This window comes from Leuresthes tenuis, unplaced genomic scaffold (assembly GCF_036924035.1).
Source record: "Leuresthes tenuis unplaced genomic scaffold, fLeuTen1.0.hap1 SCAF_15, whole genome shotgun sequence".
NCBI classification, from domain to species: Eukaryota; Metazoa; Chordata; class Actinopteri; order Atheriniformes; family Atherinopsidae; genus Leuresthes; species Leuresthes tenuis.
This window is the reverse complement of record NW_027325369.1, coordinates 32,411,004-32,470,434: the sequence shown is the minus strand read 5'-3', so window position 1 is coordinate 32,470,434 and position 59,431 is coordinate 32,411,004. Positions and strand designations below refer to the sequence as shown.

At 44.8% G+C, this 59,431-nt stretch overlaps 2 protein-coding genes across 2 annotated transcripts; one reads left to right on the top strand and one right to left on the bottom strand.

The window, feature by feature from the left end:
• Positions 1-7,909: 7,909 nt before the first annotated feature.
• Positions 7,910-27,967, bottom strand: LOC140269846 (uncharacterized). Its single transcript, XM_072364828.1, has 5 exons — positions 27,287-27,967; positions 21,341-25,278; positions 15,677-15,800; positions 12,521-13,390; positions 7,910-11,419 (listed from the first exon to the last, which is right to left on the bottom strand). Exons 2-5 carry the CDS (start codon positions 24,621-24,623, stop codon positions 10,855-10,857), a joined length of 4,842 nt encoding a protein of 1,613 aa, XP_072220929.1. The 5' UTR covers positions 24,624-25,278; positions 27,287-27,967; the 3' UTR covers positions 7,910-10,854.
• Positions 27,968-36,183: 8,216 nt separating this feature from the next.
• Positions 36,184-58,282, top strand: rin3 (Ras and Rab interactor 3). Its single transcript, XM_072365189.1, has 14 exons — positions 36,184-36,496; positions 44,347-44,884; positions 46,813-46,924; positions 47,035-47,107; positions 47,185-47,276; positions 48,283-49,240; positions 50,607-50,787; positions 50,877-51,048; positions 51,160-51,281; positions 51,352-51,538; positions 52,413-52,544; positions 54,056-54,222; positions 55,744-55,858; positions 57,047-58,282. Exons 1-14 carry the CDS (start codon positions 36,462-36,464, stop codon positions 57,781-57,783), a joined length of 3,621 nt encoding a protein of 1,206 aa, XP_072221290.1. The 5' UTR covers positions 36,184-36,461; the 3' UTR covers positions 57,784-58,282.
• The last annotated feature ends 1,149 nt before the right edge of the window (positions 58,283-59,431 follow it).

The following is a 59,431-nucleotide window of genomic DNA, read 5'->3' as shown; positions in this document are numbered from 1 at the left end:
GATTAGTTTCAACATCTTCCTCCAGCTGTTTCTTTTCAGCAGCACCTACTTTTCCAGCCTTTTGTTGCTCCTGTTCCAACTTTTTTGAGACGTCTGTCTGCCATCAGATTTAAGATGAGCTCATATTTTTCATTAAGTACTAAAATGTCTCACTTTCAGCATTTGACATGTTTTCTACAATCTACTGTGAATAAAATATTGGTTTATGAAAGATTCAAAACACTGAATTCTTCTTTCATTGGCATTTTGCAGGGCGTCCCGATCTTTTTGGAGTTGTGGATAAAACATTTTAGGTCTCAATCCTTTGGTGTCTTTTTTCAATAAGCATCTTTGACATCTATTTCAAGCCAAACCATAAACTTTTCTGAATCTTCATCAAGAAGCAGGTGCCTTAATCTGCCTAAAAGATTTAAAAACTCCACACAGAAACGCTGTGATTTATTCCACCAGCACCCCTCCTACCTCCTGCTGCTGTTACTGATGGTGAATAAATCCGTTTGTCGACTGCACCGAGCTGCAGCTGCTCTGCTTCTTTTCTATCCAAACAAATGTTTTCAGATCAGAAAACGCTCATTCTGCAAAGTTTGTCCAAATTAGCTGAGGAGTCGTAGTAAATCTGGTCTCATATTTCCACAGACAAACAGTGATCTGGACCAATAAATCTCCAGAGTCCCCGAGGTGGCTGTGGAACTGGCACATAGATTAAGTATTCATCATGGTATCTTTCTCTCTCTGGCCTTATTCAAAGTGTTCTAATTAATCAGCCTTAAATAGATGGACAGACCTACATTGGTGACACAACGCCTCATGAACCATGTACTATTTAATACACAGATGGCGCCGCCGGCCTTGTGGCTCTGTGGGTGTGTGAGACAGTGATGCTTTAAACTGTGGTTGTTGTTGTGAACGTCACTGATGCATTACAGGGTTTCTCCAGCAATGACGGGAGACTGATTCAAAGATTAATCATTTTAACCCTCTGACATCAAAGCACCATTTAAAAAAAAAAAAGCCACAAAAATGATTAATTAGATTTTCCGAATGATAGAAATTTTTGGATTTCTTTTTCAGGAATAATTCAGAATAAAAACTCTTAATGATTCTAGTTTTTCACAACCTATGAAACCGTCTTAAAAAACTATTTGTTTTCCAACATCAAAATAATGTTAAATGCAGCTCAGTTTATTTCAAGTGACTGAATGTTTAACTATTTAACTTTAACTTTAATGTGATGAAGGTTTAACCGAAAAGTTTGTTTTCAACTCTTATCTGTTTTCAGTGGAAAAAAGAATGGATGGATGGATGGATGGATGGATGGATGGATGGATGGATGGATGGATGGATGGATGGATGGTGGGTGGATGAATGGATGAATGGATGAATGGATGGATGGATGGATGGATGGATGGATGGATGGATGGATGGATGGATAATGGATGGATGGATGGATAGATGGATGGATGGATGGATGGATGATGGATGGATGGATGGATGGATGGATGGATGGATGGATGGATGGATGGATGGATGGATGATGGATGGATGGAGGGTGGATGGATGGATGGATGGATGGATGGATGGATGGAGGGTGGATGGATGGATGGAGGGTGGATGGATGGATGGATGGAGGGTGGATGGATGGATGGATGATGGGTGGATGGATGGATGGATGGATGGATGGATGTATGATGGGTGGATGGATGGATGGATGGATGGATGGATGTATGATGGGTGGATGGATGGATGATGGATGAATGGATGGATGGATGGATGGATGGATGGATGGATGGATGGATAATGGATGGATGGATGGATAGATGGATGGATGGATGGATGGATGATGGATGGATGGATGGATGGATGGATGGATGGATGGATGGATGATGGATGGATGGAGGGTGGATGGATGGATGGATGGATGGATGGATGGATGGATGGATGGATGGAGGGTGGATGGATGGATGGAGGGTGGATGGATGGATGGATGGATGATGGATGGATGGATGGATGGATGGATGGATGGATGGAGGGTGGATGGATGGATGGATGGATGGATGGATGGATGGATGGATGGATGGATGGATGGATGGATGGATGGATGGATGGATGGATGGATGGATGGATGGATGGGAGAAAGGGAAGATGGATGTAGGACAGTTGAGTTAAAAGAACAAGATAAACCAGATATCAGAACACTTTTTATAAGATTAGAGGAGTGGTTGAGGTCTGTTTCTGAGCCAAAGTTAACTTCATATCATGAGTTCATAACTTCTTTAGCCTCTTTAAAATTTTAACACCATCCCTTTACCTTCTCCTCCACCCATCAGTAACTGAGGGCCACTGCCTCACGGTGATAATCCACCTGCCCATTGTGTCTCAGACAGCAGCACATGAGGGACTCTGACCTTCCACAATAAAAGCAGCAGCACAAGCACACCAACATGTCACCATGGGTACGGTGGAAAATGGATGAAATTATTTAGAAATAACTTCCTGTCGTCTGTTCCTGAGACTCGTTTTCATGATCTCTTTGGAAAACATCACGAGGTGAAGAAAAGATGACACGAGAAATTAATTAGGACTTCAGAAAAGCTGTGATGTGCATCTGCAGCAGTGAAACTACGACTGTTCAGTAAGTATTGGTAAGTAAGTGTGTTGGATGCTTCATCTAATGCAAGCTTCACATTAAAGAGACTGCATACTGTATTTAAAAGGAAGCATTGAAGCTCTTAACTTTAGTGTATAGAGGGATAAAATATATCTGAGGCTAATGTTCCAGCAGAGTTAGCTAAATACTGTGAATGTGCAGCAAACACTTTTCATCCCACTGTTTCAACAACTTGGTCCAGTTCAACGCTGGACTGAAGGAACTGAGCCACAAAGAGGATCAGTTCCAACTCTCAGAGCCTGAACTTCAGAGCAGGGAAATGTAGGCATTTGAGAAATAACTCCTCATGGTTTATTTACTGATTTATTCCTTCCTTTAGCAGCAGCTAACGCTAACAACTTAGCTAATGAAGATGACGTACACCAACTTCTAAGGAGTTACTGCTGTTCCTTCCTGAAAGATGAACATTATTGTTCCCACATTACTTTGTTAGCAGCAGCTAACGCTAACAGCTTAGCTAATGAAGATGACGTACACCAACTTCTAAGGAGTTACTGCTGTTCCTTCCTGAAAGATGAACATTATTGTTCCCACATTACTTTGTTAGCTGAAGCTAACGCTAACAGCTTAGCTAATGAAGATGACGTACACCAACTTCTAAGGAGTTACTGCTGTTCCTTTCTGAAAGATGAACATTATTGTTCCCACATTACTTTGTTAGCTGAAGCTTTCTAGCTGAACGGTTCCGTTCTGTAACTCAGACAACCTGCAGCTGTGTTTAAGGTGTGTTTCCAACACAACACCGGTCCTCTCCTCACTCTCGGTGTGTTAGCGTTACATTATCGGCATGTTTCTGATAAAGATGGAGGTCTCCAGGTACAATTGTTTAATGAGGTTAATATATCCAAAATGTTTAAACGCAGTAATTAACGGTTCACATGCATTACTACGAGTTACGCTGTGCACATTTCCGGCTTGGTCCAATACTGTTGATGAGAAAGCATTGTTTGCTAGCATCTGCTGCTAACTTACAGCTAACTGTTAACTTACAGATAACTGCTAGCTTACAGCTAACTGCTAGCTTACAGCTAACTGCTAAACTGTTTCCCAAATAGAGTAACTATTTGTGACTGAATGTACATATAAATACAGAAATGAACCCCTTCACCCATGTCCTGTTGCAGCCTTTTTGTTTGAACCTCTCTCTCACTTTCTGATCACAAACTTTCTTCATTCCATGAAGTGCTGCAACAGAGCTGCTTCATCAGGGGTCAGACCAGGGCCGCTGTGCTTAACCCAACAGCTATTTTGACCAAAGCCCGTCTCATACATCTCAATATAACCTTAAAAAATGGTAAATTTGTGAAAAAAAGGCCATAACAGGACACTTTTAAATCCGTAAGGTCGTATGGATGTGACAAGTTGTTGGAAAAAGACAAGAAACAGATCAGAGTGAGTCACATCAAGTTTAGTCTTTATTTGTACATGAATGCGTTGCAACAAGGCTTGGAAAATATGGCACACAATAAGATTTTTTTTACATAAATCATTTTTCCTTCACTAAAAATCCATCTCAGCTCTTAATTGTTAATCTCCACAAAGCTTAAACAGCAAAGTATTACGCATGTGGCCCGATGGCACCGAATTTTACAAAAGTCAGGGATGGACTACAGAATGTGATCAGTCATTTGTCCAAAGTATTTCACAGTGAACCTAGATGTCTTGCCACAGTTTGATGAAAGCAGTTATTCAGGATTACCCTGAAATAAGAAAAAGTGTGCATGAATCATTCTGGTTCCTCTCGTTTTGGTCTTATTTGTGAGCAGTTTACCGACCTGGACCGGTTTCAGTTGGTAAACAGGCAAAATTAAATGAAATGAAAAGAGAAGAATCCCATAAATCTGACAATTATTAACCCTGCCATGTGAACAACCTTTTAAGAATGAGACCTCAGCCGGAACAGAGGGTCGGTGAGATGTAAGGCAAATAAAAACAGGCTCAGTCATTCATACGGGACACAGAGGAGGAGAGTATGTTCACACCAACGCCCTCTTCATGTTTTTATGTGGCTCATGTGTGAAAAGTGGGTGTAATGTGACCAACTATCACAACACTTCCACATAAGAGCCAATTCTGGTTTGAACTGGACTCCCACATCCCATACTGCAGGCCGAAAGGACGACGCGGTGTTATTACTTCTAACATTCTCAACAAAGATGATAACAATACATTTTGTGTTCATTTGCAGTTAATATTGTCCAGTACTGTACAAAACTCCTGATCAGCCTCATTTCTTTTTGACTTCCTGTAATCTTTAAAGTGTCCTGATCAACAGTTCTGCAGCTTTCTGAAGCTCTTTCACAGTTTTTCTTTGGACATTTTCTGCTTTTTCACTCATTTTCAGTCCTTGTTCCTGAGCATTTTCAGAGGAATGTGTTTTTTCTTTGTTCAGCCACTTAACTCTGAGCTATGAAGCATTCAGGCAGAAAAAAGGCTCCTAACTCAAGGGATGAACCAGTGTTGTGTCGACACAGAACAGACAACTTAGCAAAGAAGCCATTTTAAACTGGATCTTTAGGCACTTTGTCACAAAGACACATCATTTGTTCCCATTTCTTTAGCTGCATCTATGAAAAACAGCAAAGAAAACACAGTTTGACAGACAGAAAATAGGATTTCTGCAGCAACAAGGTGATTCCCAAAGAGCTATTAGCTGAAAACTTGGCATATCTCAGCATGGTGTGCAGTGTGTCCTTAAAACATTTGAGGAAACTGGACAAGTGGAGGACAAAAGAAGAAGTGTCAGGCCTAAAAAACTATCTCCAGCAGATGAACAGGATCTGAAAGTGATGTCCTTAAGAAAGAGGAAAAAATCCAGCTGTGACCTGACAGGACCTGAGAGATGCATCTGGACCTTCAGCTGATCCATCTACTGTTGGCCCAAGCCTCATCAGAAATGGGCTCCATGGAAGGGTGGCTGTCAAGAAGCCGTTCTTAAGGAAGGGAAACAGGGAGAAAAGGCTGAGCTGTGCCAAATGACACAAGAAGTGGACTGAAAATCAGTGGCAACAGGTCTTATGGAGGGATGAATCCTCCCCAGAGCCCGGACCTCAACATTATTGAAGCAGTGTGGGATCATCTGACAGAGAACGGAACAAAAGGCAGCCCACATCCAAAGAAGAGCTTTGGGATGTCCTTCAAGAAGCCTGGAGAACTATTCCTGAAGACTCCTTAAAGAAATGACAGGAAGCTCTTATTTACTGTATTTACCATTTATGTTTGACCAAGTTTCAGTAAATCTCTTAATATATACTTTGCAAAATGAGCAGTGAGTCTTGACTTTTGCACAGTACTGCATGCTGCTTCATTTCAGTTATAATCCGCAGTTTTTCTGCAGGTACTTCAGAAAGTCGAGACGATGTGACTCTTCACATAATCCCAAAAAGCGTTCCCCAAAAACGTGTCAAAGCGATGATCATAACCAAGGCACAGGCATACAACCACAAACATAGCAACAGCTGCCTCAGTCTGTCTCAGTCAGCCTTGGTGGCAGATTCTAATTGATCTAATTGGAGTATAATTTAGACTCGAATTATAAAAAGATGGGAATGTAGGATATAACTAAAGCATATCTTAGACTTTTATTTCACTGCAGACAGTTCAAACTCAGCATATTTCATATTTTGTCTCATTAGCTTCATTTAATTTATTAATAATCATCCAGTTTTTACATTTCAGACCTGCAACACGTTCCTTTTCCCACTTTGTTTCCTTCTGCCAACACTTAAAGCCGCTCTGACTCTGAGGAAACCAGGTGATGCAGAGTTCCAGCTGTTATTTTGTCCCATTCTTCCTTAAACAGGTCTTAAGGTGTGCAGCAGTGCGGGGGGGTGGTTGTTTCTCTGCTGGGGACAGGTCAGGACTGCAGGCAGCCAGTCCAGCACCCGTACCTCTTCTTCCTCAGCCAGGCCTTTGGAATGTGGCAGAATGTGGTTTTCCATGGTCTGCTTGAACAATGCTGGGACGTCCCAGGAAAAGATGTGGCCTTGAAGGCAGCATATGTTGCTGTAAAATCTCAGGGAGCTTTTCTGCATTAATGCTGCCGTCACAGAAGTGGAAATGAGCTTTGCCCCCTGATCCAACCCCATACCATCACAGAGCCTGGCTGCAGGGACTGGCTGCTGACAGCAGGCTGGATGCTGCTTTTGCTCTTTGCTCCATTTCTTCCAACAAAGATGTGGAATACTGATGGGTCTGACCACAGCACACGTTTCCACCGTGTGACGGTCCATCCCAGACGCCTCCGAGCCCAGAGAAGTGGACGAGGTTAACATCAGGCTTCTTTTCTGCACAGTAAAGCTTGTGAATGGAACTCTGTATTGTGGTGCTTGACAAAGGTTTCCACAGTAATCCCTTGTCCAGGTGCTTCTATCAGCTGCTGATGAAGGACGGTTCTTGATGCAGCGTCTGAGGGGTCAGAGGTCACGGGGTCCAGCTTAGGCTTGCTCCCTCGTCCTTTACACTGAAACTCCTCCAGATTCCCTGAATGCTTTCATGATATTCTGCTCTGTAGAGGCAGAAATATGCAGATCCCTTCCAGTCTTTCTCTGAGGAACATTGTTTTAAACATTTTTGGACAAACTGGAGCTCCTCTGAACATCTTTGCCTTCATGGAGGCTGCTTTTGGACTATTTTTCTAACCTCTTTACCAGCCCGAAATTGCCGTCAACCCAACTTATTTACTCTTAATATATTACAGACCGGAAATACAAATAAACACCTGATATCGACAAACACGAAATACTTCAGATTCAATCTGTCTGCAGTAGAATTAAAGTCATAACTCAACGTTTATCACGACACAGGAGAGCTTAACTGGTGCGAACGTAACACTTTTGAGACACCTTTGACCTTTCAGAAGCCCAGAAATATAACATTTAAAGGAAGACGACAAGCGTAAAAAATACATATATATTCCGTTTAATGAAGAGCTGAAATTTTTCACTTAAATACACATTTTTAATTCTATCATACTGATTGGTTCTCCAAGCTCACTACATTCAGGAGATGATGACAGATTAGGAGTGTTACTGTGTCATAGCAACATTCATTTAATGCATTTTAAACCTTCCTCTTCTGGTTAACATTCACTTCCGAAGACGTCGTCAAAAACAAAGAGCTGCAGCTTTAAAAATAGAGATATGCTAATGAAACACTTAATTCCTCTGTGGGGTGTCCTTGGAAATACATGCTTAAAAGGATCCAAGTGGAATCTGTCACGAACCCGACAGGTGCATTTAAGGCTCTGTTAAATCCTACTGATGCACGCAGAGCATCGTCATCATCGAGCATCGAGACTGGCGAAGCCTTTCTGTGTTCATGTTGGCAGTTAAGGCTGCAAAAGGCAAACATTTTATCAAAAAAACACCCAGAAATAGCCATTATTCACCTGTTGAACATACACATGTTGTCTTGGAAGTTAATTCTCTGTTTAATTTGAAATTCAGCAGCAAATCTAAGGAAAAGTGGAAGTAAATCTGTGTCTGATGGCGCTGTGCCTTCTTCTGTCGGGGCTACAGGTCGAATCTTTCTCATCGGTAAATGATTAGCACATCTTCTGAGATGACTGGCAGCTCAGAGACTGACTTTTATCTTTATTTCTCTGCAGGTTGGGGCGGCTCAAAGAGAGCATCATCATCATCAGTCTGACAACACATTTCAAGCTAGCAAAGTGCTCCAAGCGGCATTCAGTTACTGTAAAAAAGCCTTTTTGTGAGTTTTTGCCCTCCTTTATTATCTGTTTTTCTCTAAATTTATCCTAAACTTAAATAAGATGTTAAACACAACCTAAAAGGGTTTCCTCAAAACTTTCAGACAGCAGAACTCAAGCGACTGCTTTATGTTCAGTCGATAATGTGAAGTCCGACCGTGTACTTTTAACTCCTCGCTGTAACCTTTACAGGGTGGGAGCGAAGCAGAGTGGAAAAGATTCGGATTTGAACCAGCAAACTCAAGTTTGAAGGCAAAATTTGAACACAGCAGTGACATCATCACATGGTGTCATGGCGGTACAGAGAGGAAGGAAAAAACTGAGCTCTGGTAAAGATTCTGAGCCCTCATCGTGAAACTTTGGAGTATTTTTCAGTGTATTTTTGAGCTGTCGAACCGTCCCTTTCGTTTGACTTTTGGCTGTTGTGGTGAAGCTGAGTCTGAAGGCGTCCCGACCCCCCCCCCTCCGGTCAGGAGTCGGGGGTGAGTGTCCGGAAGAAGCTCAGCCTGAGGGACAGCGTGAGGCTCAGAGAAGAGTCGCTGCTCCTCCTGTTGAGGTGGTTCAGGCATCAGGCAGAACCCCCAGAACCCGCCGGAGAGACTAAGTCTCTCAGCTGGCTCAGCCCCCACCCCCATAAGAGCTGGAGGAGCTCCTGGGAACTCTGCTTAGACTGTAAAACGGATAACCGGCAGAAAATGGATGGAGCGAGCATCACTTTGTGGAGAAACTTCTCACTTTCTGGTTGGGTTTGTGCTAGAAATCAAAACTATTCGGTTAGAGTTTAAAAAACATCAAAATTAGGATTAAAAACACCTTCTTTGTACGTCTTGGACAACATTATTACACTTCACATGCAGTTTCTCTCAGGGCACCAAGAGGTAACACATCATTAGAATTAGAACTACCGGTCAATTATCGGCTAAATTATCGTCTTTTATTAATTATCTTTGAGCAAACAGGCTGTGGGTCGTAGACAGAGAACCAGACGGACGTTTTTATCTAAAACAACCCAAACTTACAAAGAAATCAGAGCAGTTGAGTGTTATATTGTGGATTTTTACAGTTAGAAAAAGAAAAGTAATGACAAATCATCCCTGGACACATGATATTAATGTAAAACCCTCAAGTCTGGATTTCAAATGTTAATTTATGTCATCTTTTATTTCTAATTCAATTTATTTACCCTTTATATTCTGTATCTTATGAACCACCTCAGGTCTGCACTATTATATGTAACCACCAGCACATAAGGATAAAGGAGATACTGCCTTTATCTCTGGAACAGAGGGCTTCATCCAGCTTTCTCACACACTCTTTGGTCTGCCTGCATTGGCTTCAGAAGTGTTGTCAAACTGATGAAGATATTTTCTTGATTTGCTTTGTACCGACTTCTCTCCCCCATCACGAAACACAGGATTATGGGGGGAAAAAAAGGAACTTTTGACAATCAATAGCTTAAAAAAAACACTGAGTCATCTCAGAATCGGTCTCACTGGTTGTGGTAATTACACCTGACAACCAGCTGATGTTTAAAAATGCCACACATGGAGCCTCTAAATGTGCGTAATACTGCATTTACAATCAGTAACCGGCTGCCTAAGGATTAAACAGCCATCGTGATACATATCAACACATATGAAACATAGAATATAGCAGGAATCTCTTAGCATATTGCTCAATTATAACATTCACAATTTCAATCTAGTTGATAAATAAAGCATTTATGTTAAATCTGTCATTATTTGTTCCTCTTTGCACACTCATCACATATATATCTATATATCTATATAGATATAGCTATACATAGATATCTATATAGATATACGTCTCAATGATCAAAATATAATATTGAAACACTGTTAATTACACTGAAAAGATGGATGGGATTATAAAACACATGTTATACAGTAATCCTCAACTGGTTGGTGTGTTTTTTTTTGGAGGGGGGGGTAATTAATTGGGTCTGAGATGCAAAGACATTGTTTGATATTAATAAACGGATAAAAAGAGACCAGCTGGAGTCTTTTCCTCCTTATTTTCATGTGTTATTGTAGCCAAATTCCAACATGAAGCTCCAGTAATTGTGTTTGAAAACAGGCAACCTGCCAAGTTAATGATGCCTGATTCTGTTTGTTAAACCCGACTTACTGTACAGTTTATTCTGCAGGATTAAAAAAACAAACAACCAAACTATTCATATTTATACTGAGATAATAACGAGAAGACACAGCTAACAGCCTCACTCTGCGGCTCGCGGCTCATCTCAGACCTAAAGAGGTTATACACCATATTGTGCCGGCTATTCTAAGAAAATGCAACAGGTTTAATGCAGCTTGAAGAAGGCAACGGCAGCAGCTAGATGCAAAATTCAAAATTCACAGGCAAAAACTGTCCCAGTCGACAGAGGTCTGTTCTACCTTCGTGGTCTGCAGGAAAAGCTTCTCCACACAAGTCAGACAGCCGTTTCTGTTGGTGGTCACCCGGATGACGATGAGGACGGCGACGAGGATGAAGACGAAGAAGGGGAGGGTCTGTATGTGTCGCCGCCTCCTGTTTCTGTGAATCTTCCCAAAGCCGCGGTTTCTGCCTCCTTCTCCTTCCGGCTTCCTGTGCAAACGGATCTCTGCGCTGGTTTGAACTGCCACGTCACCTTTTTTGTGGTCGCCAGCTGCTCCGCTGACGTCGACGGCTGGACAGCTGTGCTGGCGGCCTGTGTTGCCATGGGAACAGCCGGTGCTGCTGCTGTGCCGGAGGCATCCTCGGTCACGCTCTCTGCTTCACATCCGTCCCGCTCTGGGTAGAGCTCCTCCAGCACTTCAGGTTCGGTGGCTTCTTCAAACAAGTCCCAGTCGGGTTCGGCGGGCGGCCGCTTGGGCCGGGCCACGCCGGCGGGTTTGTTACCAGCAGCTGAGATTCTGGAGGAGCGGCTGGGATCGGAGTCCGACAGGTCCGAGTCCCAGTCGCTGTCCCCTGCAACGGAGCCACAACCCAGAACCGACACGTCAGCAGCTCCAGAGCCAGAACTTTCTGAGTCTGACTCCCTGGAAAAACGCATCAGACAGAATGAAAACGTGAGAATGAAAATAAGTGTGAACTGCGCACGTGTTGCCGTGGTATCTGCATGGCTGCATGTGTTTAAACTGCACCAAGAAGGCCTCAGAAACCTCAACACGAACACTTTCTACGTTAGAAAGTCCAAGGACACAGAGTGGAGCAACACACAACCAACCAACATTTAAACACGATGACTTTAGAGATGGGGACGAGATGGAAAGAAATGACTACGAAACAAAGGCCTTCTTTGCCAGGAAGTTAGACTTTATTGTCAGCGTAGATTCTCAGTCATCCAGCTCATGGTCGTCCTCCGAGCTGGAATAAGAACAACTGGACTTCTTCCCCTTGGTTCATGAAGACGTTTGACCTCTCATCTGAAAGGTGCCGTTCATACTCAGAGGGCCACTGAACCAGAGGATCCTTATGGGAGTTGTTTACCTGTGTGACACCTTTGGATATTCTCCAAACACAAACTGAGCGGTGCACAGGAGTGTGTGGACCTCTGGAACATGGCACAACATCGGAGAACCAGCAGTTCACCTCCATCTTAAGGAAAAGGGACACCGAGGACGGCGATGTGCACATTCTGGTCAGAGAAGACGGCTCCAGAGGAACAGAAACAGAAAAACCAGGAGCTGGACTCAGGCATCACCTTCCAGCACCTACAAAGCAGCACTGACTCTCCTCCCCTTTCAGATGAGAGCAGAAACACCAAGAGCCTAGAAGAAGAAGTCCAGCTGCCCTCATTCAAGCTCTTAGGATTGTAGGAATCATGCACATGATGTTGAATAAAGGAATGATTGCTTTTCTTTCTTCTGGTCAGCTTCCTTAACAAACAAAGGAGCCCTTATTTGGCAGAATGACAGATGGCTTTAACGTTTTACTTTAAATAACGCCTCTCTTTAATCGTTACTTTGGTTACGCACACACCAAAGCCACTTGGTTGGGTGACGTCACGTATTCTGAGCTCAAGTTTGGTTTCCAAAGACGTAAAAGATGCAGAAGCAGACAGACGGACGGACAGGTGGACAGCAACAGATGGATGAGGGCACCAGAACCACGGTGAACACAGATGAAGGCATACGTACTTTCCACTGTAGGGCGTCGTTCCTGCAGGGCCCAGTAGGAGGCAGGCTGGTGCAGCCAGATAAACAAAACTGTCAGTGCACAGAAAATCTCCTTCCTCTGGTTTTTGAGGGGCAAGATGCATCAGCTTGGTGTCCAGCTCCGTACTTGGTTGGTCCACGTGTGTTTTCACGCCGTCGGCACGTGGTTGAACGCTTTGTTTCGTGTCGTGGGTGAAAACCTCCATCATTGCGGGCGCTTCTCCCTTTGAGGCGGGTCTTGCAGACACAGCGAGATAAACAAAGCTGTCCGATTGGACAAAAGGATCCAAGTCACCACAGTCTAGTCCTGAGCTTCTGATTGGCTTCTGATAAGGATCTAGAAGGTGTTTGATTGGTTGTTTCGAGGGCGACAGAGGAAGAGGGGCGTCTGTTCCCATGAGGGTCACTTTTTTCCTGGGTGGCGTTTCCTCACTCTGGAGGACGTTAATGTTTGTATGCCCTGTTGGGGTCTTACTGATGGAAACCATTCCTATCTTTTCATCTTTTCTATCAGTCTCATCCGTCCCTCTTACGTCTTCTGCCATCCTTCCACATCCAGAATCCTCTCCTTCACCATCTCCTTCCATGTCTGCATGTGAGGGGGTGCTGAGGAGGGATGGATAGCACCACTGCAGCTCTGCACTCTCCTCCCTGCCCCAACCCTTTAACCCGCCATCGTCCCCGTCTTTCTCCAGCGACGTGTTGCTGCTGCCCAGTTCCGATCCGCTGATTGGCTGGTCGCTGTCAGAGCCGGCATCCTCTTGGCTCTGATTGGATAAGGAGAGGAAGACGCCACTGGAGTCGGACTCCAGCGTCAGGTTGGAGTCAGGAGAGCTGTCCTCTTTATTGGAGCTGGAAAAAAGACAAGGCAGTCAAATGACTGCTTCATCCCCATGAGTTTGCTAAGCCCCCTTGACTCTCTGTGCCACCAGTTACCACAGATACCATCAAATCTGTAATAACCTACTTTATCAGATCAAGGGCACTGATTTGTTTTTGTCACAGAGCCTGAAGACATCTGCGCACATGTCTTGGATGATGGACACGTCATTATCAACACATTAGCTCTCTAATTTGGCCGAGGCTGTGGCAAGTGTCTGGATTCATTAGGCCGTGACGACACTCGTATCATAGGAATTTGATTGTCACTCTGATCTGGTCAGAACAGAATCAGTGAAGGACACTGATGGGCTTTTATCTCTGCTTAATAACGTGCTTCTGACACCTGGAACCTCTTCATATGAATCATTTTATGGCAAAACATATCGGACTCGACTCCAATTACATAAGAAAATAGAGATAATGGGGTCAGCTCATGATAGGTGTATATACCGCCTATGCTTGGCTGTAGGCTGTGGAACAGAAAAACAGCTGCAACCCGACAACACTGAGCTGCTTGATTGCACAAAATGTTCCTGTTTCCCTTCCAAAAAGCAGGCACTCATGCTGTTCTTCCATTAGGAGATATTCATCATAATAATGGCCCAATGAAATAGCAACACAATGCGTTTGTGTGCATTAAAACAAGGTGGAAGTGCATTTAGTCTCCTGCTGAATTAGTTAGTGAATCCTGCATGAATTCACATATTCATGCAAAAATATGATTTAAAACAGCAGAAGAAGTCTCAAAAGCACATAAAGAGAAATAAAGATTAGCATTTTGTCTAATTTTTTAGGGAAAGGTTCTAAAACTACATGTTTTTTTTTAGAACTGAGCACATTAACACATTATTTTTGCGTTAACTAATGAATTCATTATCGCCGACAATTATTTGTCTCCCATTAACGCAGTTTTTATTAATCATTATTTTCTGTTGCTCATCGGCTTTTATTTTGAAAAAGCCTAGCATGTAGCTTCCTGCTGCGGCTCACAGGAAACAGTCAGAAAAGAAAAGAATGGCGGCTGAAGCGGCTAAATGAACATGGAGAAGATTGCGGAACTTTTACATTTTCATTTCCATGTTCTTCCAGAGGCGCAGTCGACAGAACCAAAGTTATTTCTAAGCACTGCAAAACTGAATTGTCTCATCACCGGAGTACTTCGATCATATGACTGCAGAGTTCCAATAAAAATGCGTTATTTGCTACTTTTGAGTTCATTATTGGAGTTTGCGGATAATAATGTGATTAATCACAGGAAATCATGTGATTTTTAATGGTAAATATGACTCCAGCACAACTTTGACTGTGTTGCTACATCAAACTACACATTTATCTCCATTTTCAAAATACAATCAAGTTGATCAGCATATTTTTAAGCCTTTATTTAACAGATACAATTTTCTGTTCAATAAAAGCTTAAAAATAGCCAAACTTTTAAGTAAATTGTGTTTTTTCACCAAAAGACCAGAACAGTCACTGCACACATGAGGCTGATGCCTTCAGGGTCACAGAGGTGTGCACATCTGTTACAGTTTTCATGGTTTGATTAGATGCAAACTAAGGGCATCATCATCACTCTTTGTTCAGCCTGAAAAAGTTTTGAGAATTTCATTTGAATTACTTAAATTTACAATCCAAACATGAGCCATTTTAAACTAAGAGAAGTCCTCACATTACAGGTGCTGATATATTTCATCACTCTATGTGACGGAGTATTAGGGCCACATTTAAAATAAATAAATTACGAGAATAAAGTCTTAAATATTCTATCAGTGAGCCTATAGCATTGCATTACCCTTATATGCTAAATGTTGCACTATCGCCTTTTCTGTTTTAAGTAGAACAACCTACCAATTACGACTTTATTCTCTCCATATTTAATAACAACTTTAATCTTGTAATTAATTCCCAAAAAAATTCTTTCAAATGTGGCCCGAATACTACGTCGTAGAAATATAGCAAAGAAAAGATAAAAATTAAAATAAATCAAATTGAAACGAGAAATTAAAAGAAAAAATACCTGCAAAACTTAAAAAAATCTCAGCATTATTAAGTGTTCTTAAAAATATCCTGATAAAAATCAACTAAACCCAAAATTCAGAGAACGATAAAGTATAATTGAACCGACTAAGATAAGCCGTTTCTAATTGCTAAATCCACTTTTGTGCAGAATCACTTCAAATATCCAGTATGTTTGTAGCATTGATGGAGGCGAGGTTGGAGCCAGAGTTTATGAGAACATTGTCCCAGAATTACCTTGTGCCGACAGTGGAGGCGCCTGCAGATTTAGTTGACCAGTCAGCGGGCGACCTGTCAGCGTCTGTAGCTGGAGAGGTCGTTGCACTGAGCTCCAGACTGACCTGGGATCTGCTGCTCACGCCTGAAAAGTACAAGAAACACAAGAGAACAAAGAACGCAGTCAGTACAACATCGATCCTCTCCAGAACATGTCTGTGCACACCTCAAGAAATATCAAAGATCTGGTGCTTTCTTAGGAAGATATTTCAATTAATGCTTTGATTTGAATTCACTCTTTAGCGAGAGACATCCTTATAAAGGCTTGTCTTGTAACGTAAGCCTGGATTGGACCCAAATGCAGACGACAACTGGAGGCAGAAGGAAGGTGAACTGCAGAGTTTATTTAAAGAAACACAAATCGCAGCCAGGCTGGATAACCAGAAACTGAAAAAAAGACCTAAAAAGACCAGGAAACAGACAACAAACAATGGCTGAGAGAAACCATGGAGCTAAAAGTACAGGAGAGTGATGAGCAAGTGGCTGCAGCTGTGATGATTGACCACAGGAATGGAGGTGTGTGGAGGAGCTGAGGACAGCTACTGGTGAATGAACCAGAAACTGATCTGAGATCAGGACTGATACAGTATCTAAAAGCTAAACAGGAAGCACAAGGAAACATGAAGCTAAACCAGGGAAACAAACTCAAAAAACAAATCACAGAATCACAAAAACAAATCACACAAGGAATTAATTTAAAAAGTTTAAAAAAACAGCTCACAGACGACCGTAGTTTTAAAAATGTCTGACAAGGACATTTTATGTTGCTGTGGGCAGGTCTGTAGCTACAAATCTGTCACATCTGTTCCTTTCTGAAAGATGAACATTATTGTTCCCACATTACTTTGTTAGCTGAAGCTAACGCTAACAGCTTAACTAATGAAGATGACGTACACCAACTTCTAAGGAGTTACTGCTGTTCCTTTCTGAAAGATGAACATTATTGTTCCCACATTACTTTGTTAGCTGAAGCTAACGCTAACAGCTTAGCTAATGAAGAAGACGTACACCAACTTCTAAGGAGTTACTGCTGTTCCTTTCTGAAAGATGAACATTATTGTTCCCACATTACTTTGTTAGCTGAAGCTTTCTAGCTGAACGGTTCCGTTCTGTAACTCAGACAACCTGCAGCTGTGTTTAAGGTGTGTTTCCAACACAACACCGGTCCTCTCCTCACTCTCGGTGTGTTAAAGTTACATTATCGGCATGTTTCTGATAAAGATGGAGGTCTCCAGGTACAATTGTTTAATGAGGTTAATATATCCAAAATGTTTAAACGCAGTAATTAACGGTTCACATGCATTACTACGAGTTACGCTGTGCACATCTCCGGCTTGGTCCATTACTGTTGATGAGAAAGCATTGTTTGCTAGCATCTGCTGCTAACTTACAGCTAACTGCTAAACTATTAGCTGCTGATGTCACCAAAAGGGAGGGGTTAAGCTCTCGCTAAGACTCCACCCCAAAACAGACTGCTAATAAAGAGGTTTCTAAACTGGCCTCAGACAGAGAGCCGCTGTGCTTAAACCAACAGGTTTGTCTGTCTCAAACGTCTCAATAAGACCTCAGAAAATATGTGACCTTTAAATGTTTTAAAAGAAAAATGAACAGAGCCAGTGCAGCATCTCGTCTTCTTACTCCACAGGAGAACAAATAAACAGCTGTTTATTGTTATTGCTGTTACTTTCTGAAAGATTTTTACTAGCATCTGCTGCTAACTTACAGCTACATGCTAAACTATTTCCCCTCTGGGATCAATACAGTAACTATCTGTATCTATATGTAAAAGGCCAGAGTTGAGCACTTGCTAAATCTTCCCCCTGAAAACAGACTGTTCGCAAAGAGGTGTCCAACAGGGCTCAGACAGAGAGCCGCTGTGCTTAAACCAGCAGGTATTTTGACCAAAGCCTTTCTCATACAGAGGTCAGTAAGACCTCAAAAAAAGGGCATAATATGACTCCTTTAACGAGGTTGTGTTTAATTTTGTTTGGTGCAGTTTGTCCACGAAATTCAAGGCTTTAATACAGGTGGTGTCAATCTAAACTGAGTATAAAGTATGAGCCATAAATGTGTCTGTATGTTACATATCTAGGTACAGATTCAGAGAAAGTATCATAATATTGAAGGCTATTGACTATTTGAATATTTTCAATATACCTAAACCATTTTACATTAAATCTCCTGGTTATTGTATCACCAGGCTTGCAATCTGCCTTTATGATCTAAGTTTAATATGATGGTGATACTGAGCTTCCCTGTGGACAGATGGGAGCTCTGTGTGGATTATATTTGATGGGGCTGCGTTTCTGAGGGAAAAGAAATAGATGACAAAACAAAAACTGAATCACTTTGATGTTCAGACTCATCGAAAGATCTACCAGCAGTATGCTTAAAATCTTAGTTTCTGAAATGGACAAAACAGTCCTTTATGTGTCAGTTCACATTAGAGCAGAATCCTGATGTTAATGAGGAAGAAAGGAGGAGAAAATGAGTCAAGATCACAACAATGAACAGTGTACTCTGTCCAAAAAGAGCTGAAATCATCAAACTGCTGAAGTGGAAGAATGTTTTACTTCCACTGAATATAAAGACGCAAATAAAACTAAAACAAACAGCTTAGAATTCATCCACAGGTTTGAGATGACTGTGATGGATGTTTCTGTGTTAAAAGACTTTTTTTGCGATAATTTCCTTAAATAAACAGTATTTTCCGCACTATAAGTCTCACCTGATTATAAGGCGCAGCCTCAGTTATTAAGGGGTCCATTTCTGTACTTAACCATACATAAGGTGCACCTGATTATAAGGTGTACTTATTACCTAATGTTCTCTGATTGGTTTATCGCTGCCAGCGCACGTTGTGCATGTATTACGTCTCTGTGTCGGCGGGAAATGGTCCGACGCTCAAGGACAACATCATCGGTGGTTTTTACACTAATAAACTTATAAACTGCATCGGTCTGCATCACCCATCTCAGACTGAAGAACAGGCTCACTGGGACATGGGCAGAAGCAGTAATGATGACACGATTCAGTCGCTGAGTACGAGCTCGGTACAATCTTCGTCTCATTCAGAGTGAATGGCTGGGATCCGCCTGGATTCACACCAACGCAAAGCGAGCGACGGAAGTGGCCAGATGCCGTTCTTTTCCCATGTATGAGAGCGAAGAGGCGCGGCTAAAGCGAACGTGGCGGTTAAAGCGAACGTGGCGGTTAAAGCGAACGTGGCGGTTAAAGCGAACGTGGCGGCTAAAGCGAACGTGGCGGTTAAAGCGAACGTGGCGGTTAAAGCGAACGTGGCGGCTAAAGCGAACGTGGCGGCTAAAGCGAACGTGGCGGCTAAAGCGAACGTGGCGGTTAAAGCGAACGTGGCGGTTAAAGCGAACGTGGCGGTTAAAGCGAACGTGGCGGCTAAAGCGAACGTGGCGGTTAAAGCGAACGTGGCGGCTAAAGCGAACGTGGCGGCTAAAGCGAACGTGGCGGTTAAAGCGAACGTGGCGGTTAAAGCGAACGTGGTGGTTAAAGCGAACGTGGCGGTTAAAGCGAACGTGGCGGCTAAAGCGAACGTGGCGGCTAAAGCGAACGTGGCGGCTAAAGCGAACGTGGCGGTTAAAGCGAACGTGGCGGCTAAAGCGAACGTGGCGGCTAAAGCGAACGTGGCGGCTAAAGCGAACGTGGCGGTTAAAGCGAACGTGGCGGTTAAAGCGAACGTGGCGGTTAAAGCGAACGTGGCGGCTAAAGCGAACGTGGCGGTTAAAGCGAACGTGGCGGCTAAAGCGAACGTGGCGGCTAAAGCGAACGTGGCGGTTAAAGCGAACGTGGCGGTTAAAGCGAACGTGGCGGCTAAAGCGAACGTGGCGGCTAAAGCGAACGTGGCGGTTAAAGCGAACGTGGCGGTTAAAGCGACAGACAGATTATTCAGTTTTCTGGTTAATCAGACCCATTGTTTTTCCATATTAGGACTTTCACAGTTCTAAGACTCTTCTGCTGGTTGTTTCATGAGGCCAGTAAACAGACTTTTAGTGTGGTGAAAGCAGCATTTAAACCTGAAGAGTGCCAGTTTCCAGATAATCTCCAGCCGGTGGGGCTGGTGCTACAGCCAAGGACCAGGCAGAGAATCGGTTGGGAAGGGAAATCTGTATAATGTCGACATTCTTTATATGGCTACATTACATTTTCTTGTCTTTGAAACATGCACGGCCAGCTTTTGGGTCAGTGCTGCATCAGGTAATGAACAAGCATTTGTTTCAGGGTAGATGAGGTGTCAGCTGGCCCTAAAACGCTCTGTTTTCACCTCAGAGACCTGCAGGAAGCTTTCCTTCTCCGTTACCCTGTTTTTATCACTCTCTGGTAAGACCTGCCAGTCGTGTTTTTCCATCTTTTTATCAATTCTTTGGTCATGAACATGCACCAAAGTGGAGGGCTGCATCTCGCGGGAGCGGGCGGCTAAAACAAACACTGAGGTGTACGATAATTATCGGATTTGTACGATAATTCTGTCCTGTGTACGATCAATAATCCCAAAAAAGGCCAAATATACGATAATTTGACCATTCTGTGAATGTGTGGCTGTAATCGGTTCTAATCAGCCTGTTGGATTTTTTTGTGAACCCTGAAGGCGTTTCCATTTCCATGTGACAAGTTTCAACCAATCGTGCTTTTCTACGTGAGCTACGTTCTGCGTTTGCCTCAGAAGTTCCTAACAGCAGGTGGCCTCCAGGCCTCATGGTTTGGCTCATTAGTTCCCACTAGTCTTTGTTTACGGGGACATTTAGCCTGACGCACCTGCTGATGCAAAGCCGTGAGTCTGTTAGACGCTGTTCGACACCAGAGTGACTTTAGCGCATCAATAGACTTGTTATTTTGGTTATGACGGGTGTACGATAATTTCCCTCAAAATACGATAATTTTACGTCTCTGGTACGATAAAACTACATTTCCCACCTGGCAACACTGTCGGGATGTAGCCTAGCGACAGGATGTCAATAAATGATGTGGAAAGGAAGCTCAAAGAAGGTCTTTACAGCACAAAGACAAAGCATTTGGAGAAGTTTCTCAATTGTCCATGAATCTCTTTATTAATAGCCTATAAAATTACGTGTTTTTCTTCTGGAGAAGACACGAAATCAATGCATTTCTATTAGTGTGCGGCCATAAATTCACAAAGTTTTGCGGGAGCGGGATGAAGAAAACAGTCCCGCGCACGGCTCTGCACCAAAGCCACTTAATTAAATCTAATTAAAGTTACAGAGTGAAAAGGTATCTCATGCATCTTTAATGTCTTTGTCACATGGTTGCAGACCCTGGCTAAGACATGAAGACATGATATCTAACTTTGGTTTCCATAAACTTAACATGGCTGCATAATTCTCAGGAGACTCTGGTGTCTCATCAAATGTTGTATTTTAATCAGATTTGGAAAAATAAGAAAGAAAACATCAGCCACTGACCTCCATGTTGGTCAAACTTTATCAGAAACTATTTTAAATCATTTTATTTTCAGATATTTGGCTTAAAAAAAAGAATTTTACATTGAAATCTGGGACCAAAGCATTTGTCCACCACTGCAGGATTATATATGTATATTATAATCAGAATGAGCACATGCTCGTGGATGAAAGTTACCTGTAAGAAGGGCGGCCTTCTCTCTCTGAGGTCCAGGGTGCGTCTGGTACATGTCGGCCCGTTCCCTCTGTGGCTCCAGCAGGGTCTGGTATAAGTCCTGGGTGTCCCGGTGGGGCTGGGACAGGTCCAGGTGCTCCAGGTCAGAGTCCAGCTCCCTGGCCCTCCTCTCTAACTCCGTCAGGCTGAGCTCTGAGGCTGCTGACGAGGGGGGGTGGGAGCCTCCAAACCCCAGGGGGGGGCGGAGGAGAGGCCAACGCTGCAGGGAGCCTGAAAAAGAATCTGCATCTCCTCCTCCTGCTCCTCCACCTCCTCCTGCTCCTCGTTTCTCCCAGCCGTCCTCCCACAGTGTGTTGACCATGTCAAGGACAGCATCCCAGCTCTCCACCCCCCCCTCCTCCCCCATTGGCCCTCCTTCTCCCGCCTCCACTTCGCCTTCTTCTTGGTGTAACTCAGCCACCACCTGAACCAGGTCTTGTCCTTTTGTTCCATCTTTAATCTCTTCATTCTCCACCTTTTCAGATGTTAAAACATCCCTTTCCTCTTTCTCTTCCTTCTTTATATTTACATTTTCTTTCTCCTCCTCCTCTTGTTTAGTTTCCTCCGACAGCCCCACACAAGAAGGAACCGTCTCCTCTCTGGTCTCCTTCTCAACCTTCTCAGCCTTCTCCTTACTCGGCTCTCCTTGCTTCTCTCTGCTCCTGGACCTTCTGGGTTCTTCTTGCTCTCTGTAGACCCTCCAGTGCTCCAGGTTCTGCTCCTTCAGGGAGGCCCTGCCCACCAAGCTGGTGCCCTGTCCTGGTTCTGGGTGGGAAGGCTCCCTCAGGGAGCACCGGCCCGTGTTCTTTATGGACGGGCTCTCTGAACCCGGACGTGGGTGCGGACGCCGCTTCTCCAGTGCTGACAGGACAGAGGGGAGTGGGGGGAGAATAGGGAGGTTGTGGAGCGCCCCTCCCTGACGAACAGTCCTCTTTCTCACCATGATTCTGCGAGGCCAGGTGGACTCGATGCCCTCAGGCGGGCCTGTTGACTCAAAGTCTTCAAACCCTCTGGTTTGTCGAGGGCTGAGCGCCCCGGGCCGCAGCCCTGTGGCCGTGCCGGGTCGAGTCCTGGAGCCGGACTTGGAGGATTTAGACTTAGATCTTGAACTTTTCGCAGCCGGGGTGGATTGACTTTTATCAGCATCTGCAGGTTTTAGCTGTGGTTGATCTGCAGGAGGAGCTTCTGCTTTGTCTCCCGGCACAGCACATGTCTGGGCTTTACCTGCAGTCTTTGAGCTGCTCTGAGCTTCGCTCACAACGCCGGCCTCAGTGGTTCTCTCCTTCGCTTCTGGTACAGCCTCAGGCTTGAATGTAGGAGCACTTTTAACATCCGTCTCAGCTTTAGCTTCTACTCTGGACTCCGCTGCTGAAACAACCTCATTATTCATTTTAGCTTTAACTTCAGTCTCTGTTCCCATCTTGTTCTCCATCAGTCCAGAAGCAGCTTTAGCCTCAAACCCTGCGTCATGCACCGGCTTCACTCCAGGACGAGAAACGGCTTCAACCTGAACTTTATCTGCAGGCCCAGTTCTCCTCTCACAGTCGCTTAGGTTTGAGGAAGCAGCTTCAGAAACAGGTTCTGGTTTGGGTGTAATCTTCCCGGTTTTTTCTCCACTCTTTGCTTCCCCTCTTTGTCTCTCCTTGCTCTCTATGCCAGACTGCACTTTGCCCTCTAAATCCCGACCCCCCGGCCTTGTTTTCACCTGAGAGCCCATCCTTTTCTCAGGCATATTTTTCACACTGGCCCTGGATGCGTTCTCACATTTGTTCCAGCTCTCAGCTCTGTGGTGTTCTTGTATTCCAGCCCTGATTTCAGCCTCTGACATGTTCCCAGTTATGACCTCGCTCACTAACCTCGGCCCATGTCCGGATTTACTGTCAACTAACATCAGACTAACACACCCGTTGTCATATTTAGAAACCATCCCTCCGCTTACGATCTCAGGGCCGACTTTTGAGCCAGCTCTGTTCCTCCCCACTGCTCCGGTGCCCATTCTGGGGGCAGCACTGGGGGAGGGCGACGGTGAGGGCTGGGGGAGCAGCAGGGGAGTCGTGTCCAGACCCTGGTCGGACTCCAGAAACACAGAGTCCCTGTCTGAGCGCAGAGGCACCGGTTGGCCATAGCCGAAGGTCCCAAAGGTGGACGTCTCCCTCCTCTCCCGCTCCCTGGCCCTCTCCCGCTCCAGCCTCCCCCTCTCCCTCTCCCTCTCCCACTCCCGCTGAGCCCACCCTCGCTCCATCTCCCGTTCTCTCTCCCGCTCCCACTCCCTGTCTCGCTCACTGCGGCCCCACCCGCCCCCACGCTCCCTCAGGTCCTGCTCCAGGTCGTGAGCGGACAGTTGGACCAGCGGGGCTCTGTAGGGCGAGCGTCTGAGCTCGTGGGGGGGCGACAGCCTCAGGCTCTGGGTTTGGGAGTAGTGCCTCGGCTGGATCATCTGTGGAGGGGAACAGCGCAAACTCTGACTCTGACTGGGGCGAGGTTTGGCTGGCGAGAAAAACACCGGAGTGTGGTAACCTGATGAGAGAGGGGAGCCGGAGAAGGGTGAAATGAGGGGGGAGGTAAGGGAGGAGGACTGCCCCACAGGAGGGTAGTGTCCAGGGTTCAGATACCCCCCTCCTCGGTCCATCATCTCAGCTGTAGTCAGCTCCAGACACTCCAGGTGCTTTGGAGGTGTCAAGACTTTCCAAGAATGCCGACCGTCTCTGTTCTTGGTGCTGTCTCCATGGTGATGGTGATGGTGATGGTGGTGTTTCTTCGACGAGGACGAGGACACCCCCGGAGCAGAGAACGATGACACGGAGGGAGACACGGATTGGTTGAAACATCCCGGCGAATGGCAGCCGCCCCCAGTTCCATCCTGACCCCCCAGCTTCAGTGAGTCGTAGATGGCTCTTTCATCCAGCCGCCGCACGAAGGAGGGGTTTGGAGTCAGGGAGCGCGGCTGCGGGTCGAACATGTCAGCCGGAGACCTGCTGACCCTGAGGGAGCCGCTGGCGGAGTAGCTGAAGCTCCCCTCGCCTCCCCCGTCTCGCCTCACAGACCCCCCAGAGTGGTGGTGGTGGCTGTCGATCTGCTGATTGATGCACATGGTGTCATAAATGGATCTCTGGGGAATGTAGCCATCGCCGTATCCTCCCTCCATCCCCCCATCTCGCCCTCCCACTCCCCCATCACCAACTCCATGTTTCTCAAGGCAGCAAGAGCTCTTCCTGAAACACCCGGGACGGCTAAGAGGCTTGCCCATGATTGGTCGGATGGACGAAGGTGGGGGGGGTTGGTGGGAGGAACGTGTGAAGCTTGAAGAGCGAATTGTGAAGTCGTTGATTTTACTAAATATGGGGAAAAATTACAAAAAGTCCCTTTCAGAATGTGAGAGATGTGCGGCAGCTGGTTCTGATGGGGCCATAGCAAATATAAAGAAATGCCACATTAAAGAGAGAAGATCCTCTTTCTTCTCTGGTGAAGTCCCGAAGCATATTCCCTCTTTAATGAGAAGTCAGAGGAGCTCCGTGATCAAAGCACGGCGCTCCCTCTTAAAAAGTCCTTTTGTCAAAAGCTCCACGAGTTAAAAACAACATAAAGAACATTATGTACACATTAAATCCCACTTTGAGAAATATTCCAATCACATCTGGCAAAAATGGATGAAAAGATAAGAAGAAAAATGTCCAAATGTCCAGTTCTCAGCTCATCTTTTCTCCCACTCTCCTCCTGACGCGACTGCATTTGTGTTTATTCTGGTTGTTTATTGTTCTGGCTGTCTGTTCAGAGCCAATTAAATCTGTATCCAGCAGAGCATTAGTCCGTCAGACACGCAGCGACAGAAAAGAGAAAAGTGGATGGAGGATTGAATCCAGTCAGAGCGTCCTCTCTCATGCTGGCTGTTTTCAGTCTCCCTGCTGCAGAGAACAAAGCAGACAAACACCATTAGTTTAATACATCAGTACATATCAATATATCAAAATAAGAACATTTACCCAAAACTTTTGCATATCTAATTAAAAGAAGTTTAATCAGAAGCTGTTCAACCTGTGAAAGCTGTATTTTATATCGGCTCCTCAAGCCTTAAAATGTGATCAGATCTCAGTGAGAGGATCAAACTGTAGGATTGACATATAAAATGGATGTAAAAGGATGTTTCAGCTTTGTTTTTAACCCTGTATTTCTCCTCAGTTTCCTCAGAGTCCACCAACTTGAGACTTAATTGCTTGAGTGCATCTTAAATTTCAAACCGAAATAGGCTGAACTGGAAGAATTACTGGAGTTAATTCATGCACTCGGGTTAAAAAGCACAAACCCCAAAAGCATTGTTGAGCGCCTGGTTGAAAATTATCCTCCTTTTGTGCTGCTTTCACTGCCGCTGCAGCTGGCTAAAACTTTGGGTTCATTTGAGGCATCCTAAAATAACTAAAATGTACCTTTTTCCAACCTTTTATTTTCCCTGGGAATCACACACGGCCGTTTTGGCGACAGTTCCCGATGCAGCGGTCAAGATAAAGTTACAGCAACATCGTTCTGGAGTCTTAACTATGAGGGTTGCCAGGTTTGCCGTCAAATAGAAGCCGCTTTTGATGCTTTTCCATTACACGGTTTGACTCGGCTTGGCTCTGTGCCACTGAGCGCTATGGAAGGAGCACTTTCATTTGTTTTAACCCGTTGTTTGGTTAGGTTTAGGCATCACAACTACAGGGTTAAGTTAAGGAAAGTTATTGTGATTGGGTTTAGACTGAACTTCTTCATAAAGTTAATCCAGCGCAGATCATTTCCCTTTCTTTATCCCCTGCTGAAGGTTCACCATCAGTCCATGACGCCATCAGAGTGATAACCGGCAGAATATACTCAATCTAAAGGATAAGCTTAAAATCTAAATATTTGGCAAATACCATCAGGTTCTCAAAACTTTGGGCTAAAAACTGATCATAATTGATTGATAATTGCTTTAAAGGAATATTTAACAAACCAGCATGTTTCACATCTCACTGATCTTGCAGAAAATGCTCAAAAGGTGTATTTTCTTCCTCTGAAGGATGAGCCAAGTGCCAGGCTAAATATAGATGTCCTAGTAATCCCTCTGGGCAGTTTGGGGAAGTTTCATCTTAGAGGAACATAAAGTATAACAACAGTTCTTACAATGTGTCATAAGAAAAAAAGAGCATTTTAAACTGTGATTTTTCTCCCAAGAACACGTTAAACACAAAGCCGAAGCCCGTTTGATCAATTTTATATCTCTAAATATACAAATAGTGGAAGAATCCACTCAGAAATAACAGAAAAAAAGGGATTTTGAAGTTGGAAAAACACAACAGCCTGCATGAAGCAGCCTTAAAGCCCCGCGACAATCTGGAGCCAAAATTAAAGTCCAGATGACGTCAGTTTTCATTCAAAGCTGTTCCCTCCATCCAGGCGAGAAACAAAATGTTTTTTCCTTTTTCTGACACGATGAAAATCTGTGCTACATCGGTTAGGTCGCTCGCTCCAGCTGAGTACGGCATTTAACTCTAAATGTGACCTCACAGCACGTCACCGACACTAGAAAAAAGGACATTTTAAATCATTAGAGACCAACTTCAACATCACAACTTGAACCTTAGAGGAGAAAAGTTCAATTTACTGATGCAAAAGCTCGATTTATATCACTTCTTTTTCTCACATTACCAGAAAAACATCTGCAGGTCCTGAAGTAGCCACACAAACATCTTATAAGAGTGTCTTATTTGCAGGTACTAAAAATGCTAATTAGTAAGTCTCTGTCAAAGGAGCCTATTGATGGTGAAGAACCCCTCTGAGACTATCGGTTTCTCTATCTTTTCAGTGTGCCTCCGTCCCTCTGCATCCTCTCCCGCTCTCTTTCATCACTGCTGCCGCCACCTGCTCTATCTCCCCCCCGATCGATAGAAAAGCCAGAACCTTATCAACATGGTCACAGCCAGTAGAAACCATCGGTCAGTCCAGCGCGTCGCTCTCAGTCCCGTCCTGGTGCTGATGTGCTGTCATTCTGCTTCAAATCAGCATCCTCGTTTGTTTTGCTCCCCGGCATCGCTGCCCCTGTCGTTTCTTGCTCCCTCTTTCTTTCTTTACCTCTGCCGTTTTTCTCTCTTTCTGTCGCTTGTCTCCCTCCCTCTCTGCTGTGAATCATGCCTTCTGTCAGAGGAAGGTTTTTTTTTCTTTGACAAGCGCTCTCTCTGCCAACCAACACACCAACGCAAACCCTCCTCCTCCTCCTCCTCCTCTCTATCCCTTCTAGTTTTTCTTTCCCTCAACTCAGCCTCCCTCCACCTCTTCTTCTCTTTCTCCCATTTTCTCTCCACACAGCTTTGGGGCTTTAAGAGCTTTGGAGCCACAAACTTCCATCTGTCTCTCCCTTCTTTCCAATTCATCCGTCATCATCCCTTCTTATGCCGTCCCTTCAATCTATTTCTCCCCCCTTTCATTTCTAGATTTAGTTTGACCTGAGTGAGGTACCCCATGGGAAATCATCACTATCACATATTTTAAAAATGAGGTAATGAGGGGTAAGATCTATCTATCCATCCATCCATCTATCTGCTTCATCTCCCACACACTCTCCTCTTCTGTGGCTCATTCCATCCCTCTTGTAGCCCTCTCAGTTTGCCCTCTACCTCCCACTCTTCACCTCAGCGTTAATGCAACACGCATCAGTGTGGAGGCGGCAGGGAGAGTTAGAGACATACAGAAAGAAAGACCAACAATGGATACTCACATGTTGTACAGTGCAATTTCAAAGCGTCATCAGCAACATCATCATTTGTCAAAAAATAATTACGCCAGCATTTTGCTCTTTTCCACACAACAGCTGGCTTTTACCTTTGCTGCTCCAAACACTCATTTACAGACTGTGTGGGTACTCTGATGTCTATTCAAAGGAAGGACAGAGTAGTTAGTTTGCACAGCAGCAGCAGCAGCAGCAGGAGCCACGTTTGCACAAATAACCCCTTCACACACTAATTTAATCCAAAAACAAAGATCTAAGGATGGAGATGTCACAGTGATACAGTGCAGAAACAAATAGAGAAGTACTGAGCTCCATCACACTCGAGGATATGAGCCCGAGTCCAGATTTATGTATTTCACCGTTTCTAAAATTAGATCAGCTGCCGAGGGACGAATGTTTTGACTTCTTACATGTATGTTGTACTCTGACAGATATAATCAGTGTTTTTGGTATCGATTTTCATCTCTCTGGTCCTCAGATGCGTCAGTTACTCGATATGATGGAAAAACAAGACAAATGGGAGAGGTTTGGTTAGGTTTAGGCATCATAACTACTCGGTTAGGTTTACTTATACAGCTGTAAGGAAGAAGAAATGCACTGAGGCAACAACTTGGCTTTAATACACTCATAACTGCTAATAATAATGCACATATGAGCACAATTAATGATTTATGGATTTTAGAGCTTCTAGAATGAGATTAGTTATAATATATATTGGTGGGATTGCTGCAAAATGCAAATTTACTTGATAAAAGCTTTGGCTTTTCTATGATGTAACTTGTATCGTTAATTAAATGAGATTTAGCTTCTACTTTTAAGGAGTTAGAAAGTTACAACAGACCGACAATTAAATCAATTCAACTGCAATTTAACCAGAATTTGTATTTTAATGTTATTCTCCCTATTTTTTTTGTCCACCAACAAGCCTCACGTCATATAGCACAGAAATGCTGGTCCAACACCAAGATTTATCTCACATTCGTGTTGTACGAAATAACCTGAGATCTGAAAAAAATCCCCATTGAAATAAATGGTTGTAGAGCTGGCATTTTTTACTTCAGTAACACAAAAATCACATCGAAATGTTCGTGGAAGCAAAACCAGTTCAACAGGAGGGATTTCTACACAGGCACTCTACTGGGACCCCTTCATCCACACGCCCCCCTGCAGCACAGCTTATTCACTCCGTGCTCTGTGACAGTCGGCTAACTTCACACAGAGTTTGCTGCTGATAGTTTTGTGCAACATGGCAGGATATTTATCAGATTTTGACGACGTGGACGACGACTTTGAGTAAGATGGACGTTCTTACCGGAGTGAATGAGCTGTGCTGCAGGGGGGCGTGTGGATGAAGTGGTCCCAGTAGAGTGCCTGTGTAGAAATCCCTCCGTTAGCTCTCCTATAGCTGCAAGTAGCCACATAACAGCAGCTATGAGCTAACAGAGCTATAGCACACGTTCATTCATTCATTCTTCTTAAAGTATTGGTGAAATAAAGACAGATAATGCCTTATTTAGAGGCTCTAAGCCCCGTTCACTCCGTTATATGGATCTCCAGTTATCTAAATATCTTCTGAAGGACGCCGACTTTCACCAAACTGTTCTCAGTGAGCAGATGAACGCATTTCATGCCAGAAATAAGGTCCAGGTTTAAAAATACCAGAGTTCCCCTTTAACCCTCATTAGGAAATAACCCTCAGGAAACAGAAGGTAAACAAACATATTTTAAACTGAGTTCCTGCCACATTTCATGGCGCCACAGCTGCTGGTCTTATCAAACACAACAGGCTCTGATCTCCGGTGTGGACACAAGATTTACAGGCAGAGCCTCTCTGTACAGATGTGTCTTTCTTTATCATATTGACTGAGATCCTCCTGCCTCTCTCTGCTCGACTGTCTCAGTATTTTTCCCTAAAAGACGCACACATTCACACAGCCAACGCCACTTGAGCTCACACTGAAAACCAGCATGATAGAAAAGAGCGTGAGTCAGTCTTTGTCTCTGTCAATCACATGAAGCATCATGGCCCAGTTTAACAAGACAGCGTTGGATGGAGCGGCATGCAGCTGAAACTGGGTTTTAATCAATATTAATGCTATTTAGCTAATGCAAATGCCTCCAAACATTACAATAAACCACTGACATGAGAAAAAAAACGACCTTTTCTGCTTTCTCACTTATAATTCTACCCACTGGCTAAATATAGATTAAGTCTGGTGTGCCTTTGTGAAATAACTGATCCAGAAAACTTTCTTTGCAATAGATAATAAAAATGCAACTTTATCAGGAGTTAAAAAGAGGCATTTCTGGTGCAGATGTGAGTTTTCAGTGTGCATGTACACAAAAAGCTGCATAAACTTATTTATCTGAACTCCTCCTACAATCTAAATCCATCAGTTCTCTCAAACTATCGGCCTATTTCAAATTCAAAGAATGGTGCCGCCCTACAGGCAGCGTCTCTGGACATGTTGACTCTTTCTTTTCATCTTCTTCAGATTTTCTACTGAGCTTTTTTTTCTGTTTGGATGCTGTGCTGCTGGAGGCACTTCTGCAGGGAACTCTGGCAGTTATGATGCGTAACCGTGGCAACGGGAAAGTTGTTAACCCTGTTGGAGCAGCTAACTGAGCTTTCCCAAAGCCCAAGTAATGCCTAGCATAAGACCCCAAATCAAGATGAGGAGACATCGAGGATGCAGAGCAAAAACAAAATGGAGAAAAAGGAGGAAGTTTAAACCTTTTCTTCCTTTAATCATCAGGGGAAATGTGAGATCTCTGGTGGATAAAATGGACGAGCTTGGAGCCCTGATGAGGACACAGCAGGAATATCAGACAGAGACCTGGCTGCAGGAACAACTCTAACAGCTCTCTGCTCAGCTTTAAGACTATCCGGGCAGACAGAGACTGCAGACAGAGCGCTAACAGTAAAGGAGGAGGATCACAGAGCTGGTTAACAACAGATGGTGGAATCCTGGACCTGGCTGCAGGAACAGCTCTAACAGCTCTCTGCTCAGCTTTAAGACTATCCGGGCAGACAGAGACTGCAGACCCTTCCCTTCAGGGATTGATAAAGAATTATAGAACTGAATTGACTTGTCTGATCAAAGTTTTTCTGTTCATCCTGACCAATACTCTTCAGTAGCAGCGCCACTTAGTAGTGATGTGCCACAAGGCTCCGTCTTAGGCATCCTTCAGTTTTCACTCTATATGTTGCCTCTGAGCTCTATGATCCTACCTTCTACCTTCCTGTAAAATAAAACAGTGATTATATATCACAACATTGCTGAGTTGCCTAAAGACATAAAAACCAGGATGTCATTTAACTCTTTTCTAAATGAAAAGAAAACTGATCATTTTGGCAAACCTGGCCTACTGGCCTACATTTATTTCTTACAGCCAACCATTTTTGGCAAATCAAGTCTCTAAACTAGAGCATCTTAATTTCGCCTTACCTGGAAAAAGTCTTCCATTGGCTCATTATGTCCCAGTCAGACTACATCAGCCCTGGTTTAGAGGAGCTGCTCACATGTTGTCACCCATCTGCTTGCTTCCCTTCACTGGCTTCCTCAGATTTTATGAATTGTTTTTAAAGCTTTGAATGGTTGGAATATGTCTCCGTCACACTTATCTGAGCTGCAACACCAACATGTTCCAGTTAGAGCGCTTCGGCCCTCAACCCAGCTCCTCCAAGATATTCTGTATTACAGGCTCAAAACCAGGGGTGGTGGAGCCTTTTCAGTGGTTATCATTAAATTATGGAACAGTTTGCCTCCCATACCAGAGCTGCCTACCCCCTACTGCCTAAATCCCTACTTAAGACAGTTGAGACTGACACCTTTTCATATTTGTCTTGCTTATATTGCGCATTTATTGTATTTTAATTGGGTGTTATGAGTTTTTAGACCATGCAGCACTTTAGGCAACTTGGGTTGCTGCACATATGCTTCATAAATAAACTTGACCTACAACAGTATGCAAGCTCATGACAAACTTGGGAAAAGAAGTTTCCTTCCATCCTCAAGTCCAACCTCTTCTCTTGTGAGTATAAAACGTTTGTGAGGTCCGGTTTGACCTTTTAGGAACGATGTAGATTAACCAAACGCCATCTTTTCCTAAACCTAATCAAGTACCTTTGATGTAAAAACCTAAACAAGCAGTAAGTGGAAAACAATGAGTTGAAATTAAATTTATCTTGAGGAAATCTCAAACTTTGGTTTTATGTTTACAGATCCAGTGACCTTCTCTCACCGTTTGATCATAAACAAACATTCAGAACTATGTTTATTCCAGAGAAGGCATCAATTACTATAAAACTGCTGTTTTTGACCACCCGAGAATGAGAATGGGGGGCTTTAATCAGCCTTTTCTGATGCACTGAACACAAATTGTTGCCTTTTAGACATGTTTTTCACCCCTTTATCTGTGAGCAGAGCTATATTCTCTCCAGATATATTCCTTTATATTCCGAAATATATTCATTTCGTACTGTATGAACAGACATCTGCTCCACTTGGTCATCACCCCTCATTCGTCATCATCGGTAAAGAATGTTGAAAGATCTCAGCTCATGGTAAACAGATGAGTCACCCAACTCAAATGCTCAGTGTCTATTTCGGCTGAGACAGGGATGAGCGGAGCAGCTAAAATATGAAGTTAGAAATCTATTCAGGCACATCACAGCAGGGCTCTGGCACAGCATACGGTGACCTACAACTGACAAACACAGCAAAGCATTTTCACAACAGTTGCCAAGTAGAACATGAAGCCAACAGATTTGACTTATAAACACATAGCGTTACAAACATTTTATCGAAATGTCTCCATGTACAAGACCAATGATCTCCCTTTTAGACTGGAGACCTTTTACCAGCTGATCATCAGAGATAATAGTCAGCTTTAAAGAGGCCGCAGAGCTGCTTCGAACAGCAGGACACACAGGCCAGTTGTTGAAATTCACTGAGCTGACACCAAACTCATTTGCAATAATTTATGAGCAGACGCACAAAAGAACACATGAAAGCAGCCCGTGAGCCATGACAGAAAGAACAGCCTGAATATGTTCATTTAGGTCATGCTGCAAGATAAATTACACTAACTTCAGGCAATCGCATTGAGTTAAAGTTGCAGGCAAGAATCAGGGCAGATTTGTGCACCAATTCTTAGGTCACATTAGATTAAATGTAATCAACACATCAGTCACTGCTGCATTAATCTGTTTTAAGGCCTCTCCAAGTTCAACTTATGTTGTTTTGAACACTGATTTTGTCCTATAAATCACACTATTTACCATTAATTACGAATAGATAGAATAGTCAGTTTTGGCTTCTGAATTATCACTGCAAGATGCAAATTCTCAGTTCTTTTTAAACTCCTTTTACACTAAAAAGCACATTTTTAAGACTTTTAGCTGCATTGTCAGGTAATTCCAACAAGTTATCAGGTTTTATGCTCAGTTTCTCTCCTTAAAGTGAAAATGAGCAAAGTGTTTCTCATGAAAATCTATTTAAGATTTAATTTTCGTGCAGAAATGTGCAATTTGTCATCTTGTTTTCTTTTTAAATGAACAAGCGTATTTAAAGGAATAGAAATAGAAAGACTTTTTTGTCCAAGTAAACATTTGTAAAAGATTCAGAGTGATGGCTCTTAAATTAACGCTAATGTTAGCTGTTAGCTAAAACAGTCACATGAGAAGTTTTATAATTCTTATATAAAACAATGTTTACACCTCTCCTGTAAAGCCAGAAGCTGTAGAGGCTCAGTGTCATCAATGTCTCCAATTCAATTAGTTTAAGCCTCTAAAAGAGGTTTAAAAATTAATTTATGACACCATACGCTAATTAGCATATTAGCACGTAATCACATTATATTTTGCTTCTGTTACTCTCTGCGCTTATATATACTGTTTTTTTTACGGTGTTATTTCTAAAATGTTCTCAAGGGTCTTTAACACTTGGTTGGCCAAGGGTTGGCATCCACCCTGGAGACAGGGTTAGAGTCCAGCTCCCCACGTCCGTGACGGGGCTAAAGTAACCAGGACCTGAAGCCAAACAACGTGGCTGGAGCAGAGAAGTCCACCCGGTGCAGATTGGCTGCAGAGGGTTTGTGGAAATCAGTGGCCAGAGTCAGCGCTTGGCCATCAAAGCTGCATCAGAGAAGCAGCCGGTGACTCTGGATGAAGAGGATTGATCCTAGCTGGGCCCTAAAGTAGCAGACCAGGAGGTACGCGGTCAACTAGGGTTGACTCAGGGAATATTGACTCAGGGAATAGGACGCTCCTGCCATGCATAGCCCATTGGCACATCTGTCACTTAACAACAAGACAGCTCTCGTGATTAACTGGGATGCAAGCTCAGGGCTGACCATCCTGCAGCTGGCTGCCTTTGGTGAGGGTTTATAGTGTGAATGGCCGAGTCCAACAGGTCAGAGTCCACCTGTATGTTTCCCTTTTTCAACCTTCCCATTTTGTTTGTTCTGGCTCCACATTTCAGAGTCAGCTGACTGGTAACATCCAACATCTTTAACCACCCTCTGAGCTGAGTTACCTTCTTTAAGGACTTTTATAATCCCCTCCAATGTTTCCACTGACAGCTCTGTTCATTCAGCTCTGAAGCAGCTCTCTTTGAACTGGAAACTCATTTACCTTTTTAGACTTTTAGAAACTAAAACTACAAGGTGTTCTGTTTTTATTGTTCTGTTCGGTTGTTAAGTGAAATAGTTCTGAGTCATACCTGGTATTTGTTCTTTTACAACAAAATAAAACAGCTTTAAGAGTAGTGATACCATTTTTTTTGTTTCACATTAGTTGACGGATAATTTAGGAGCCTTTAGTGGCCGAATTAATCAGCGATTCTCCCCTTAAGGCTGAGATAATCAGTATTTTAAATCAATGAAGAACTATGTATCGTGATCATGAGCTAATTGCACCACTTGTAAGCAGGATAATCAATTAAAATCAATAAATGTCTCATAAAACATAAACATAAGGATGTATTTTGTTTTGGCTGATGCATCATCACTCATATTCTAAGTCGGTCTCGATGAGGATTGTTGTGCACAGTTACCCCCTGGTGAGTTGGCAGTGAAAAGGTTTTCTTCTTTGGCTCCAGCCAACTGTATCATGGCGCCCCCCAGTGGCCGCTCGCTGCTGTTGAAAGCCTGCACGAGGTCAGCTTCACACCCAACTGTGAAAACGTGTATGATGAGACAGAAGTTCTCACAGGAAGCAGCTGCACACTCACCACACTCGGCTGCCTTGTGAGTGCATGGTTGTCTGAGCGTTTTGTGTGTCCAAGCGTGAGCTTTTGCATCTGCAGCTTTTACAGTAAACGCAGATCATCAGAGCACAGCCGGGGGATTTTAAGTTGTTTGTGGCACCATTTGCAAATCTGAAGGTAAAAAAACGTGTGGATGAAACAGGAATGTGAGTTAGACACAGGCAGGGAGTGACCTTTAGACCATGTTTCTGTAAACTGTGTAAAGATTTAACTGTTGGAGCTTCTCGTTAGGATTCATATTTACTGGATTCTTCAGCATCGGCCATTTGAACGCCCTCAAACCTGCAAATATTTAGTCCTCCTTCCTGGTTTTAATTTCAGTGAAGCCTAAAGAATAAAGCACACTTTACAGTGGAAGTTACACAGAAAGGCACAACAGTTTCCAGATAAAATTCCCCAGTTAGAAGGGATTTCACATGAGAGAGATGAAGAGGAAGATAAAAACCAACAACAGAGTGTTTATCATGAGGGGGGGGGGCGAGGTGAGGCAGGGAGAGGGGAGGAAAAATGCTGAGGGGTCAAAAAACTGTTCGGTTTGCAGGAAACATGAAGTTAAACATTCCACAGTTTGGAGGGGGGGGGGCATCTGGAAAACTTTAAAAGCTGAGGGGAGGGGAGAAAGAAGAGGAGGAGGAGGCAGGAGGAGCACATACAGGATGTCAGAGGGGTTTTATTTCTATTAGAATCCATAGGATTTAAAGGTGAAGGCGTCTAATTTAGATAATCAGGCAAATTCATTGCTCCAAAAAGAGCAGCTCTGCATTGGCTGGAGAGTCCCGGAGCGTTGATGCATTCGATTTAACACATTGTGTCATATGCAAAGACAAAAAAAGAAACCGAGAGCGGGGGGACTGACCAAAGTGCTCGGTCTCTTCCTGCCTGACGAAGCTCAGGAAGTTGAAGCAGAAACAGAGGGAGGGCTGACACAGACAAACACATTTTCCCTTTGCCTTGTAGTTTTTCCTTATTCAGTCCGGCTGCGATCAACAGGAGGAAGAAAAAAGGGGGGCAGAGTGGAGGCGGGGTTTCGGATGGAGCTGAGAGAGACGGAGCAGTCAAACTCTCAGTCTGTGGACATATGATGGAGGCCAGCGTCGTTTCCCAGGACACAGGGTGAGTTTGAGAGGGGTCTGTGGAAATGTGACTGCGTGAAATGCAGCGGGGGCATGTTTTCTGCTGGGGGGTGTTGTGAAGGCCGTGGAGAGGACGGGGGGGGGAGCTGGGGGTCGAAAGTCAGACAGCCAGAGCAGGAAAAACAGATGTGATGACTCACTGACTCATATATGGGTCAGCTGCCTCTCAGAGGTTTGGAAATACGATGTTTTCTCGTGGTTTGATTAGATTCAAACTGCAAAAGAAGAAAACTGTCACTCATTTTCACTTTGCTGAAGAAATGTTTAGTTTTTCCAACTTTTAAGGAAGCTTCCAGGTGGTTTAAAGTTGAGACAAAGCATTTGCAAAAGGAAGATCAGACTCTTAAAAGTCATTTAGGGATTAAAAAACGTGTTAAAGTGACGGAAAAATTCATCAAGATACCTCACAAGCCCTGGACTTAAAGGCTTTTTACTGGCAACTTTCACTTGCTGAACTGAGCAGATTTCTCAAATACACATAAATATGTATTTATTAATACATATTTATCTGTTTGAGTAACTTGAGCTGTTGTATTTCAGTATATTTTGCCTTTAAAGTTGCAGTTATACGATGAAAAACTGTGTTTTTGTTGCTAGTTTCTTATTATTTCACTTGGAGATGAACTATTATGCTTTGATAACCTTTGAAGGACCCGGTTATATGCATCGTGAGTCCATCTTTAAGGGAAAAACGGTCCAACAGAGACCAACTGAAGCTGTTACACAGTCAGTGAGATGCTTATAAACTCTGTCCAGGACTTAGAGGGTGAACTGTGGATGAGACAAAGCAAAGAGTGGCTTAAAAGAATGGATTTGGCCACAAGTGGACACTTGTTTTCATGGATATGGATCAGGCATCAGTGGAAAATGTGTTGATGGCATCTAAGACAGCAAATATCAGTCAAGTTAAGAGCTACAGACTCATAATGGTGAAAATTGAGTCAAGCAAAAGTTTCTGCTCCACTGGGTTATTCAACCGTTCTTGTAATTGTTTAAATGCAGGAAGTGTTATCGAGTTATTACGAAAATATGTGTCAGAAAACCTTCAACACATCCTGCTGCCTCTGACTTCCTCTGTAGGAGATCATGGTCCATGCAGCTGAACTCTCTGCTCAGACGCTGTCTTCAGGCGACTTTAACGGTGATGCTGTCAGATGAGGCTGTGGTTATAAAATCAGGCTTTTATTAGAGCACAGCGACAGTCTGGAGACGCTTTAAGTCCCGGTTTCTGACTAAATAAAACAGAAAATATATGAATGAGAGCAGTTTCATTGGAAATTCAGCTGGATTAATACAAACTTTACTGTTTTTTACTAAAAGATGTAAAAAGATTCAACTTTGGAGCCTGAACAGAGCAGCTCGGACCATCTGAGTCCAGTTTAATGTTCGCATTCAGTGCGTTTGCATTATCACAAAGAGACAGTCCAGAAGCTGCTTTATCATAACGTGACACGTTACGTTATTTCTGACAATTTGACACAATTTTCTGAGATCTCTTTAGATGTATGAGGCGAGCTTTGGTCAGAATACCTGTTGGTTTAAGCACAGTGGCTCTCTGTCCTGTTTTGACACGTCTTTGCTAACAGGCTGGTTTTGTGGTGGAGATTTAAGTGCTCAGCTCCACCCTTTAGGTGAGGTCAGCAGCTACAACACCTGGATATCTGCAGTGTGATTTAATGCAGTAACACAGACAGAATGAAGCTGTTCCTGCAGTCACACCAGAAACACTCCAGCTCTATATACAGATACAGATAGTTACTGTATTGATCCCAGAGCTTAGCTTAGCATGTAGCTGTAAGTTAGCAGCAGATGCTAGCAAAAAAATCTTTCAGAAAAGAACAGCAGTAACTCCTTAGAAGTTGGTGTACGTCATCTTCATTAGCTAAGCTGTTAGCATTAGCTTCAGCTAACAAAGTAATGTGGGAACAATAATGTTCATCTTTCAGAAAGGAACAGCAGTAACTCCTTAGAAGTTGGTGTACGTCATCTTCATTAGCTAAGCTGTTAGCGTTAGCTTCAGCTAACAAAGTAATGTGGGAACAATAATGTTCATCTTTCAGAAAGGAACAGCAGTAACTCCTTAGAAGTTGTAGTCATTAGCTAAGCTGTTAGCGTTAGCTGCTGCTAAAGGAAGAAATAAATCAGTAAATAAACCATGAGGAGTTATTTCTCAGGTGCTTCCATTTCCCTGCTCTGAAGTTCAGGCTCTGAGAGTTGGAACTGATCCTCTTTGTGGCTCAGTTCCTTCAGTCCAGCGTTGAACTGGACCAAGTTGTTAAAACAGTGGGATGAAAAGTGTTTGCTGCACATTCACAGTCTTTAGCTAACTCTGCTGGAACATTAGCCTCAGATATAGTTTATCCACTGGGCTCTTATATCCTCTGAGGCTGCTGCTGGATGGAAGATGCATGCTCCTCAGTACAGCTGACAGCAGAACATTTCCACCAGAAGCTGGCTTCATCCATCCAGCAGGGTGGATGTGAGTGGGCGGGGCTTAATGTATCTCAGAACACATACAGCACTGTTTTCTGCTTCTGTTTGGCACGTCTGAATTATGAATAGCAACGCCTGTCGGTTAAAAAAGACATTAAGAGGATATTGTTGCTTCACAGCGTCTCACTTCAGATTTATTGAGTCAGAGGATATGAGATTCTGCTGCATCATCCATCTGTTCCATTATCAGCTGCTGTCATCATGCTTTATGACGGCGTTCCTGAGATTTATCTTTTAACTTACAAAGAGGAATAATGTGCCCACCTTGATACCAAACCTACACTGAAAATACTTTTCCAAAAGGACGCACTGATGCTTGCTCCCTTAAAGCTCAATCAGGTGTACTTTAAGAACTGTTTCTGGGTCACAGGCAGAGGATCAGAGTAAAGAGGAGACAAGGAGGCTTGAATTAAACAAATGAGAACAACCTTTGGACTGTAATTATTGCCTTTGTATCACCTGTGCCTCATTATCTGGTAAATACTGCATATCCATCCATTTTTTACACCATTCGTGTTCCACACTGTGTTAATGAAGCGTTCCTGTTTCTGTTATGCATTGATGCCTTTTCCCTGCTTCTTTTTTTGATTATTCGTGGCTCTCAGACAACTAAAACCATCGCTTCGGTTTGTAAATACTTTAATTTTCTACCTTTTACCTGGTTTTTGGAACATGTGGGGGCAAACTGCTCTGTAACAAAAGCATCTCAGTTCCTACTAAAAGTTCAGTTTTCTAAAAACAAAGCCCAAGACTTCTGGAACAATGTCCTTTGGACAGACCAGAGCAAAGTGGAGATGTTTGGTCCTAATGCACAGCAGCACGTTTGGAGGAAACCAAACACAGCATATCAGCACAAACACCTCATACCAGCTGTCAAGCACAGTGGTGGAGGGCTGATGATCTGGGCTGGTTCTGCAGCCACAGGACCTGGGCATCTTGCAGTCATTGAGTCCACCATGAACTCCTCTGGATACCAAAGTATTCTAGAGTCAGATGTGAGGCCATCTGTCCCACAGCTAAAGCTGGGCTGAAACTGGCTCATCAACAGGACAAAGATCCCAAACACAGCAGCAGATCTACAGCAGAATGTGGGAAAAAGAGAAGAATCAAGGTGTTGCAATGGTCCAGTCAGAGTCCAGACCTCAGCCTGACTGAAATGCTGTGGTGGGACCTTAAGAGAGCTGTGCAGAAACCAAAGGTGCAAACCTCAATGAGCTGAAGCAGCGCTGTGTTTCCACATGCTGTCGTCAGTTATCCGAAGTTATATTTAAATCTTAGTACCTGGTAATGACCAGATGATTCTTTATGTTCTGATTCATAAAACCTCAGACTTGAATGAGGGTTTACCTTCTTTCCACTGCAGCTGCTTTCAGTGAATTAAAAAAAGAGGGAACCTGGTGTGTTTTAGATGTATCCAACAGAGCTGGAGTGTGAGAAGAAATGTCTTCCGATAAAGACAACCTTAGACCTGCTGTCAGTCGCATTCAAAGGTTATTTAAAGCAAAACCACCAACCCACTCCTGTCAGCTGACAGAAAGGTTGGTTTTATGCTCTCGTGTTGCAGCGTGAACGTTGCACCAAAGTGTCGGAAATGCAGCAACACAGCTGGATCCTTAACAGGTTGCATTTAAACTTCAGGACTGACAAATCACCTCCTGCCAGCATCACAGCCACTCAAAAGACCATTTCCACACACCCTTTACCACACTTCCTTCCTCGTGTTGAGGCACCAAACAGTGAGATTTCAGCATTCTTCAAGCTTACCGCACGGCACGCTGACCTTTGGCTCAGCTATCCCACCCTCTGAGCTGCAGGCTGTGACGCACATCTGGATGCTGGAGGACAGCATGCAAACAAAGCCTCCGCTGACACAACTGAGCGTTTAAAAAAGGCAAATCAGACCATGGAGATGGTCTCTGAGGCACCTGAGCTTCTAAATGACTGAATATTTCAGCGTTCAACTACATTAGCTTTACATCTGGACTCAATTCACTGTTGATTCTTTTCATCTTGAGCTCATTTCTGTAGCTGCAGCTTCTGTAAACTAATGGCTTTGGTCAGAAGACACAGTGGATGCTACGCTCGGTGTGGGGCTGCTCACTTCTTTCACGAGCAGAAGTTTCCACCATGAGCAACTTTCTGGCAGCAGTGGAGGAAATCGGACTGTGCTGATGAGTCACATTTTGTTTTCAATCATGTGGACTGACGGATGCTTTGTTTACGTGGAGGAAAAGATTCTCAGGGAAGTCTCAGCTGCAAATATCTGCTGGGTAGAGTTCGTTTTGGTTAAAATCACACCGTATGATGTCAAATCTCTGTCTGTGTCATATTCCACCGTCTTAGCACAGATTTTCCTCCAATTCTTTTTTAAATTCCTTAAACTTTTAATTCAAACGTGCTTTTATCAGGTCATTAAGAGAGGAGTCACTAAGTTCTTGATCTGACCCGTCCTGCAGGTTGTTGTTGGCTGGTTGCTGGGTCGTGTTTTATCGTAGGTCCCTCACCGCTGGCATCACAGTGCGGGGTTCAGTCCATCGTGTCCATGTCAGCAGCGGCGGGCAGAGGGCGGCGCCGCTGCTAAGTGCATAGTTCTCACGGATGTCCGAGGAGGGCCCTGGCAAATCCTGGCAGATCCTGCAAGCTGGACAGCAGAGTCAGATGTGTAACTTGGTGCTTTTTCACGCACACGAGTCCACTGATGTACAAAACTTCCCGTCCAGTTCTGTGGTGGTTTCAGGAGGTTGTTTAGAGCCCGGCTGCCTGCCACCATGATGTGCTGTGAGCTCTCTTTGTCTTCTTTGATGTTTAACCCACATAAACATTGTTGGCTTCCTGATGGCAGTGGCCTCTTTCAGCAGGCTAATCTGCCCTTAAATTTCCTGCTCTTCAGCCAAGCTGTGGTTAAAAGTTTGATTCACAAGTTTTCTCCTCAACTTAAAAGACTGAAAAGGATCTGCTGCTGACATCCTGGCTCCTGATAGGACATCATGTGTTAACAAGTGAGACATTTGGGCACCTGAATTTAATTTAGGCATGTTGGAACCTCAGGGTTACAGCTCTGCCTCTTCAGGCCGTGACCTTCAGTTCACAGCTGAGTGTGAAGCAGCCGGGATGAAGGTCGACTCCTCCAGATCTGAGACCCGGTTCTGAACCTCCAGGTCGGGATGAGTCTCTGCCTCAGCTGGAGCAGTTTCAGCATCTCTGGACCTGGTTCTCAGTGATGGTGAGTTGGATCAGAGATAGACAGACGGATCGGGGCTTCGTCAGCAGTAATGAGGGTGCTGCTCCGGTCCGTTTGGTGAAGCTGAGCCGGAAGGAGAAGCTTTCAGGTTCCTGCTCCATCTTTGTTCCAACCCTCACCTGAGCTCACAGATCTGGGTTCTGACCCAAAGAAGGAGGTCGTGGATACAAGCGGCTGAAATGAGTTTCCTTCAGAGGGGGGCGGGGCTCAGAATTAGAGATAGGGGGAGGGGCTCCATCATCCAGGGGAAGGAGCTCCACCATCCGGGGGAGGAGCTTCATCATCCGGGGGGAGGAGCTCCACCATCCAGGGGAAGGAGCTCCACCATCCGGGGGGAGGAGCTAGGATTAGAGCCGCTGCTCCTCCACATAGAAAGGAGTCAGCTGAGGTGGTTCCTCTGGTTAGGATGCCTCCTGGGAGGAGGCCCCGGGTCAGAACCAGAACTCACTGGAGGGATTATATATCCCATCTGACCTGGGAACCAAAAGGATCCAAACCGACCATCCGACCCACTTCTTTCTTCCTCATGCTAACACCCTGACAAACAGAGAATTCAGCCATCTGAAAGTGAAGTGCAGCCACATTGGTTGCTCATTGCAGAGAAGCACAACGTCATGCTGTTCTTTTCTGTCTAATCCTCTCTGCGTTCCCCTGAAGCACGACACATATTCAACTTATAGGTCGATGAATTCTGTTCACAGCTGCTGGGTTGCAGCAGCAAACTGTCCCACAGCCTCTCTGGTCACAAGACTGCTATTGGCCACAAACGTATCCCCACAATTCTTTCCCATTAGTCATCCTCTGTGTGGAGCAAGGCTTAAAAAAAAAGGAGAAGTCACAAATGGGCGTCCACGATTTATCGCATTTTAGTTTCTTAGCAGCTCATTTGCACTCTAACATTTAAAGGAAGGAATAAAAGGATAAGCAGCTGCTTGCACATGCTCAGTGTGGGTCATGGTGCATTAAAACAGTGAGAAACTATAAAATCAGGATTTAAATCACAGAGCAGAAGGGATCCTCAGAGGTTTCGACAAGCTGGATTTGCTCTGGGCTTGTTTTTGAAGTTATTATTGTACGTTCGTCACAATATGTTGTGTAAAAACCCACCTCTGCTCTGTCTTTGTTTCAAAAGCCTGTTCAAGGGCTGCTGTGCGGTCACAAAGCAAGTCAAGGATAACCAACAGGAAGCCACAGTTTGACGTCTGCTTCACAACTCTTGCTTCTAGTTTGATTCGTAGTTTTTTTGGGTGAGGAACCCCCCCGCCCCCCCCGTGACAGCCTATCAGTGCCGCCCACACTGCCGCCCACAGTGTTGTTTCCACCTGAAGGAGGAAGCTGTTGCTCAGGGGAAAGCTCCGAGCTGATGAATTCATCAGATAAAGGTGGAGACAACTCTGAAGTGATACTATTTTGGTCTGTTTCGGTGTTACTGGGCAGCAGTTTGCCTTTTATAACCCGACTTCACAGAAATATCTGAAGAACATGTGATACCCGGTTGAATAATAGAACCAGTTATTAATATAAAGAACGAACCGGCTCGTTCGCGACTGGAGCTGAATCCTCCTGTATTTTATTATACATATTCTGTAAAAATACTGTATTTAATTATATATATATTCTGTAAAAATACTGTATTAATTATATATATATATTCTATAAAAATACTGTATTAATTATATATATTCTATAAAAATACTGTATTTAATTATATATATTCTATAAAAATACTGTATTATATATAGTCTGTAAAAATACTGTATTTAATTATATATATTCTATAAAAATACTGTATTTTATGATATATATTCTGTATATATACTGTATTTTATTATATATATTCTGTGTATATATACTGTATTTTATTATATATATTCTGTATATATATACTGTATTTTATTATATATATTCTGTATATATATTGTATTTTATTATATATATTCTGTATATATATTGTATTTAATTATATATATTCTGTATATATATTGTATTTTATTATATATATATATACATATTCTGCCTCAAACTGAACCCTTTCTGTTTATTAAAGATGAAACTCTTTAACTTCTGCTGAGTAAAAATCCTCTTTTTCTTCGCAGCCTCTCATGCCCTCCATCAGGAGCCCTCACCCCTTCATCCCTCACCTCCTCGGCTCCTCTCCCTCCTTCGCTGCCCTCCCAACCTCCAGCCAGGCCATGTCGACCCAGACCTCCGCCTCCCACGCTGAAGCCCTCACAGAACCCGTCTCGGCCTCCTCTGCCTCCATCCATCCCTCTGTCCCCCCATCCTTCTCCTGCACCTCCCCCTTCTCTCTCCTTCAACCCTCCTCCCCCATCTCTCCCTCCTCCTCTCTCCCCTATAGTCGTCTCCCAGTCTCCCCCACCATCAACCACCTCCTCTGACCTGGTACCCTCTTTTTCTCCTCCACCTTCTCTTCCTCCTCCGTTATCTCCTAAAGTCTCACCCCTTCCTTCCTCCTCTCCACCTCCCCCACCTCCCCCTGCTGTTGCACCATCCTCACCAGCTCCTCCCATGCTGAGCGCTCTGGAAAAGCTGGTCGGGAGCATTTCTGTGTGGCAGCCCAAAGGACTCAGCCAAGACCAGATCGGTGGTATTCTGGAGAAGGAGACAGCAGGGGTGAGACACACACTTTTAACCTGTTTTCACCTGAAGTTTAAAGACATTCATCCCTAAAGAAACTACTTTCTGCTCCTCTCTCAGTCAGTGCGGTTACACGAGCGCCATCGGATCGGATTAATGGCTAAATTACAATAAGACTGAGTTATTCAGCTCGTATCTCTTTGAATCGAGGCTAAAAACATATTTATTTCAGATGGCTTTTAATACCCAGTAGTATGGTGACACTTTTATATTATCTTATTCAATTTTGCTGTATTTTATTGCGTTTACTGTTATTTTATTGTTTTGTACTTATTCTTTTCTTTATTTATTATCTGCTGTAAAGCACTTTGGTACCGAAATGGATTGTTGTAAAGGGCTGTAGAAATAAATTGCATTTACATGTCGACACCTTAATCTGACAATCGGATCGAGCGTTCTGCGCATGCTCCAGATTTTTTCCCGCGATCGTCACCCGGAAGTGGAAGGAGACGATATTACTGTTGTTGTCGTCAGAAAGAAAGAAACAAAGCGATGGAGAACGCTTCGTTGTGCATCGTCTGTGCCATAACCAGCTCATCACAGATGGCGAGGGACGCAGCTTCATCTCGCTCTGCGTTCGCCATCTTTCTGAATGCCTGAGTTTGTTGTTGTTGGCGGTGAAGACGTCAACAGGAAGTGGCTCTATTAGCGATAGCTGAAATGGGGACAGCGCCACCTATCGTACCGGGGTATGACCTGCTTTGTGCCAGTGATTCCATTCATTCACCGCCATATATCCAAGGATAATTACCCTCAGATAAGGAGCAGAACCCAACTGTAGCTGTAATCCAGTTAATCTCATCATGTGGACCCACTGAGTGTCAGTTGAACTAATCTGTCAGGATCAGTTCCACTTTCTCTCCCGTAGTTTTCCTCAGTTTCCCTGTTTAGCTTCTGAGACAAGTTGTAATACATAAATAATGTGCTTTGCTTTGCTCAAATAAGCAAGACCTTTCCTACAAGTTTGGATCACAGCATATGTCCAAGTCACAGAAGCTGTTATGAGGCTTAAAACCATCAGAGACATGAGTCAAACCTTAGGATCACCAACAGCAGCTGTCTGGAAGATCATGAAGAAGAAAGAATGCTCTGTTAGGCCAAAGAAGACAGAAAACCCCCAAAGGCCCGTCCAACAGATCAGAACCAGCCTTCAGGAGGCAGGTGTGTCTCTGTCAGAGACGACTGTCCTCAGAAGACTTCATGAACAGAAGCACAGAGGCTACGCTGCTACATGCTAACCGCTAGTTAGCCAAAAAGTCCTTAAAGGAGCTGCAGAGTTCTGGAAAAAGGTGTTCTGGACAGACCGGACCCAAATGAACCTGCATCAGTGGGCATGCATGGTGCCACAGGTTCTGTCTCACTTATCCTCACTGATGATGGAGCTGAACTCTGAGCTGGATGGAAACATCTGACCTGCTCCAGTTCCAGTAAATGCCTCCAAACCCATTGGCCGGAGCTTCATCCTGATCCAAACATCCTGCTGAGGCAGCAGCAGAGTTTCTCAGAGCTGAAACATGTTGGAGGAGCCCGTCAGCTGGTTTAGATCCAGCTGAATATGCATTCTATCTGCGTGTTTCCCCCTTCCCTCAGGTGGAGTCTGGTTGTCATCAGTACATCATTCCAATCCACATCAATAAGTCGGTTCATCCCCCAGACCACCGCAGTCCTCCATGTCCTGGGTTGACTGCTTCAGATCCCTTCTTTTTGGGTTCCAACTTTTTTGCTGTTGCGTTGCTTTAATAAGCAATTAAACTCCTAATGGTCAGTTCCATTTATGGGTCAAGATTTAGAATCAGTTTTGTGTTTAATTGTACATAATCTGACCTCAAATGTGTAAGATTAGACAGACCTTTATTTGTCCTACATAGATATTATATTATAACGGCTCATGTTGACATTTGCAGATGTTCCTGGTTCACAGTTCAGGAGAAAAGGCCTCGATGGTTTCACTACGACTGGCTGATGAGGGGGAAGCGCCGCTCGTACGCCATCTGACCGTCAAACAGCACAAGACGTGTAGGTGTTCCACACCAGAGCAGCTTCTGCTGCTCACAGCTGCAGTTAAAGTTGGACGGTGACACGGCAGAGCAGCGAGTGATTTACCCTGAACTGCTTTCTCTTCTCAGTTGTTCACTTGGAAGGATCCTCTTTGGTTTTTGATGATATCTTCAAACTGATCACCTTCTACTGTGCCAGCAGGTAGCACACAAACACACAAAAACCATCTTATGGTCTCATTATAACAGCAACCTGCTTAAATACTGTGAATTTTGCAGGGACATCCTGACCGTCCAGCTGAAGTTACCCCAGGCTGTTACGATGGCAACAAAGAGAGAGGAGCTGGAGGTGATCTCAGCTCTGGGTGCAGGTAAATAATCTGACTTTACTGTGACGTTTCAATGGAAATATACGGTAGATACTCAGAGAACCACAGTTAGAAAGAAGATTAAACCACTGAGGCATGTAGACACTGAGCAAAACAGCCAGAAATCAGCGTGAAAATACCACAATCCAGCTAAAGTTAGAGGAATATTTCAGCACGTGTAAGATTGAGATGCAGCCAGACTGGGACAAGTTCAGCATGAAAACCAAAAGCAGGATCCTCACACCAAAGATCAACATCTCTGCCTCAGGAATCATCCTGATATGTACCTCCCAGCGATGAAGTGAACGCTTTAATTAGCTTATTACTCAGAAGTACAAACGATTCAGCAGGAATTAGAAGGTCTCCCACAGATTCAGCAGGACTAAAGAAGCACGAGGCAACAGAGGGAGTAAGAGGTACGTTCAACTCAAACAGAATATCTAGGATAAAATAAAAAACTTCTTTGTTTCAGTGTGATTTGGCTGATGTCATCAGGACAAGAATCGGTGAAAGAATGGAGCTTTCTACAGACGATAAAGACACCAAAAACCCGTCTCTTAGGCGTAATAAACCTCACAAAAGACTTGGAAGTTGAGCAGAAAGAGAGTGAAGGTTGAAATGCAAGAGAAAGTGGTCGGAGAAGTGGAAGCAGGTGATCTGAGCTGCAGGCGAAGGAGTCAAAAACCTCATCTCATTTTTCTAATTTTAGCCTCCTCGCTGCTGTGCTCTCCTGTTTGTGACCCAGAAATCATCCGAAATCACATCTCAAGTCTGAAAATGCATCCAAAGGCGATTCAGAGGCTTGTTATAGGAGCTAATAAAGATTTTATTAGCTTCATAGCTCTCCTCTGCTCTGGTGCAGGGGGATGTGAGGTCCACAGGGGGTTCTGGTGGATGGAAAAGAGCTACACAAAAGGAAAAAATATAATCAATAAAGATTCTGAATAAGAAATAAATGACTCCAGAACTAAATGCCAAAGGCGCTAAACTCTGACTGCTTCTGTTGCAGAATTCTGGATGTCTGATCTGAACCAAAGACCGAAGAACCAGGACGACACCATTAAGGCCAGTATGTACCTGTATGTCAACCCAGTCACTGTGGAGGACCAGCCCAACAAAGACCAGAACCCCCCCTCCACCTCCCAACTCGATACCATCACCAATGACAACGCCACCTCCTCCCTGCAGAACGGAGAAGCCTCTCAGAGGATCAACCCACAGGTGAAAGCTCCATTTTACAAACGCCCCCCACCCCGACCCCCCGGCCGGGGCTCCTCCTCTTCCTCCTCTTCCTCCTCTCCACCCTCCCCTAAAACATTGGCTCAAGAACCCGAGAGAAAAGAGGAAGGAAGTGGAGTAACACGGGAAAAAGAAGACAGGAAGTCAGTGTCAACATCACCTCCTCCATCGAGGCCTCCTGTTCCCCTGCAGGGTCGAGCTGCTCCGCCTCTGCCTCCTGCTCCTCTTCGTCGCACCTCCTCCAAGAAGAACGCAGACCGAGATACCGGAGAAGGGACGGGGAGGGAGAAGGGACAAAAACCTGCTGAGAAAGCTGAGAGAGAAGGGGGGGGGGAGAAAGGACAGAAGAGAACAGAAAACAGAGCAGGTCTGCTCTTTATGGGGGCTGCCGAACAGGAGGCCGGCAGCCCCCATAAAGAGGAGGAGGTGCACAGGAAGGAGGGGGAAACGAGAGGAGAAGAGGATGAGAAGGAGGACAAATCCGGTCCATCATCAGTAAAGAAGCCATCTCGTCCAGTCCCTCCACCACGGGCCAAACCTTGTTGCACAGAGCCACCTGGAGGAGGTGCCGGGATGAAAATACCTCCTCCGTCGCCGGCTCGGCGCCCCGATGTGTCGCTGTACTCTCCACAGGGGGGCGCTGCCCTGGGAGCTGACCTCGACTCCTGCTCCACCAGCAGCACGGAGGAGGAAGGAGATGTGAACCAGGAGCAGGAGCAAAACCACAAGTAGGTCCTCTTCCTCTTTCTTCAACAGGTCCCACAAATCTGGGAGTCTCGGCTTCATGATTGTGGCTTTACATCATCTCTGATCATAACCGCTTTATCAGAAGCTAAAACCGTATTCTAAACATCCAAGGCGCTGTCCAGGTATTCATTTAGATAAGTTACTGAAGTACAAACTGCAAATCTTCTTCTTATAAACTACAAGTGGATGAACAGAGTCCCTTTAGAGAAAGTGGGGCCCCAGCATAGACCCCTGTGGTACACCAAACCTGACTCAAGTTGAGGATGACACAAAGAGAAGAAAACTGCTCGTATACGTGAAGAGACTCGCTCGTGAGTCCAGTATGTGTTGCTTACAACCGCTTTATGGAAGGAGAAGATTAAAATGTTGAATCGGGGGTGCAAGTTTATCCGTTTCTTCTGCGATAACGAGCTGATTCAGCGAGCTTTACATAAAACAAATAAATGCTTAGCGAGCACCAAGCTGGATTTGAGTCACGATTTCGGTGATGTTCCAAAATAAGAAATTATGTTTGATGCTGTTGTTTTCCTGCAGAAGAACGAAGGTGTTACAGCTCGTCTAAAGTGAAAGAAACGTCCTCTGATGATGCAGAAAGTTAGTCGCTACAGAATGTAGAACAGCTTCATTGGTCCACAGTGAAAAACTTATGTTTCATTATGCAGAGCCAGCATGTCTTCAGAGGGTTTGACTTTTAATAAATAACCAAAATGAACTGATATATTCACCAAGGAAGAACACCTGGGGCTTAAAGTTGGTTCAGTCTGCGGTTTGACTGCTTCATTATCAGCATTAGCTCCAGCTGAGACAACCTCAGACTCACTGAACGGTTTTGAAATGAGGAAATGACGAAAAGTGACGAAAATCAGTGAAGCAGAACCAAAGATTTCACATATTCTTTCTTGTTTACCTTTGTCACTTGCAGTGTAACTCCTCTGAGCTGAGCTGAGAGGAGGAATACAGACATTTTATCAGCAGTGACTCAGATAAAATCACCACATTTGCGCTTTTACTTCCCATTCGTAGAAGATGATTTTCCCTTCCATATAGCAACGTTTTCACCTCTCAGAGTTGAGAAGGTGGTTCTCCTCCTTTCAGCGCTGCATTTACTGGGATATCATGAAGCACATTAGCTCCCAAATGACCAACGCTCGTCCATTTGCAAGTTGTTTTGGACCGATTTGGGTCGCTGTGACAGCAGCTGAATGTCTGTCCACACATCTTTATCAGCATCTTTATCACGGGCTCGCTGTGTTTTCTCCAAACACTTTACATCACAGCCGAACCCTGTGCAGGAGGCAGTTACTGTGAGGCGCCAAACTGAAGATTTGGTGCGTTTTTTACCTCCAGGAGCCTCGCAGAGAGCCGCAGCCCAAAAGCAGTCATCAGGAGAACCCCCACCACCATGATGCTGAACCGAGCTCGCAGCCGTCTGTCCACCGTTCTCACCGGGCTCATCAGCCACGACCGCCGCCTCTCCAAGCGCATCGTGGAGCTGGCCAGGGACCCTCAAAGCTACTTTGGTAACCTTGTGAGTACATCATGAGGGCGGCAACTTTACAGCTCCTCTGGAGAGGCATAGATTTAAATGTGGAAGGATGTTTCATGCTTTGTGTTTAGGTGAAGGAGCACCGAGCTTTCACCTTGGAGACGATGTCGAACCACTCGACCTCCACCGAGCTGTTACAGGAGATCAGACAGATGATGACTCAGCTGAAGAGTTACCTCCTGCAGAGCACAGAGCTGCAGGCCATGCTGGAACCACAACACCAGTACACACAAGACAAACTGGGTAACTTTATCTTCCATCACTGCCACTTCCTGTTGAACTCGTGCTTCCTGTAGGCGAGCTACAGGGAAGCAGAGCTCCCAGGAAGTGGAGTCTGAGTTTTTGTCCTTGCAGAGAACATCGTGGAGGCGGCTCTGTGTAAAAGTGTCCTGAAGCCTCTGAGGGAGCCCATCTACCAAAGTCTGGAGAAGCTGCACACCGGCGCCGGCAGCGTGAAGCAGCTGGGGCAGAACCAGGTGGGACCCAGCAGAGTGCCGTCAGAGCATGTGATGTGTTAAAGGTGCTGATGCTGTGTGTGTGTCTCAGTCTGTGGTCCTCAGCAGCACCACCACAGCTTTGGGAATAACCACCTCGGTCCCGGAGGCCTCCGCCATGGAGAAGATCAGCATCAAACTGAACAACCTGCATCAGGAGTATTCTCCACAGAAGAAGATCGAGCTGCTGCTCAAGACCTGCAAGATCATCTATGACTCCATGTCTGTCAGCTGTCCAGGTCAGAACCCGTCCACACAAATGACTCAAGTTTCCTGAAATAAGGCAAGGCAAGTTTATTTGTACAGAACAATTCAACAACAAGGTGATTCAAAGTGCTTCACAGAGACATTAAAACAGAAGAAATAAAAAGCATGATTTAAAATTTAAACAAAAGAAGGAAATAAGAACAATAGATAAAATCAGAAAAAAAATATATATATGAAAGATAAAATCAGGAGTTAAAACATGATTTCGTTTTGAAACTCAAGCTTATTCAAAAGCAGCTGAAAATAGATGTGTCTTCAACCTGGACTTAAATACTGAGAGTTTCAGCTGATCTGAGGCTTTCTGGGAGTTTGTTCCAGACATGTGGAGCATAGAAGCTGAATGCAGCTCCTCCAGGTCTGGTTCTGACTCTGGGAACTGATAAAGAACCGGATCCAGATGACCTGAGGGGTCTGGGAGGTTCATAGTGGGTCAGGAGGTCACTGATGTATTTTGGACCATTCAGAGCTTTATGGACCAGCATCAGAACTTTAAAGTCTATCCTCTGATGGACCGGCATCAGAACTTTAAAGTCTATCCTCTGATGGACAGGCAGCCAGTGTAAAGACTTCACAGCTGGACTGATGTGCTCCACTTCTTTGGTCTCAGTAGGACTCCAGCAGCTGAGTTCTGGATGAGCTGCAGGTGTCTAACTGACTTTTTAGGCAGACCTGTAAAGATGCTATTACAATAATCAGAAATAAATAAATAAATAAGAAAAATCTTTCATTTGCTCATTAATTTCAACCTTTATTTAAAGATTTTCAGCCTTTTAACTGATCAGCATCATTGTGTTGAGAAAAGAAACCCTGAATGGACCCTCAAAACGTGTGTGTGTGTGTGTTTAGGGCGGGCCCATGGCGCTGATGACTTCCTGCCTGTAATGATGTACGTCCTGGCGAGATGCAATCTGTCCGCACTGCAGCTGGATGTTGAATACATGATGGAGCTGATGGACCCATCATTAACACTAGGAGAGGGTACGCCCACACACAGCTGATATAGGGTTAGACCCACTGAAAAATATAAATAACAAGAGTTATTCATCAAAGACAAAGCTCAAAGTCAACCTGGAAAAGCCTGCAAGAAAAGGTACGTCTTAAGATGAGATTTGAATGAGATCCGAAGGAGCTGGGAAGGATCGGCCGGCCGGGTTCTGGGTACAACCAAGAGGAGCTCGTTGGCTGATCTGAGAGAGCAGCGGGGGGCACACATCCTCTAAAAGTTCAGATAAACAAGCCGGGGAACGTTCAGGCACTTAAACACAAACAGACTGCACTGGGAGCCAATCCAAATGTCCCAAGAGAAGTGCGATATGAAGCCTTCTGGGCCAGTTTGACACCAGGGCTCAGTCTACACCCACGAACAGGGAGATGCAGGAGTCTGAAAGCAGACCCCAAGCTTCACCTCGGTTAAAACTCTCCATTTAGAAAAAGCTTTCTTTTAAAACTGCTTTGGTCAAATTTAAAAGGGGAATCAAAAGTTTCGTCTCATTAAACTTCATCGAATCTGAGATTTTAAAGCAACACATGGAGCAAAGAGCAAAAGCAGCATCCAGCCTGCTGTCAGCAGCCAGTCCCTGCAGCCAGGCTCTGTGATGGTATGGGGTTGGATCAGGGGGCAAAGCTCATTTCCACTTCTGTGACGGCAGCATTAATGCAGAAAAGCTCACTGAGATTTTACAGCAACATATGCTGCCTTCAAGGCCACATCTTTTCCTGGGACGTCCCAGCATTGTTCAAGCAGACCATGGAAAACCACATTCTGCCACAGTCCAAAGGCCTGGCTGAGGAAGAAGAGGTACGGGTGCTGGACTGGCTGCCTGCAGTCCTGACCTGTCCCCAGCAGAGAAACAACCACCCCCCCGCACTGCTGCACACCTTAAGACCTGTTTAAGGAGGAATGGGACAAAATAACAGCTGGAACTCTGCATCACCTGGTTTCCTCAGAGTCAGAACGGCTTTAAGTGTTGGCAGAAGGAAACAAAGTGGGAAAAGGAACGTGTTGCAGGTCTGAAATGTAAAAACTGGATGATTATTAATAAATTAAATGAAGCTAATGAGACAAAATATGAAATATGCTGAGTTTGAACTGTCTGCAGTGAAATAAAAGTCTAAGATATGCTTTAGTTATATCCTACATTCCCATCTTTTTATAATTCGAGTCTAAATTATACTCCAATTAGATCAATTAGAATCTGCCACCAAGGCTGACTGAGACAGACTGAGGCAGCTGTTGCTATGTTTGTGGTTGTATGCCAGAGTGAGAACGTCTTTAAGTGTTGGGAGAAGAAAACAAAGTGGGAAAACGTGTTGCAGGTCTGAAAATGTGTAAAAATGGATGTTTGTTAACAGATGAAATGAAGCTGATGAGACGAAACATTTAATATCCTGAATTTATACGGTCTGCAGTGAAATTAAATGTAAGAATCACTGTTTTTAGGGTGAATCAAACATAAACGCACACTAAATATGAGCATTTCTGTCTTCAGGTTCCTACTACCTGACCACCACCTACGGGGCGCTGGAGCACATCAAGACGTTTGACCAGCAGAGGTCAGCGACACGGCAGCTCAGCAGGGAGGTTCAGGACTCCATCCACCGCTGGGAGAGACGACGCACGCTCAACCAGGAGCGCACGGCCCAAGGATCTGTTCGGGTACACAACTATTTCACTGTCCTGAAGGGGTTCACCTTTGAGAAGCTTTATTAAAGTGACTGATGAACAGAGAGTCTGTCGGTCTAAATGTGGAGCAGCCTGAACCCGTGAGCCCAACAAGCCACAGGAAGCTCATCGGGTTAAACAATCGAATCCTGCTGCCACTGAAGCAAAAACAGGCCAAAACATCCCAGAGATAAACATGGATATTGTGCACTTTTAGATTCAACTTTTAGGTTGAACCAAATCCAGAATCTGAAGCATCAACACCCAGTAAAAGTTGCTCCAGAGTCCTGCTGAAATAACCACGGAGCTCCCGGGAAAAGACGGCACCTTGATGGCAGCATCTGTCTCTGCAGAACTCCAACATCCAGCTGAGTTTTTCCACAGGAATCCGAGTCCATTCCTGCTGAATCCCAGATTCCAGCTGCTCAGCAGTCCCTGGTTGTCTGGTTCTCCTCTTCATGATGCTCCAACATCTGCAGCAGGAGACAGATGTGGACTGCAGGCAGCAGCCGAGCTCACACACTCTGTGTGTCTGAAGCTGCTGGAAGTCCTGCAGAATGAGGTCTGGCATCGTCCTGCTGAAATAACCACGGACCTCCCGGGAAAAGACGGCACCTTGATGGCAGCATCTGTCTCTGCAGAACTCCAACATCCAGCATGCATCAGTGGTACCTTCACCCAGATGAAGCCCTCCATGCCCTGGACTCTGCTGCAGCCCCAGACCATCACAGACGCTGGCTTTAAACCTTCCTCTGAGAACAGCTGGATGCTCTTTCTCAGCAGTTTTTCCCAGAAGCAGCTGAAACGTGGACTCATCTGCCCACAGAACACGTGTCCACTGTCTTTCTGTCCCTCTGAGCTGAGCTGGAGTCCAGAGAACTGGGCCGTGGTTCTGCTCAGAGCTGATATATGGCTTCCTCCTGGTGTGATGCAGCTTCAGCTCACATTTCTGGATGCAGCTGTGGACTGTGTTGAGTGGAAATGCTTCTCCCAGCTCCTCCTGAGCCCATGTGGCTGTATGGATCATGGTGGCCTGACGGTTTCTCCTGCAGTGCTGCCTGAGGGCTCCGAGCTCATCCAACAGGGCTTTCTGTCCTTGGCCTTTCCACACTGAGACTTCCCCAGACTCCCTGAATCTGTTCCCAATATTCTGCTCTGAATATGTCTTCCCAGCTTTTCTGGATATTAGATTAATCAAGTTCAGATGACTTAAAGCTTTTGGTGCATTTATGGCTCAAACATCAAGGTCACATGACAGGAAGTGTCACATGTGCTTCATCACACCCATGTTCCTAAACATACTGAACATTTATAATCAGCCACTTCCATGTAAACAAAGGGGAGATTGTTGCTTATTCTGACATTAAACCAAGGAGACAGCCGTTTCCAGTCAGCACAAACATTACAGCCAGTGATAATCTTCACCCTGCTGTCAGAAAACTGTATATGGCCTGAGTGTGACAGGGCTAACATGCTACATGCTAATCTTCAGGTACCTTCTTGTGTGTTTTGCAGGACTTCCTGACCGTGTATTGTCCAGAGATGGGAGCCAACCCAAAAACTTTGGGCGTCTTCCCCACGATGACCATCCAGCAGCTGACTGAGCAGTGTGCTGCACGCTTTGAACAAGGTGCCGTCTGGTTTTCATCTCCTCGACCCCTGAAATCACATCTTCGACATTAGCACTTCTGCAAAACCACGAGAGCTAATGGTCGTCACTGAAACGGCGTTTTATTTAATTAATTAACTCGCTGCTGCTGCTGCTCCTCGTAATTCACACATGCTGAACAGAGGCGGCTCAGCTCTGCATCACTGTGTGTCGTGGAGTCGGCTGAGAGACGAGTGCTGGCTTGATATATACGTAAATGCACTCGAGGTGGGCCTGTTTAGCTCCCTCACTACCTCCTTTGCAGGCTCAGAGTGTAAAACAGCCAAAAAAAGAGAGAAATTCCAGTGCAGTTGAGTTTATTCAGGAAACAAAGAAACTCGCCCGACTGGAAAAGGACTTTACAGTTGCATTGTGCCGGCTTTTATTCACTCAGTTCCTGGTAAAGTTCCGTCTTTTCTTAAAGAAAGTCTCTCTTCTGTCCTGCAACAACAGGATCCCACCAGCTGCTTCTCTTCTATTGGTTTGACTCTCTGTCCACCTTCTCCTGTCTGAGCTAACGGCGTCATGTGGGCCGGACCGAGCCGGTTCCAGCCTGAACCAGGCAATTCTAAGCTGTTCTCAAACTTGTTTTTCACCATTGTTTTTTGGCTAAAAGGCAGGGTTTTACGATGTCATAACAACAAAGCGAGTATGATTTCAGGGTGAAATGGAGAACACAGGACCTATAATGAGGTGTAACAGCAGATATTCACACATCAAAGTGTGAAAGGGCGGAACGGGAAGCATCTTTTTTGCATGTTTCTTTAAGAGTTGACACAATTTGCTCAAGTATTAATGCAATGTTTGTGGCATGCTTTGGACAAAACAGTTTCCCCTCAAACCATGAATTTGCAACTCCTTTTATTGCAGCTGGTTTTGGGCGTGGCGTGATCAACGCCCAGACGTCCTCCGTTAAAGTTACTTTATAACTTTAATGCAGCTTGACACGGTGTGTCAAACATCTGCAGCTTTGGTTCTTATCTGTGTCCAAATGATGGCTGAAATATGAAGTTTTTCCAACCCCTGAATTACTTTTACTACAGGATTCAGCCTTAACTGTCAGCTTATACTGACATTTGTTGTGTATCCTGAGGATAGGATACAAAGGATACAAAATGAATTGTCTCAGGACAGCAGCTGGAGTCAAACCTCTTTGTTATTCCCTTCCAGACTCCTACATGCTCAGCTTGTACATGGATGATGTTCAGCAGCCCGTCACCCCGACAGACCTGGCCCTCCGTGTTAAGAACAGCTGCCCACCGGGAGGTTACTGCTTCGTCTACCATCCTGTCGGCCAGCAGCCGGGCAACCAGCAGCCGGGCAACCAGCAGCCGGGCAACCAGCAGCCGGGCAACCAGCAGCCGGGCAACCAGCAGCCGGGCAACCAGCAGCCGGGCAACCAGCAGCCGGGCAACCAGCAGCCGGGCCGCACCTGCCCCTCAGCTCCGCGTCCAGCACCGCCTCCAGCACCGCCCCCGGCTCGAGCCCCAGCAGTGACCCAAGCAGTCCCTCCACCTCTGCCCCCAGGACAGCCCGCGGTTCCACCCCAAGCTCCGCCCCCGATTCTCCCCCCGGGACATCCCGCGGCTCCGCCCCCGATTCTCCCCCCGGGACATCCCGCGGCTCCGCCCCAAGCCCCGCCCCCGACTCCAACCCCGGGACATCCCGCTGCTCCGCCTCCGGCTCCGCCCCCGAGACAGCCCGCGGATCCGACCCTAGCCCCGCCCCCGACTCTGCCCCAAGCCCCGCCTCCGACTCCGCCCCCGGGACATCCCGCGGATCCGACCCTAGCCCCGCCCCCGGTACTGCCCCCGGCTCCACCTGCAGGAAGCCTCCACACAGCCGACACGGCAGCTGTCAGTAGTCCAGAGCCTGAGGTGGAAGAGGAGAGTCTGATTAACTTTTAACTGCATCTGTCTGGAAGCGCATCAACAAACTGTAGAAGAGACAAAAACAGGAGGGAAAATGTATGAAATGTATTTGAATCTCAGGTCTCACTTCAAATATTAATCCAGTATAAAAGGAAAATGTGGGTCAGTGTGAGCACGGTTACACTTTGATGCAGCAACTAACACCAAACAGACGGATTTCTGAACCAACAAGGGGTCTGGAACCCCTCGCATGTGGTTCAATACAAAAAAAAATACATGTAACATGCATATATATCATGTTTATACTCAATACTTGATGCTACTCTTTGTGACATTCAAAACATCTGCTGCAGACAGCAGAGGACTGGAAGTCACCGATTACTTGGACTTTATTAGGGAGGAATAAGTGTCGTCACCACATTTAGATCAACGTTACTGTGTGGAAAAGCAGCCACTAAAACACCTGAAATAGGTGTGTAGGAGCAGCTAAAGGGACCAAAACTTACCTTTTGTACAATTACTCTCACTGCGCTGTAAATAAAGAACCTTTCACAACTACTAAATGCTGCTTTTCATTTGTTGATAATAACATTTCTAAATCTATCACAATGAATAACGGTTGGAAGATACAATCCAGTTCATTGTAATACGATCATATTCCAGTCAAATCAAATCAATTAATAAGTTTCCCAGATCGCAGTAAAACTTCTCTCTGATCCTGAGCTGCACGAGGCGACTGTGGAGAGAAAAAACTCCCTTTTAACAGGAAGAAACCTCCATCAGAACCAGAACCAGGAAGAAACCTCCATCAGAACCAGAACCAGGAAGAAACCTCCATCAGAACCAGAACCAGGAAGGGTCCATCTGCCTGGACCAGCTGGGGCTGAGAGGACAGGAAAGAGGGGACAACAAGCAGCGTAACACCGGGCCAGAGACACCTGCTGAGAGAGAGAAACACAAGTTAATGACAGCAATGATGTCAGAGGGAGGAGAGGTGCATCATGGGAGCTCCCCCAGCAGGCTGGGCCTATAGCAGCAGAACTATGGGATGTTTCAGGCTCACCTGAGCCATCCCTAACTATAAGCTTTATCAGAAAGGAAAGTTTCAGCCTGATCTTAAAGGTAGAGAGGGTGTCTGCTTCCTGAAGCCAAACTGGCAGCTGGTTCCACAGAGAGGGCCCTGATAACTGAAGGCTCTGCCTCCCATTCTGCTTTTAGGGGCCTGATAACTGAAGGCTCTGCCTCCCATTCTGCTTTTAGGGGCCTGATAACTGAAGGCTCTGCCTCCCATTCTGCTTTTAGGGGCCTGATAACTGAAGGCTCTGCCTCCCATTCTGCTTTTAGGGGCCTGATAACTGAAGGCTCTGCCTCCCATTCTGCTTTTAGGGGCCTGATAACTGAAGGCTCTGCCTCCCATTCTGCTTTTAGGGGCCTGATAACTGAAGGCTCTGCCTCCCATTCTGCTTTTAGGGGCCTGATAACTGAAGGCTCTGCCTCCCATTCTACTTTTAGGGGCCTGAAAACTGAAGGCTCTGCCTCCCATTCTGCTTTTAGAAACTCTGGGAACAACAAGGAAACCGGCAGCCTGGGAGCAAAATAGCTGTCATCAATGGTTTAAAGTGAAACTATGAAGCACAGCTCAACGTAAATTAATTCCTCATTTACGGTTTGTTAACAGAAAAGA

Excerpts from the sequence above, each read along its gene's own strand:
- LOC140269846 (XM_072364828.1), bottom strand. The coding sequence starts at position 24,623 with ATGGGCAAGCCTCTTAGCCGTCCCGGGTGTTTCAGGAAGAGCTCTTGC. Across the intron at positions 13,391-15,676 it reads GCCTCCACTGTCGGCACAAG|CTCCAATAAAGAGGACAGCT; the intron begins GTAATTCTGGGA and ends TCTTTTTTCCAG. Across the intron at positions 11,420-12,520 it reads ACGACGCCCTACAGTGGAAA|GGAGTCAGACTCAGAAAGTT; the intron begins GTACGTATGCCT and ends GCGTTTTTCCAG.
- rin3 (XM_072365189.1), top strand. The coding sequence starts at position 36,462 with ATGATGGAGGCCAGCGTCGTTTCCCAGGACACAGG. Across the intron at positions 49,241-50,606 it reads GAGCAGGAGCAAAACCACAA|GAGCCTCGCAGAGAGCCGCA; the intron begins GTAGGTCCTCTT and ends TTTTACCTCCAG. Across the intron at positions 55,859-57,046 it reads TGCTGCACGCTTTGAACAAG|ACTCCTACATGCTCAGCTTG; the intron begins GTGCCGTCTGGT and ends ATTCCCTTCCAG.